General features: G+C 38.6%; 1 protein-coding gene and 1 long non-coding RNA gene across 2 annotated transcripts; one reads left to right on the top strand and one right to left on the bottom strand.

Moving 5' to 3' along the window:
• Positions 1-8,259: 8,259 nt before the first annotated feature.
• LOC128026572 (uncharacterized) lies at positions 8,260-9,778 on the bottom strand. The gene is made up of 2 exons (XR_008186456.1): positions 9,357-9,778; positions 8,260-9,079 (listed from the first exon to the last, which is right to left on the bottom strand). It is a non-coding gene; the product is annotated as an uncharacterized LOC128026572 (long non-coding RNA).
• A 13,091-nt stretch (positions 9,779-22,869) lies between these two features.
• Positions 22,870-71,394, top strand: LOC128026550 (neuroendocrine convertase 2). The gene is made up of 12 exons (XM_052613813.1): positions 22,870-23,429; positions 24,974-25,078; positions 33,407-33,520; positions 33,916-34,024; positions 34,136-34,173; positions 43,087-43,163; positions 49,496-49,584; positions 52,035-52,210; positions 57,552-57,767; positions 61,645-61,745; positions 64,622-64,849; positions 69,812-71,394. Exons 1-12 carry the CDS (start codon positions 23,247-23,249, stop codon positions 70,299-70,301), a joined length of 1,926 nt encoding a protein of 641 aa, XP_052469773.1. The 5' UTR covers positions 22,870-23,246; the 3' UTR covers positions 70,302-71,394.
• The last annotated feature ends 695 nt before the right edge of the window (positions 71,395-72,089 follow it).

The following is a 72,089-nucleotide window of genomic DNA, read 5'->3' as shown; positions in this document are numbered from 1 at the left end:
AGAGTCAGGGCTAGTCACCGTTGACCGTCCAGAGTTAGGGCTAGTCACCGATGACCTTCCAGAGTCAAGTCAAGTCCCTGGTAAAATTCATGGACAAGGGAAAGTCACCAATGAAATTCACGGGCAAGGTCCAGTCACCAGTATTCTTCATGAGCAAGGTCAAGTCACCGACTATCTTAATGGGCAAATGCAAGTCACCATTGATCTTCATGAACAAATGCAAGTCACCATTGATCTTCATGGGCAAAGGCAAGTCACCAGTATTCTTCATGAACAAAGTCACTTGTTTTGTTGTTGTTGTTGTTGTTTTTTTTGGTTGTTTGTTCACTTCCTGTCCCTGTTCCCCTCTGTGAGCCCGGCCCTCTGTCCCTCCCCCTGATCCTCCACCAGTCCACCTCCCTCCTGGTCTCCCTGTTTTGTGTTGCACTTCTGGTCTCTGTTCCCCGCTTTACATGTTCCTCTTGTCTCTGGTTTCCCCATTTTTTTTTTTACCTGGCCCTCCGTCCCTCCCCCTGAGCTTCCACGTCATATTCGAAGTCTTGTTTCTTGTCCTTGTGTTTATGTCTGTTTATGTTGTTGGATTGCTACTTTGGTTTTGACCCCTGCCTGGAATGTTTACGATTTGGATTACCCCTAATAAAAGACATATCTGCATTTGGATCTCTCACTGTGTTTTCCTGTGTCCCGATCGTGACAATATGTACATTTAACTTTTCCGGCCTCTTATTGCTACCTGTCCCAACTTTTTTGGAATGTGTATAACATAAAATTAAAAATGAGCCAATATTTGACTTGACATTTCAAAATGTCTCACTTTCAACATTTGATATGTTATCTATATTATATTGTGAATAAAATAAAAGTTTATGAGATTTGTAAATTATTCCATTCCTTTTTTACTCACAATTTGTACAGTGCTCTGACTTTCTTAATTTTTAATAATTGAAGTCTCATTTGTACTTTATCTCCTAATGGTCTCAATGAAGATTTTGATATTCACCCTTTTCTTTAATTATTATAGTGATTAAGATGGTAAGATTTACCACGCTATTTCATGCCTTATTTTTATTTAATTTTTTTGTATTTTGTGCATTTTGCTATTTTCTTTGGTGTCATTTTGAATATTTTGCAGTCAGGTATTTAGTGAAATGTATTTGTGCTTGTAATTTTAATTTAAATTTTTAATTTTATTTAAATTTAATTTATTGCTACTCTCACTATTATTTATTTTTATTTTATTTTTAATCTCACTTTTATTTTTTATTTACTTACATGATTTGTTGATTGCCCTCCTTTTGTGTGTGTGTGTGTGGCCATGTGGGCAATCATGTGATTTAGTGTGTGTATATAAGGTTGTTGTCATATATGTTCATTGTCTGATGAAGAGCGTTTAAGCTCAAAATGTCACCTGTGGTGAGAACACAAGTAAATATTTCTCTATTTCTGGAGCTGTGGTGTGCCAACTTTAATGTTCTGTTCTCAATTAATGTGTAGTAGAGCATCCACACTGAGCTTTTTTTTGCCTAATTGATGTCTTTTTGCATCATAAATCATCAAATGCACTTTTTGGCCATATGGTAACAGTGTCTTAGCAAGTAAACACAGTCAGATATGTTTTTAGTGGCTGTAAATCTGATTTGTGTCAAAATATAAGATCTATGCATCAGGTCTTGCAGTGCAAATGCAGCCTAATAGATGCTTCTGCCTCTGTCTATTATTCTGCAAGAAAAAACAAAACCACTCTACTGCTCTTAATGTTTCATTCATTTTCAAGTAAAAAAAAAAGATGCATTCTTTGTTTTATTTTCATTTATGTATTTTATTCTAGTTTTCTTTTTCTTTTTAATATCTATCTATAGTCAGTTTTTTTTACTTTTACTGACATTTTGACCCTGTACTTCTCACACACTGCAGAAACATCAGGTGGCATTGGTCAGATGAAATCACACTGTCCATCACCACAGAAGACCAGTCACAATGAGAGCCATTCTTCACCTGTGACAAGTGTCCAGACGTCCAGAAGCCCAGCTGGGTTCATTTAGACTTTAGCTGGACTTCTTGAGCACTGACGTGCCACGCGTCTCGATGTGGGAGAGTCAGTTCTCTTGGCTACTCTAATCTTCTTTAGTCATGCTGGCTTTTGCGATTTCTTTCCCTCACTGCTGCATGTGAACTTCGTCATGACAACCAATTAAACATAGCAAGGAGAACAAGCCTAAGTAAAGCAATTAAGAGCTGATGCCGAATTGCGTGCTTACGCCTGTGAGTGATGTTTAATTTTTGTGCTTACTTAAAGGGGAGCAATTAGAGGAAAATAATCCAGTGGAAAGACTGAGAGTGTTGAGTCAGACCTGGGTTAAACTTCACAAACATGACCCACACAAGCGCTCTGCGGATGCACAGAAGCAACGCAGTAAGGCTCTTCCAAATGAGACTGCGAGGTAGACAACATTGGAGAGCTGAGATGGAGAATTTGTATGGCTTCAGATTTTTTAAGTTGTCTTAACTGTTGCTTTAATATTTATACTCTGTAACACTACTTTGTTTTGTCAGTTTGAATTTGTTCATTCACTAAACGCAATGCCACATTCAGTCAATCAAATCATCAGGACAACAGATTTCGTGTTTAGCCAATTTTCATCATTTAATCATTAGTTGATTAAACCATACTGACAAACTCCTGGATTCTTTTTAGTGCCTAAACCCAGAGGTCCACCGGGCCACGACCCACGACCGGACCGTGGGAAGAACAGCTACCGGGTCGCAAGGACGTTCTTATTTATTCCGTGTTAATGATTGTTCGTATTATTCAGTATTTACATTGTATGTGATTGATATGGAGTAGCAAATAAGTAAATTAAAGATCTTTTCTGCTCTGATCTGTCGCATATTAGAGGTTAAACAGATCACATATATATATTTCCATATCCATCCAACATGTCCAAAAAGTTTTTCAGACATAACCGGTCCGTGGAGTAAAAAAGGTGGGAGACCCCTGCCTTAAACTGTCCCACATATGAGTAAATGTTTCCTAGCTGTTACTCCAGCTGTGCTTTTATTTATTTTTAAGAGTCAATGGAGCGTTTATAGATCCTGCAGGTTTGTTAAGCTTAATGGCCTTTTCATTGATTGAGCTTCGTGCGCAGCTACTTTGTGGATGAGAGCCAGCAATATTCTTTTAAATAAGGATATCTAGGCACCTTTTGCTCTCTGGTTTAATAGCTCAGGTTGTGTTTAATGCACAGTTTGTTTTGAGTGCAGCAAAATAGCCTTTATGAGAGTGTTATTTATTCGGCAGATGTCTGATTAAGCCTGGTTTCTGAAGAGGGTATTGAACCAGCGTGCTTTTCATTGCTGTCTCTGAGCCTGCCAACAGGATTCAACTCAATAATCAAATTGCCTTCCCCTGCACTGCAGCTGATCTGTGTGTAGTATTAGTTTTAGTAACATCCAAGACCATTTTATTTCTTAAACACACAAATGAGGATCTGCTGACCTGAACGAGAGGGGCCACGTTGTTCATTCAGCTTGGCATTTAAGTCACAAAAGGAGAGAAAGATGACCATAGATTATTACAAAGATTGAATTTATTTAGGCCGTTGTTGTTGTTATTCTCCCTCTAGATTAATAAAAGATAACCTTAACCATTGATTGTTCTGCTCATGTTTCATGAATAATGAAATGATAACTATGTTCCTAACTACCCGGTGCAAAAGCCCCTAGTCTGTGTATTAATATCCCTGGTATACCCATTTTGTTCATTGTCTGTTTTAACATCATATGCATATGGTTTCACAATTATGAGTTTCGTTTGTATTACGGAGAGTTTCATTAAAGTTGAAAGTGTTAAAAGCATAATATAAAGGCAAAAACTACAAACTAAACCAAAACATGAGAATGACAGTCTACATTTAAATGTAGAAACACATGAAAGAAACAAGAGCAGACAAAGAACTGAAGAAACCAGTCATGCCCCTGGACTGTTTTTGTTGTGCTTTCCTTCCCCATGTGCTCCATCATCCAGTTTCACCCCTGTCTAATTAGTCATTCTGTTCACCTGTGTTCCTCCCAGTTCCCTCGTCATCCTGTGTATTTTATGCTGTGTTCAAGGCAGGTTTTTGAGCCCGTAAGTCATGACTTCAAACCATGACTCATGACTTTGTAGCATTGCAGGCAAGTCTCACCAAACTGCCTGAGCGCATGGAATTGTAGCTAGATTATTCACTTTATTGCAACAGTATATTGTACTAAAGTCTATTTCTTTAGTTTGGAAAAACATGGGTTACGGGTTACCCTGGAGCGTGGCATAAGCCCCAGTCTGTTCAGTTTGTGTTGGTCAGGTCTACCAGATGTGTACGTGTGTCTTCCTTCCCTTCTAAAGCCCCTTTCACACTGCCATCCCGGCAAATACAGGGGTAAAGTGTTCCTGTAATTGTTCCCTGGTCGCTAGATTTGGCACTTTCACACTGCCAGTGATGACCCGGTATATGTGCGTGCTTTCACACACAACCCGTGAAGATCCCGTAACGACACGTGACATCAGCGCGTGACGTGTAATGTATGAGTCGACAACGCTTGGCACGTTATACTTTAACTGAAGCAAGCAAACGATCTCGGCGTCAGCGCGGAAAGTGAGTAACAAACTGATCTCTGCTTCATTACAGTTTGCACATATGTTTTTGTCGCGAACGTTGATCTGACGTGCAGTGTGAAAGGAGCTCAAGTGTGGATTTTCCCTGTGTGTTGGATTTAATAAATGACAGTTTTGTTTATCCACAGCTCCTTCGTTCCTTCTGGCAGCGTATTGTGACAAAACCAAGGGCTAAAAATATAAAAGAAAAACGAAGAGGTCTACTAGACACAAAAACAACAAATAACAGAAGCTGAAAAGACTAAAGCCCACATAAAAGAATAAAAAGGAACAAAGATGCACCTTTCATATTTTTTTTTCATATGTAGTTTATATATTATGTAAAGTATGCATCTGCACATATGAATGACCTTCTACATTTGCTAATCTCTGCATTGTAGCACATGTATGCTATCATGACCAGCTTGGGTCGAACAGGGACACCGTCCCTCCATGTGGAGATTGTTTAATCTGACAGGGCTCGTTTTACCGCCCTCACATCTCTCTGCTAAGAGCTGGTCCTGTCAGAAAGCCTCAGTGTCACTGTTGCTTCTTCACAGAGATGCAAGCTTGACCTCTCACCTCGCTCTGCGCTAATGACAGCAGGAGTCGAGCCGGCGTGGACTCCACTGGTTTGCATAAAACCTGATGATCATGTAGTCCAGCATGATTGACAATCATTCAGATAATCATCTTTGGAAATCAGTTCAAATGCATTCACATGACCGGTGCTGCAAATTTGCTCATTTAAACAGTGAATTGGAGAAGTTGTTCTGATATAACATTTGTAATAACATGCTTTCCATTTCTGGCTCAGTTCATTTTGTCCATTGTTTTATAAACAGGCTTATCAGTGACGGCTGAACAAACACCCAGTGTCTGTGTACTGCGCTGGGGAAAAGTGGAAAGCCACTTAAGCTTTGTGCCTTGGGTTGTCTGAAAAAACCCTGTTTGCTTTTCTAATGGAGTGTGCTCTTGTGCTGCTCAGGTGTTGCCTCTGTGATAGCGTGAGTACCGCGAGCAGACAGAGAACAGTGAGGTGCCATTACCATTTCTGCTAATGTAATTTGGAGGTGGAAAAGAACATCAGCCCCTTACAAACACAAACACACAAGGCTCTGGTGATTTGTAACGCTGCCGTGATGATGATCATTGGCTTTGACCCAAACCGCAGGCCAGATGTCTAACATTGCAGTCGATTTCTCTCATTAACCTGAGCATTAGTTCACCATCTTTTTTACAGAAACACTAGCAAACAATGTTTCAGAATTGAACTTTGTAACATTTACACTGTTGAACTAAACTGAAATAACAATGAACTGAATTAAGCTAAAAAAAATGACACTATTGCCCTCTGATTTAAGGTTGTTTCATAACTGATAAAATGTGCAATGTTGAAACTGTTACTGAATTAAAGGGTTAATTCACCCGATAATGAAAATTCATCCATCTTCGAAGCGGGTGTTTGTTGTCAACTGTTCAGAAGACATGATATAAAGTGTGCACATCTATAATAAAACATCCCTCACACGGCTCCGGGGGGTGAATAAAGCCCACTGTAGCTAATCCATGCATTTTTAATAAATAAACACTTTTTTCTCACTTCTGCTGACTTTTGGGAACCGGAAGATGTATAGAAACACGTATAGAAACATCTATATCTATAAAATATTAATAAAATCTGGTTTAGGATTTAAACAATTTTCACTAAATTGCTTTGTAAATTTCACTAATATTTACAAAGAACCTGCAAGTAACAAATTGAATTAATGTGAAATTTAGAAATATAAATATTTTAGTAGTATTTTTACTTGTAACACTTACTCCAATAGTCTTTGTCAATTTTTTTTTTGCAGTGCAGATTGGAATTAAATATTAGCAGCCTGTTTTAAATTATAATCCAGTCGATCAACATATTTTTAAGAAGTATTTGCCCCATATACTTCCTTTGTGACTGCATTACTGAGAACATTAAACATAATTTACTGAAATATTTTTGCTGCATGTGAGTTGTGGGTATAGGCTTGGGTGCTTTCATATTAAGGTGCTGTTATTTTGGCAAGCCTCTTATCATGCACCTAACAGGATATTAATGTTTTGTTTTGGCTCTGTTTTTATCTGGCTGAGATTATTTTCCTGGAGCATATTCTCTGATGTCAGTTTGATCTTGACGGAGTGAACCAGTCCTGTGCACTCACATATCACCTGCTTTTAAAGCAGTCATTTTCAAAGAGTGGCCCCAAAGTGTCGTATCCTTTCATCCGTGTACAACACAGATGGAGCTCGAAGGACGCTTTGCCTTTGAGTCGATCCACCTGAGATGTGTCAGAGTTACGACCAGCACTGCCCTTCAGTCACTGCACTGGAGCCTGAGCTGAATCAGAGCACATGTGAAAGACTCCAGATTCATCTCACTTACAAAGACAACATACGATCCTCGACTGTATTTTATAATGGCAGACAGAGAAAGAGTGATTATTGGAGGCATTCATCATTATCAAGTGATGTGCAAATACACTTTTTTTTTATTGAAACTGAAAAATAATCTATAAATAATCTACAATTTAATTTATTTCATGCAGTGAAAATCCATAATTTTTTTACAAACTGAAAACTAAATGAAGGAGCTTCTGAAACAAGAAAATGGGCCAAAGGCAACATTGTGTCTGTAGGATTCATTAGACGCCAAAGGCAGCCATGTTTTTTTTTCCTTCCCCAATCTACAATTTTTATAATCTTGGAAGTTTTAAAAAGCTTTTTTATTTAAAGTTTTTACCAAAATCTATTTATGGTGTTCTGTGAATTGCCAATGACCATGGTTCATTCATTCGAGCCACAAGTGCTAAAGAAAACAAGTGCATGCTGGGAGTTAGTCTGATTATTAATTACTCACCATTCCTGTTTTCTTTTCTTCAATTATCCTAAATTCACATACAGAGCATACCAAGAATAACAGTGGGCATAATTCTCTTGGAATTTTCCCTTCCTTCATTTCTTTCTTCTTTCCTTCCTTCCTTTCTTTTGTTCTTTCTTTCTTGAATATTATATTTATTTTCATTAGTCTATGTTGTAGCCATTTAAGAAGGTGTATTTTCTTTATATTATTTGTTTAAATATTATTGGTTTGTGGTTTGTTTAGTTCAATTGTAAACGTCATAAGGGGCGGTAAATCGAATGGCTGAACGCCAGAAGAAGGGAAGTGGGTCAGACATAAATTTTTGACCACTTCATATTTTTTGTTTATAGAATTCTTTTCTTTGGAACAAATTTTGTATCTTAATTTTTATTAGTTTTTTGTTGGTCATTTACTTGTCTAAATAAGTGAAATGAAGAAAAGGCAAACGATTCTCTAAATGAAGTGCGTTCAGAACGAGGCCCGCTACCATGCTTCCGCATGGTAACATTTCTGAAAACAGCATGCACTTGAGAGAGTTTTGGAGGTGCAGCCCCTAGTAAAACAAGTAATATATTTAAAATACATTAATTTCACACATAGAATAGTTCAAATCTATTAACATATTGTCACACCCAGGGGCGGGCTATGCTTTGACTAAGCCACACCCCTTCTCAACTTCCACCTCGAGGAGGTCCCCAAAGCCAACCCAATGGCCAAACAACACGAGAACAAGTAAGTGATAAAACAATCTTTATTTAAATATTTAAAAATAGCTTGGGGAATAGGGAAAGGGCAATTAAAACTAAACTCTGACTCGGCCCTCCAGATGGGCTATGGCCGGGAAGAGGTCAGGGAGCAAGGGGGCCGCGGGGATCCGGGGCGTGGGACTCGGGGCCCGGCCAGAGTCTTAGGTATCCGTAGCGCCCTCCTTCTTCCTCCTCTTCGCTGAATACAACTCACGGTAAGTACTGGTTCACACAGTTCGTTCTCGGGGTGCTCACTCTCTTTCTCTTCCTCCACAGGCAACAGCTGGGACACAAAGGCACAGTTAATTCGGCTTGGTTTTGCTCTCACCTCTTCGCTGATTGCAGCTCACAGTAAGTACTGGTTCACACAGTTCGTTCCTTGGGTGCTCACTCGCTTTCTCTTTCTCCACAGGCAGCGGCGTAAGTACAGGTTTCCTCGGTCTCTCCTCGTGTTACCCACTCTCTCTCCTTTTCTCTCCACAGGTATCAACTTGGGCACAATAGCACAGTTAGTTTGCTTTGAATGGCTCTCACCTCTGGGCTGGACACAGCGTACTGTAAGTACAGGTTTCGCTCTATTTCTCCTCGCGTTATCCACTCTCTCTCCTCCTCTCTACAGGTATCAACTTGGACACAAAACACAGTTACTCTGCTTTGGATGGCTTTCACCTCTGGGCTGGACACAACGTACTGTAAGTACAGGGTTCGCTCTATTCCTCCTCGTGTTATTCACTCTCTCTCCTTTTCTCTCCACAGGTATCAACTTGGGCACAATAGCACAGTTAGTTTGCTTTGAATGACTCTCACCTCTGGGCTGAACACAGCGTACTGTAAGTACAGGTTTCCTCTGTTTCTCCTTGTGTTACTCACTCTCTCTTTCCTTCACTCTCCACAGGTATCAACTTGGGCACAATAGCACAGTTAGTTTGCTTTGAATGGCTCTCACCTCTGGGCTGGACACAGCGTACTGTACGTACAGGTTTCCTCTGTTTCTCCTTGCGTTACTCACTCTCTCTTTCCTTTTCTCTCCACAGGTATCAGATTGGACACAAAGCACAGTTAGTTTGCTTTGAATAGCTCTCACCTCTGGGCTGAACACAGCGTACCGTGCTATCTCCGGAGATCTGAAGCACGCTCACAACATATACTGTACTGAACTAGGCTAGGACCAGCAGTCTCCTTGTCCTCCCGCGACGAAGTGCGTGAAGGCGGGGATTTATCTGACAGGACACACGGCAACACACAGCAACCCACAGCAATATACAGCACCACGTCAAAATTATAGGTTTTCACAGCACGAAGACTCACCCACCACACTCAGTGTACGAAAAGGACACCCGTCTTCCTTCACTTCGCTTGGTTCGGATCTGGCGATGGAATATGCGGCCTAGCTAGTGATGTCGTCGTTGTGACTACTTCAATAAGTATTCCTTCGGCTCTCCCACCACGCTATATTAGGGGTAGGGCCGCCCTCCTCCTCCTGGAGAGATCTACACAACGCCAGGTCAATAGGGCACTTTCGGCTTGCTCTTAGTACTCACATCAATGCCGCTTCCAATCCCCTTTTTCACATCGTCTCAATTCGCCATATAATCCGTTCACTTCTCAACCTTTAAGGTTCGCGATGTCTTCACAATCAAAAAAATTCCAGCTTGAGGGAGAGAGAGAGAGTTAGACAGCCACCAGCAGCACACCAAGACGGGCACGACACAGTGCTTCACACACACCAGAAAGAGCTCCCAGACTGTGAAATAACTTGGCCTTAAGTACTGCCTTGTCCAGCGTATCCTCCAATCACCAACCGCTGTCCCTAACTAGGCACAGGTGCATCGAATTCCCTGATTTTCCCTCTTACGGCACTACCGGAAGTTCCGGTGTTCTGTTTTTCCGGTCCGGGCGGAGCACTTCCGGGCGGAACCAAACTTCCCGAATTTTGGTTCCGCCCCTAAAGATCGTCACCTTGTGACAATATCAACTGACATATCGCTTGAGACTTACTGATCTAAAAATTATTATGAAACGTTTTTGGGACTGCTACATGTGATCATTGCTAATTTTTAATATTAAGCCTAAAATGTGTTTTAATGTCACTGTCGATGAGGATTTTATGATCTTTTAATAATATCGTCATTCGATATAATATCGGTATAACATCAGTATAATATCGGTATAATATTGGTAAATGTTTAAAGTGTACCTGATGTATACATGCAATAGTTCCACTTTAGCACAATCAAACCATCTCTTTAACTTCATTAGTCTCAGCTGTTCCCACTTACATTCATCTCCACCCTATCCTGTCACCTGTTCCCCCTTTTCCCCTGAATCTTCCTGCTATTTCTACCTCCACTTTCTCTGCCCCGTGTGATTCATCTGGAATCCTTTCCCTTTAATGCTCCTTACTCTGCTCTACCAATTCAGACGCTGTGGCCCTGAACGGACGTGATATCCAACCTATGGTACCCTCTCTCTCTGCGGGCTTCGCCTCTCGCTGCATTCTCCACTGGGATCTTCTACTTCGCCTGGCGGTAATTAATTTTCTGTCACTTTCAGTTTATGCTCAGGGTCTACGAGCTAAGAGATCTGTTTGACTGTTTCCTCAGTTTTCGGAGAGGATTTATGTTTGCCATTGAGTCTATGATTGTTTATGATTTTCATTAAAGACAGTGTGATTGAGAATCTCGCCTTTTGGTCTTCTATCTCTCACTGCAGAATAAACTGACCATTATGGACCAAGCGAGCAGCAATCCCTTTCAAACAGCTGTCGAGCTCCAGGGTGCCATGTTGGGCAGACATGAGGAGATATCCACCGCTCGCCAGGCTGTCGACTCCCTTGCCAACCAGATGGCTGATCACTCTCATCGGGTCCATCAGATTCATCTCGAGCCACCCACCACTGAGATCCATGAGGTGTCTGAACTGCGTGTCAACAATCCCCCTGTCTACTCCGGTGAGGCAACTCAATGCCACTCCTTTCTTACCCAGTGCAAAGTAGTCTTCTCATTACAGCCCGCTACTTACGCACAGGACCGGGCCAAGGTCACCTATGTTATCTCCCTCCTCGCGGGACGAGCTCGGGAATGGGGAGCGGTAAACTGGGATGTGAAGAGTGGTTGCGTCACTGACTTCACTCTTTTCAAGCGAGAGATGATCTTTGTCTTTGACCGGTCGGCTCACGGGGAGGAAGCTTCACGACTCCTTTCTTCCCTTCGCCAGGGCAGGCATTCTGTTACTGACTTCTCCATAGATTTCTGCACTCTGTCCATGTCCTGTGGGTGGAATGAACCGGCTCTGGTTGCGCGCTTCCTGGAGGCATTGAATCCTGATCTCAAGCACAAGATCTTTATGTGCGAGGTACCTGCTCGACTGCATGCCCTCATCGATCTGGCGATCTGGATTTAGAAGCGGTTCAACCTGTGCCACAGAGCACGCTGTACCAAAGCCGCCCTATTCTCGACTTCGTCTACTGGCACAGTCCCTCAAGCCTCTGACATGGTCCCCGGACCCATGCAGCTTGGTGGTCTCTGTATTTCTGCCAATGAACGTGAGTGACGCATCTTCAATCGCCTGTGCATGTACTGTGCTTCAGCTAACCATTTCATTACTGTCCGGTAAAAGCTAGAGCTCATCAGTAGGCGTAGGGTTACTGGCCAGCACGATGTCTAGGACCTCTCCATCCAAGTCCTGTACCACCCTTCCTGCACTTCTTCAGTGGCCCGTCTCGTCTGTTTCCTGCTTGGCTCTGATCGACTCAGAGGGTAATTTCATCAATGAGTTGTGGGCTCGTAAGCAAGGTATTCCCCTCTTAGACTTAAAAGACTCCACCCCTCTCTTTGCCCTAGATGGTAGCTCCCTTCCTAGGATAAAACAAAGGACTGTGTCCCTGACGCTTACCGTCTCGAGAAATCATAAAGAGACAATTTCTTTTTTTCTTTTTTATTCTCCCTTTACTCCTGTGGATCTTGGTCATCCTTGGCTAGTACAACACAACCCCCAGATTAACTGGTCAGATGGTACCATTTTGTCGTGGAGATTGTCCTGTCATGTTGAGTGTTTAACCTCTGCTGTTCCACCTGTCTCTGCTGTTTCTGTTTTTCAGGAAGAACCCAGTGTTTTGTCTGGAGTCGCGGAGGTCTATCACGATCTACGTGAGGTCTTCAGTTAAGCCCGGGCCACCTCTCTCCCCCCATCGTCCTTACGATTGCAGTATCGACATTCTCCCAGGTACCTCGCCCTGTGTGGCAGGTTATATTATCTGACGGCTCCTGAACAGGAGGCACTGGCGAATTACCTGTCCGATTCCATCTCTGCCAGTACTATTGTGCCCTCTTCGTCACCCGCCAGAGCAGGGTTTTTTTTTTTCAAAAAGAAAGACTGTTCATTGCGTCCCTGAATCGATTACCGAGGGCTGAACGAGATCACTATCAAGAACCGTTATCCATTGCATTTGATGTCGTTGGCCTTCGAGATCCTACAGGGAGCTAAGATCTTCACCAAACTTGATCTTTGAATGCCTATCATTTAGTTCATATCAAAGAAGTTAATGAATGGAAGACTGCCTTTAATACGCCCCTCGGTCACTTTGAATATAGGGTCCTCCCCATTGGTTTGGTCAACGCCCCGCCGTGTTCCAGGCCCTTAGCAACAAATGTCCTATGAGATATGCTAAATATTTTAGTTTTTGTCTATCTCAATGACATTCTTGTTTTATCTCCCTCACTCCAAGTTCATGTCCAACACGTTAGTTGATTCCTCCAAACGTCTGTTGGAGAATCTACTTTTTGTCAAAGCTGAGAAGTGCTCGTATCATGTTCCATCAGTCACATTTTTGGGCTCAGTCATTTCAGCTGAAGAAGTCGATATGGACCCAGCAAAGGTCCGAGCGGTCACCGAGTTGCCTGTTCTTGACTCTTGGGTTGCACTCCAACGTTTTCTGTTTTGCTAACTTTTGCTACGTAACTTTAGCCAAGTGGTCTGAGGTTGCCCAGGTGGCTTTTGTCCAGCTGAAGACTCTTTTCACATCCACTTCTATTTTACTCTCTCCCGACATCTTGAAACAATTTATCGTTGAGGTCGGAGTCGGGGACGTTCTTTCCCAACACTCCTCCATGGATGGGAAGGTACATCCCTGCACCTTTATTCACACAGTCTTGCGCCCGCCGAACGTAATTATGATATAGGCTAGTGGAGACATTGGTTGGAGGGCAAGCTAGGCAAGTGGAGACATTGGTTGGAGGGCTCCTCTGTTCCTTTCATCGTATGGACAGATCATCGAAATCTCGAATACATATGTTCAGCTAAAAGACTCACCAAGCACGCTGGGTTCTATTTTTTACGCGTTCTGACTTCTCCATCTCCTATCGTCCAGGTTCTAAGAATGTCAAGGCTGATGCCCTCTCTCGTCTCTATGACCCCCCCTGCTGCCGAGACCGCAGAGGTTATTATTCCTCCTGGTTGTGTTGTGGGCGCTGCCGTTTGGTGAGTCGAGAGACTGGTCAAACAGGCGCTATCTCGTTTCTCTTTACTCTGCTCGTTTCATCCCGCTCACTAAACTTCCTTCTGCAAAAGAGACAGCCCAGATTATGGTAGATCATGATTCCCTCCCATCCTCTGCTACAGGCCTCTCCCCTTTCCATTGTTGCCTCGGCTATCAACCCCCTTTATTTTCGTCTCAGGAGATAGCATCCAATTCACAGTCTGTTCAAGCCTATATCGATTGTTGTAAGCGTACTTGGAGGAGGGTAAGAAATGCACTCCGTCGCTCTAACACCCGCATGAGCATCGCTACCAATAGGCATCGGATTAAGAGCCCACACTACGTTCGTGGTCAGCGAGTGTGGCTTTGCACCGCTAACTTGACCTTACATTCCTATTCAAAAAGAAAGACTGTTCATTGCGTCCCTGAATCGATTACCGAGGGCTGAACGAGATCACTATCAAGAACCATTATCCATTGCATTTGATGTCGTTGGCCTTTGAGATCCTACAGGGAGCTAAGATCTTCACCAAACTTGATCTTTGAATGCCTATCATTTAGTTCATATCAAAGAAGTTAATGAATGGAAGACTGCCTTTAATACGCCCCTCGGTCACTTTGAATATAGGGTCCTCCCCATTGGTTTGGATCTACCATACTATATTCCCGTAAATTGGCACCCCGTTTTATCGGGCCATTTCGTATTTTTAAGATCATCAATCCTGTCACGGTACGGCTTCGCCTCCCATCCTATCTCCATTGCGTTTATCCAGCTTTCCAAGTTTCTCATATTAAGCCCGTCGTTCGTGTGCTCTCTCGTCCAGTCTGTCCTCCTGTTCAAATTAATAATGCTCCTGTCTACAGGGTTCGTCGCATCCTTGACACGCGTCGCCGGGGTCGTTGTCACCAGTACTTAGTTGATTGGGAGGGGTATGGGCTGGAGGATAGAAGCTGGGTTCCCTCCTGGGACGTCTTGGACCCTTCGCTCATTGATGATTTCCTCTGTTCTCGCCAGTCCCAGGTGGCGCTCGTTGAGGGAGGGGGTAATGTCATGATCTGGGTTCCTCCCTTATGTCTCCCTCTTGTGGTCATCCTACGCACTAATTCACTACACCATCTCTTAACTTCATTAGTCTCAGCTGTTCCCAGTTACATTTATCTCCACCCTATACTCTCACCTGTTCCCCCTTTTCCACTGATTCTTCCTGCTATTTCTTCTCTGCCCCTTTGTCAGTTTATTCCTAGCCATCAATGCCGGAGACGCATCTCTTACCTGTCGAGTCAAGTCTTGTCTTGTCTTGTCCTGTCCTATGGGATTCATCTGGAAGCCTTTCCCTTTCACGCTCCTTACTCTGCTCTACCAATTCAGACGCTGTGGTCCTGAACGGACGCGATATCCAGCCTACGGTACCCTCTCTCTCTGCGGTCTTCGCCTCTCACTGCATTCTCCACTGGGATCTTTTACTTCGCCTGGAGCAGCTGCCACACATCCCGTATCCCAGTAATTCGTTTTTTGCCACTTTCAGTTTATGCTCAGGGTCTACAAGCGAAGAGATCTTTTTGACTGTTTCCTCAGTTTTTGGAGAGGATTTTTGTTCCTCATTGAGTCAATGATTGTTTCTAATTTTCATTAAAGACAGTGTGATTGAGAATCTCACCTTTTGGACCTCTATCCCTCACCACAAAAAATCCATCAGAATAACAGTATTTTTGTTATGAAAGCATTTAAACAAGGTCAAAAACAGCTGCTAAATTCATAAGAAAAGAAGGAAATTTGTCATAAGAACTGCGAGGGAAATAGACAAAAAATAACTTAGATAAAGCAGATATTTAAAAGCTTTATTTCAGTACATGCACAGGTTCCCTCAAACCTAAACAACACAAGTTGTGATGGAAGCCTATCTCAGCGGGCGCTAAACATGCTGCAAATCACTGAGTTAGCAATGCGAGGGACTCATCTGTCATTCGATTCCTGACCTGGTGCGGAAAATATTAATAGCTCTGGCACGGTGGCAGGACAATTTAGTTTTCTGAGAGAGGGAAGCGAGACGGATGGATTTAATTTAATCTACCTCAGCCAGTGTTGTGTAACATGACAAATGGTCAGTCACCGTCTGCCACTACAAACTCAATGAACAGGTGTTTTCTGCAGTCTTCTGGAGGTGATAGGGCTCTAACAAAACCCAGAGGAGCAACGCAAAACTGACTAACTGCTATGTTGTTAGAAAAGATATAAGGTGCCATTGGATAATGTTAACTATGGAGTGGATGATCAAATGCACGATTTTAATGAGCTGGCTATTTAGATTTTCAAGAACAATGAAGAACAAGGCATGTGATAAGAGTCTGGATCTTCTTTAGCTCCTCTTTTAACCCTCCCATTACATTCAGACCTGGCCCTGGAAGAACTACATAAAAATATTGAAAAGCATTTTAATTCTTGAATAAGTCTTTTTTTTTCAAATGGATTAAGATGAAAATATGCATCATTTATTTGAGTGTAATTTTTGTGCATTTTCAAAAACAATTTTACACCTATTTTTGTCTCCTTATTTTTCTCAAGATTTGTTTTTGTTAAATTTGTCTCAAAAGGGTATTTCCCATATCTCACAAACACATTTAGCACTGCATTTTGATAGTAAATATGGATTTACAAAGAGACAAAATATGAAAGTGGGTAATTTTTACTGCCACCTATTGATGAACCACTGCAGCAGAAAACACTGATCATTGTTTTTAACATGAAATTTAAAGTTTGTGCAAGTAAAATAAATATATTTCATTTGAAAACATTCCAGAGTAATATTTGTGTTTTGTTAGAAAAAGAATATGTAGGTTTCATAAATCTAGATTTTTCTTGCAGTCATGAGCTCAAAGTGGTTTGATTAAATCCAGTTGATATAATTCTTATATGTTCCGTTTAATGTAAAATACAATTTCTCAAGAATATTTGGGAGAAAATAAAATCAATTATAATTTCTTGCATCACAGGGTGATGCTGTAATTTTGCTGTAGTTAGTAAAAGGGGTTGCACTTTATTTTGCAGTACAAGTACTTACATGTACTTATAGTGTACTTACAGTGTATTTATCTAAGAAAGTTCTGGTAACACAAGGTAACTACATGGGTTAGGGTTAGGTTTAGGGGTAGGTTCAGGGGAAGTACCTAGTTATTACATAGTTATTGTAATTACTATAATAAATACATAGTAGCCTATGTACACAAGGAACATGACTATACAATTAAGTGCTACCATAAAAGCGGTACAGTAATAACATGGTAATAACACTGTAATATCCAAAACGTTTTTGCACAATCATTTATTAATGATAAGTTGTTCATCAGATATAAGATGAATGTTTTATAAAGATAAAGATGACCCAAAAATGCAAGTTGTCTGCTGTTTTTGAATAAAAGAGAAAGTGAGAGACATTAGACCCAAAGAAAGGCAATGACGTGCACACAAACAGCGTGGATGTGATGGCTGCGTGCACACAGAGATCAGTCTGAACCCTCACCTCTCACTCAGTCTACCATTCAGAGTCAAAGAAAGAAGTCGACTCCTCTGAAGAAGGGCCTTCTCGCTCCTCTTCTGTCTTTCCAGACGTTAAAGTCCTGCTTGTTTCCCAGGCAACATACAGTGATTATGCTTTCACAAGTTTCTATTTAGATGCTGTTTGGTGATGTTGCTGTACATCTGAAATCGGCCTTCTGAGGAACGATTTATGTGAAACCGCATTCAAAATAAAACAAAGCTACTTAGCTCTGTAGGCTATCAAACGATGGCTGCTCAGTGAAAACATCTGATCAATATGTTGTTATTTTCAAAAGGTCAGAGTGACCAGGTGAATGAATCTGATAGAGAGAAAGGTCAGTGCTCTTCCGCTTCTCTCTCTGTCATACTGCTGGAGGTGTTTTGTGTCATGTGATCATGACTGATTCCTGCAGCCATCTGCAAGCTTTCCTGCTTCACTCAACTGCCCAAGGGCTTTCTAATGTGAGCTTAATAAAAAAATGATGAATGAAAATAAAAAATAAATAAATAAATACAATTTACTTAAATGAGTCTACCTGAAGTCTACTTTATGGCGATTAAGAACTTATAATTCCTGGGACCAAGGCATATGCCTTTGTCCTTTGTTCCTCTTACAGGAAAAATAATGTTGCTAGATATATTTCTCATGTCTGTGCGTCAAGTATTCACTGAGATTTGGTTAATTTTTATGCAATGTTCCAATTCAATAAGACAGAGAAAGCAGAAAGCAAATCGAAGAACAACAATTAGTTGACATTGTAAATGTGCACACAAATAAAGGTGGGACCCTTTATAGTTTCAAATGATGTATTACTCTTATCTGTATCAGAAACAATCATGGCACATTTAGTTTCCACTGTTATCAGGGAAAACGACATTTAGTTCCCCCCAAAATTGTATTAAAAAAAAAAAAAAGAAAACAATTTATTGCCTTATGTAAATTATTTTACACACTTCATAATTTTCGTAGCTTCATAATGGTAATAAAATGTACATCAAAGGTGAAGAACCCATAATTATAGACAATTAATCAGAAAACTGAATACTGTCCCTCTACTGCTTTTCTCAGTATATAATAAAATTAACAATAAACAATTAAAAAGATTCTCAGTGATATGACCTGTTGACTAGACAGATTTTTAGCTTGGTGAACTATCCCTTTAAGACATTAACTGATGGACTGGAGTGCTGTGGATTACTTGTGGATTATTGTAATGTTTTTATCAGATGTTTAGACTCTCATTCTGACGGCACCCATTCACTGCCGAACATCCATTGATGAGCAAATGATGCAATGCTACATTTCTCCAAATCTGATAAAGGAACAAATTCCTCTCGGATGCCCTTAGCGTCAACACATTTTCAGCATTTTTATTTTTGTGTAAACTATTCTTTTAATAAATAGTATTCATTAATTATTATTTTATTATTACTAACTAAAGATTAATTTTCTCTTTGAATTCTCACGCTAATGGATTGTTCAACAGAATTCCTGCAAATAGCCCTGATTTTTCAATCTCCTTAAACAAAAACAGAAGAGCCCAAACAGCACAGATGACTGTCTCTCCGCTGTAAATCGCAGGTGTGTGAGTGCAGTCAAACACACTCAATTTTTTTCTTTTATTATAGGTCCGCTAATATTTCCAAGATTTCTTTATGGTGTAATACTCCACAGGTTAACTGTTGAACACTAGACGCTGCTGCTTGTACCTCTTCTTCCCTGTTAAAAGATGGGGTGATAAAGGCATTGTTCGTTTTTCTGATCTTTTCATTGATAATTATTTTGCTACTTTCAACGACCTTATGTTTAAATATAATTTACATACAACAGGCTTATTCAGGGATTTTTAACTTCGTAATTTTGCATGAACTCACATCTCTAGTTTCCCCCAGCTGCCAGAACAATAATTGCTTGAGAACTCTTTGTTAGCCCCTACAAATGGAAACCTTTTCTCTTCCATCTATTTCATGTTGCTTTCATCTAGAACTTCATCTCTCTCCTGTTTAAAGTCAACATGGGAGAAAGAGTTTGAGGTCAGCTTTTCTGAAAAGCTTTGGTCCGAGGCTCTTATCAGAGTTAATTCTACCTCTGCATGTGTCCGGTTAAGATTGATTCAGTTAAAAGTATCGCACCAAACTCACTTTACTAAAGCTAGACTCCACAAATTGTTCCCAGAAACAGATGATTCTTGTATTAGATGCTCCTTCTCTCCAGCTGACCATGTACTTACGTTTTTCAGTTGCCATAAATTCCTTTTTTGACTTTCTTTCAAGGGTTTTACATATTTCTTTCTCTATGTGTCTCTTTTTTCTTCTCTTCTCACTAAACAACATACAGATGTTATTGCTTTTGCATCCCTGGTTGCTAGAAGAAGCATTTTGCTACACTGGAAGTGTCCAACCCCACCCCAGCTACCTCTTGGTTAAAAGATCTTATGTCATGAAAAACTGAAGTACACGTCAACTGATAAATTTGACAAAACTTGGAACCCCATTGTGAATTTCTTTGATTCTCTGACTAGTATGTTCAGTGTGTGAGCATGTTTGTATCTATGCACAGGACAGTATGGTTATTTGTTAGCATGCATGTAGGCATACTTATGTATGCATGGTTATATGTTTTGCATGTATGCACTTTTGTCTATTTTTATTGTTATTGTATGCATTTTAAATATTATTATATACATGTATTATTATTATTATTATTATTATTATTATTATTATTATTAATATTGCAGTTTCTTGTTAATCCTCCTGAGGGTTTATGGGTGGGGGGAGGTTATGTATTGTTCGTGTAGTTCTTTTCTGAATGAACCTTTTTTTTTCTCTTTACCTGTACTGTTTTGTTTATCATTCAGAGTCAAATGTGGGGACAAGATAAAAGAATGTGCAGACAATGTTCCCTTTACTGTACTGTGCCATGTTTTTTTTTGTCTGTGTAATAAAGCATGAAAAAAAAGTGTGATTTACAATCGCTCTGTTGTTCCTACTGTTATTGTAATACGAGGACACATGCATGATTTACCAACATAATATCTGGAGCAGCGGTGTACGGTAATGAAGCGGAGCTGCATATGGAGTGAGAATGTGAGTGAGATGGGCTCATTAGCAGACAGCCTCCTCGTGCACTAAACAATCAATGAACCACCTTTACAGTCATGCACATCACATGTGTTGAGTTTGAGACTATAAAGTCATTAAAAAGATTGCACTGCTTTGAAACGATTTTCAGTCTTCATGGCATATAAGCACAAGAAGACATTATTTGACATTGTAAGCAAAATGTCTTATTTATTTTCTGTTGGGTCTCTGATTATCGATGTTATAGATCCTCAGGAGAAAGCCTTCAGAAAGGGATTCATCAATTGGTCAGAAAATTGCCCAACTTAGTCATTAATTGCCCAGAATTTTTTTTAACAAAATTGTATTTAAAATTTATAACCAGTGAATAGATCATGCAAATATACACACATTAATATTTCCATTAAGCATTGTTCATTTTGATACATTGCTGTATTTCTAGTTTCTAGAAAAATTTTGCAATTAGATTGCTAGAAATAATTAAAACACTCAAATATGTATTCAAATATGTATTAGTCTGTCCATACAAATAATTGAAATATAAAGAAGAAACAAAGCTTTGTGTTCTTTCCCTTGAAGACAGTATGATGGTGAGGTTTTGCCAGTACAGTAGAGTTCGGATGAGCAACAGGGGACAGCTCATGTTTGTACATGCTATCCCCTTGACCTTGTGTTTGATTTCTAATTGTTGTTAGTTATGCGTGTTCTGTGAAAAGAAGCCTTCGGCGCTGAATGGATGTCAGTGGAGTCGGTCAGTGAAGATGATGGATGTTTAGCCCTTCATCGCCTTCATGACTCTGAATGAAGCCAAACCAGCATGAAATCTTAAGACATGTTCCTGATTGTTATTCACAATTTATCTGTGCATATTATTCCAAGGCAAACAAATGCTTGTTTTGGAAATCTTTGATCAAAATTGGGCTAATAACTTGCTCCCCTGTCCAATGTACATTTATGAAGACAGTAGACTTATTTTAAGATGCAGTCATATAGCAATATATATGCCACTGCTTGGAAGCGTCAATTATTCCTTTTTTATTTTATTTTAAATAGTACTTTTTAAAAAGGCATTTTTAACTGTTTACTGCTAAAGCTTTTGAGTGTGAGAGTAAGGATGCACAATTTAACTCATTACAAAGTGCCTGGTTAAGGCACAGTTATTTAATATATAGTATAAAAAACACATCTTAATACCAGGTGGAGACAGAGATTCTCACACTCGATTTCTGAGATATTGCATACGATAGTTGGGAGACTCCTGGAATGTCAGGGAGAGGTGGGATTTCTGTTTCCCTCAGATCAAATATGGAATGTTATTAGGAGGCATGTGAGATCCAGTGACATTTGATGTCATAGCTGCAATGTAAGCAATCTAGGCTTTAAAGGCTAAATGACCTGAGAGCTTAAGTGGTGGGCCAGATTTTCAGTGAATAACAATGCATACATATATATATATATATATATATATATATATATATTCTCCCCATGTGCTCTTTTTGACCTAGTTTTCCCTTGTTTTTTATTGTGTTTATTGATCTCAGGTGTGTCTCGTTACTTCCCTCGTTAAGTTGAGTATTTAGAGTGTGTTTTGCCCCTTTTACCCTGTCTGCTGTTAAATGTCTATTCTAAGTGTTACTGTCATACCATGTCTGATTTATGACAGATAGATTATTTTTTTCTTTTTAATACAAGGTATATCTATTATTTCACAGAAAATACTGATGTGGTGTAAAAATGTGCTTATAGATTGTTAGTTCATTAAAATTAAACTTATGACGTCATAGTGCAATGAAAGACCGCCTCTGCTGAAAATCAACACCTACTTCTACATCACTGCCTCTTTAGCTCCACCCCCTTTTATTATTATTATTATTATTATTATTATTATTATTATTATTTTTGTCTGTGTGTGAAGCCCCACCTATAAAAACAGAGTGTCAAAAACTAGGGAAAATAGGCTCATTACTTCTTAATTATGATGTTTTATGTACACTTGAACATCGTTTAAGTTGTATTTTCTAAAATACACATAAACAAGAAAAACGTTATTATTTTGATTATAATTATTATTAACTCGACGGTTTGACTTAATTATGAGAAAAGTAGCAAATTTTTGTAGCTGGGGTAAAGTTAAACTTCGAAAGTTTGGAACTGGTTGACATGTGAAGCTAGATGTCGACCTTATGCAAGTAACTTTAGCGCGATACGTGCAAGGATATTAAAAAGCATCGTTTACATACAGCAAATAGAGAGAGAGAAAAAAAATACATCGCGAAACTGCAAATTCAAAAGTCTGGATTTTGTAATCACACCCCTAAATTGGCGATTTACAGCTCAAAAACACACTTTTCTGCGATGAAATTAGCCAATAAGCACTATAACAAAATTACGAGCTGCATTTGTTTTGAAGCCTCTTTACAAACTGAGGAACGAGAGACAATTATTTTCCGTGGTAATCAAGCTCATCTGAACTAGTCTGGATCCCTGCGAATCCGAGCAGGGTAAACTAACCGGAGTCGGGTGGAGGAATTCTCCATGGTGCTGAAAGTGCACTACTTCATCCACACTTCTGAGGGAGGGAGAGGGGCCAGCAGCCACACCCGCTTCTGCTTATTGGGCATCTTTCCGAGGAACGTCACATGCAAACGAGCCTCACGTTTATGCCGATGAATTATAGATTAAAGGGAGGCTGAAAATGCAGATTCGGTCCAACACACAAACACGGAATCGATCGACGCACGGTCCGAATTCGCGCGCCTCATCCACCGATGACTGAGGAGATGCGTCCTGACGAGCCCTGCTGAAGAGCTCCAGCGTTCACAGTGACCTCCGGTAGACAGCGTTCACTCACAAACAGCACGGCGAAGACAGAAAACAGCACGATGCTTGGATTCTGTAGAGATGGGACAGCGGTGGCTCTCGTCCTGCTCAATGCACTGGTGCTCATAGCTGCTGCAGACGAGGAGGTCATCTTTACCGAGCATTTTCTGGTCCAGTTGCACGAGGGGACGAATGAAGATGCTCATCAACTTGCCCGGGAGCATGGCTTTGGGAGCACAAGGAAGGTAAGTAGAAGTATGCACAGCAGAACGCCTTCAAAACTGCCACTTTGATGAATGCATGTTTGTTTCAGACTTTTACGATAAAGCAATCACATATATATCAATCATATCAATCTGAGTACAAGGTGTTCTTGTGTACAACTCAAACAAAGCAACTGGAATGAAGTGCCACATTCATTCAGCAAAATAATAGCTCAGAAGTTGGTGAATACAGTTGCTCATGTTACCCTATGTCAGTTTACAAAGTCAACTGTACAAGGTCAGATAAATCATTAGGCTTTCCATGAGAAAATCTCAAAGGAAAGTGCACATGATTCCTGCTGGGACTGACAAATCCTACAGGGATAAATAAGAACACGTAATAAATAAATAAATAAATCCTTATTATTATAATAATACTTGTGAAAACAGGAATGACAGTTTATCCAGTGGGATTTTTGCTCATATTTGACGTGATAAGAATCCATTGGATTGGTTATGATTTCAATAGAAAGCCTGCATCATTTGACTAGTGTGAAACTAGGAGATTGGAGATCTACAGACATTCAGGTAATCATGAAAACAGCATCATCAGATTGTGGATTTTTAAAAGTCAAATGAATCCCAGATTCTTGTTCGGAGTACAATAGAAATATTCAAATTAAAAACAAAACCCCCTCAGAATTGCAGAAAATAGCATGGCTTATGCTACTGTTATTCTTTTCAGTTGCATAAGTGCTATGAGCAGTAAGAAAATGACTGAGAATGACTCTAGTAAATATATTTTTCATCTGACATCGCCGTATTTATTCATACCATCTCCACGAAGGGCTGTTTATCACCGAACAGAAGACTTGATTAGCCTGACAAATCAGCCTTGTCAAATGTCAAAGCATGGCTGCTCCAGCTCTCGCTGAAGGGGAACAGAGCTGCTTCATGTGTGGCCAACACCTGACTGAATATCATGTGTGTGGCTTATTGACTTTTTATTTTTTTTATTGTTTTTGGGAGGGATTTTGTCCTCGTAATTCACACACACTTTGTCCGAGCCAGTACATGCTCTCTGTGAATGATGTAATTGTCTGCTTTCTTTACTCAAGAAAGGCTCACCTTAATAAACACTGAACTGAGACGGAGCCTCTGGTCGTTTTCCTGGAGAGTCTGCAGCTCTTCACTTACTTGACTTCAGTTCCTCCATCAGAATTGACTATCAGTGCTTCTTTTTCTTTTCATGAACATGGCAAGTCTCATAGAACAGGAAATGGCTTTGTCCCCCTGAAGTAGGGGAACGAGTAGAACAAATAAAAATAATTAAAATTCATTACTCCAAAAGGTTAATTAAATATTATATTTAATTAAAACTACAGAGTTATAGTTTAAACTACAGCAAGACAGAGGTCTTACAGATTTGGAACGACACAAGGGTGAGTAATTAATGACAGAATTTAGGTGAACTAACCCTTCAACATTATCAGTTATATTTGGGGAAAACATTCCATAATCACATTCCACACATTTTAAGAGTCGAACCTCTGCTGCTCTTCTAATCGAGGTGCATTTAATTGCAGCTACCTTTTGGCGAAGGACTATTTCATTTCTACCCAGGGGAAATCCCTAAATCCAGGAGGAAACGCAGCCTTCAGCAGCACCGGCGCCTGGCGAAGGATCACCGGGTAAGACCAGAAACTCACCGTGTGTTTGTTCCCATAGAAACTAGCCCTGGCACTGGAAAACAATGGCCGATCTGATGCCAGAGCCATTGTCTGTAGAAGTTAAAGGCTAACATGTCAGTCACCGGATGACTCTGTTTTGGCTCGTACCTTGCCTTGATGCTTGAGTGGTATTTTATCAGGTATTATGACATCACGCAGTTTGACTGAGGTGACATTGTGAAAAATCTTAGTTGCTGATGGTGCTCTAGGTGCGCTAAAATATAGAATATAGTAACAGAGACGTATTTGTCTTTATGTTATGATGTGAACGGCTGAACAAAAAGTGTGCAGACTCCATCCAATAAGTGCTGGTTATTTCACAGACACAAAAAGTGAAATATTCAGTATTGTGCTAGCTGCACAAAACATCATGGGTTCAATCCCAGGGAACACACATGCTGATAAAAAAGCCTGAATGCACTGTAAGTTGTTCTGGATAAAAGTATCTGATAAATGTAAATGTCACCCATTTAAACACAGTTTTGGTTTCCAATCTGTCTGGAGCTACTATTTGGCTGGAGAGCTATTTGTTCATAAAAATAAATGAACCATGTTTTTTTTTGTTGAGACAGAACATGGGAAGATTTCAGTCTGTAAGATTTAAGGCTAGAATCAACCTCCACTATCCTGTGAGCGGCTACAGCACTGATTTGCACTCACATGAGAGGATCTGTTCACTTTCAGCACTTTTAATAACGAAACAGCTATTAATGTTCAACTGTGGTTTTCAATCGGGCTTGAAGAGTTGAATTATTTATTAGTCTGCTCATCAGGGCTGAGTGTGTTAACTCATCCATTCACATTAAATGGGGGAAAAAAGGCATTATCAAAAGTTTTGGATGAAATCAAGCACCACCTCCAACCACCTGACCAATGGCCTCTCTTAAATATCCACTGATGTCCTGATGGGTAAAATCAAGTCTGACCCAGCATTTTCTCCTGATTGATTATCATCTCCCAAAATAAATCACACGATGACCGCGAGATGTCATAAAATCAGTGTTACACAAGAAAGAAAATTGTCTCCACTAACTAATGCCCCTGAATTTATACATGCATTCACTCTAATGCAAAAGAAATCCCATTATTCCATCTATTGCACAGATGATGTCTGATAACTTCCCTAATCTGAGTTTGGATTCAATTAAAGGCTGTTCCAACAACCAGGGTAATAAATTCAGAAGTGACAGACCTATCACATTCAATCCATGCATCATCTTGACAAACGATGCGCGCGTCTCATTAACAGACTGTGATGTGCTTTAGCTCAGCGGTTCTCACTGATGGGCCGAAACCTTAAAATGGATATCAGCTCATGGACAGCAGGAAGATGCTTTTGCAAATGCAAATAATAGAAAAGTATGACTAACTGTGTGTCCAATCAAACAAACAACAACAAATGACTCAAACACTCAGACAGACTCAGCCATGAACACAACCACAGAATGTAAAGGAAAATACGACCCAAACTTTTTTCAAAATATATTCAGATACAATAGGAATTAACACTTTTGTTGGTTTGTGCATTGACCAAAGAGATGTTCAGAAAGCGAAACAGACAGCTTTGTTTCATTGATTTTGTATATTGTAGAGCCTATGCATTTAATTGTAAAATAATTACTGACAACATTAAGGACATTTTTGTTTAACTTCGAACAATGCTGGATCGCCACCTAATGACCAATCAGGAAATCAGAAACCTGGAGAAGTAGAAACAGTGCTTTAGCCGTCTGTGTTGGGTTTACCTCAACAGTGTGACAGCTTTAGGAGCTCATTCACATTCACACAAAGAGCCTTCGGTTTGACCCTGGAAGGCCCTTCAGTATCAGTGCTTACAGATGAAGGGGAGGTTTCTCCATCACTACAATCATCTCAGCTCAAGTGTTGTCTCAGAGCGCAGTGTATTGATCTGTTTCTTGTTTTTGTGCTCTGCTCATTCACACACTCCTCTCTGGCTCTTTACACTGAGACTCTGCTGATGTTTGCTTTGCTCTTCATTTGGACAGTCTCTCCCTTTCTGTCCAGGTTAGATGTTACATAACAGCGTTCTTCGTTATGCTGCTGAATGTCTCTCTGAAGTCAACATGACTGTCTATGATCTGTTTTCCTTTAGGATATCTGAATCAAGTGATGATGAGGATAACGCAGATGTGCACTACTGATCTGTACTGATCTTTAAGACCAGGAATGTGTGTTGAGGGTCATAACATTCACTTTGCCCTCATTTAGAAGTAAGCCATTGGTTTATAGGCAGAGTGTATGTAAAAGGCTGGGCAGGGCTAAGCCTTCTCCTGGCCATGGGGTCTGAAACTAATGGGGGATTTGGACAAAAAATGTCATCAAATTGGACAAATATGACCCTGTACAATTAAACTAAACCTATTAAGGATGAAACTGAAAAGTGTTGATTGCGGGATTACATTTAGATCTGCTAGTGATGCATCAAATTTCTTTTTACTTGTTTTTGCAGTGTTGCACATTATAACCAATTATTGTGCTATTGACTTTTTGTGACTTTATACTAGGTTTGAGTTGGTCTGTGGCGCAGTCTATTTTCAGCTAAACGACTTGGCGCTGGACGGGAAAATGCGAACGTCGCTGGACTGAAACTAGCAAACACACCTGCGCTGCGCTAGTGTATGATAGGGCCCACAAAGTTTTTATTAAATTATGTTATATACAAATTCATTATTATTAAAAATATTTTATGATTTGACACCCATATCTGGTACTTATGTTAGCCTGTTTCCACCAATGAATAAAAAAAGTAAAAGTGTAGTTGCTTTTTTCCCCTTGCAATTGTGAGTTTACGCCTCACAGTTCTGACTTTCTTTCTCAGAATTTCATGGATGGTCTGACTAATTCTGACTTTTTCTCGCAATTGCAAGTTTTACAGTCAGAACTATTATAAACTTGCAATTGTAAGATTGTTTTCCCCTCAGAACTGATGGACTGATTAATCATGCTAGTGACATGCTAAACATGTTAGAAACATGCTAGTAACTTTGCAAATCATGTTAGCAACATGGTAGTAACTTGCTAATCATGCTAACAACATGCTAATAATTTGCTAATCATGCTAGTGATATGCTAATCATGCGAATCGTGCAATCATATTAACAACATGATAGTAGCTTGCCAATCATGCTTGTGACATGCAAGTACAGTAACTTGCTTATCATGCTAAAAACAATGCTAGCAACATGCAAGACATTGTGGACTTACTGTTGCTATCTTGGAAATGCTTGTATTTTCTTTATGGAATGCAAATCTGGTACTTGTTTTTCTATCGTATTTATTTAACTTTTATTATTATTCTTATTTAAATTTGCCTTGGGTGAAACATAACAACATGAAAATCTGGCTGCAAAAGAAAGGGAAGGTACTCATAGTCATGTACATATGAAGAGTAGGGTGCCATTTTGAGAAGCAGCATAATCTGAGTCATGAGTGTGTGAGATGTGAGTATATAAGACGGGCTGTTCTGAGTGCCATCCCACTGGAAACACCAGCACATCCAGAGCACATAGGGTTAACCAGCATATGTCTGAATGTGTCTCTGCTGTTCTGCTCTCTCAATCAAGAAACATCAGAAATCAGTGTTAAAATGAGATTTTTTTTTGGGCTCACGGATGGTAAAACACAATGCGACTGATTGCAAAATTGGTAAATGAAAGGTAATGTGTACTTCAGTACTGATATACAGTAGTGTAGAAATTGTTCTGCAAAATTGTGAATCTTAACGATAGAGATAACCAACCAATAAACCCATGAAGCCAATTTAATCCAGAGAACAGCACTTGTACCTGTCACTTTCCCTCCTTTCAGCTCAAACTCTTACAACTCAATTATCATGTCCTTGAATCCTTGCAGAGCTGGATTTCCTTCTTTTGCACAAAGAAGCACATGCTCTAAATTGGACAGACGTTTGCTCAATGACCAAAATCTCATATCACAGTGTGAGTCATTTTTTATCACTGTAATATCATGATATATATTTCTCCAAGATATCTGAGGAAAGCTGGTTTATACCACGGTAATTAAAAATGGTTACTTGAAATATACAACCAAAGCACAAGCGTTAACAATACCTTACAACTGAAGAGTGCAAGACATGAACATAAATACACAGAGAAACAAGGGTAATTAATGATACACCTGAACACCTAACCAATCTGAAACCATGCCAACAAACTCTACTATGAGAACAGTGCAAACTGACCAAACTACTAATACCATGTTGCTAACATGATTTGCAAAATTACTAGCATGTTGTTAGCATGACTAGCAAGCTACTAGCATGTTGCTAGCATGTTTGTAGCATGATTCGCGTGTCACTAGCATGATTAACAAGTCCAATTATGAGGAGAAAAAAAATACTGTATAACTTGCAATTGAGAGAACAGGTCAGAATTAGTCCGAATTCTGAGAAAAAAGTCAGAACTGTGAGATGTAAACTCACTTTTTTTTCCATTGGAGGAAAAAGGCTAACATAAGTACCAGATATGGTTGTCATGTTACAAAATATTTTTTATATATTAATTAATTTGTATATTACGTGATCATAATTTAATAAAAAAAGCGAGCAAAGAATATTTACATTATCAAAGAACATGAATGACTTCAGTCTAGTGTGAGTTTAAAGGGGAGGACTAAAGTCATTTCATGCATTCTGAGTTATTTACACTGTTAAATAGTTGGATTCTCATGCTAAACATGGCCAAAGTTTAAATGAAATGATTTTATGACTGTGCCGAATAGTCCTTAAGGAAACTTTTTTTTTTTCAAGTATGGCCTTGTATGACATCATAAAGGGCGAAATTCCTTGTAATAACTAGATTCAGAAATCCTAAAGGAAAAGAGATCGTAGACAGTCATGTCGACTTCAGAGAGACATTCAGCAGCATAATGAAGAACGCTGTTATGTAACATCTAACCTGGACAGAAAGGGAGAGACTGTCCAAATGAAGAGCAAAGCAAAGATCAGCAGAGTCTCAGTGTAAAGAGCCAGAGAGGAGTGTGTGAATGAGCGGAGCACAAAAACAAGAAACAGATCAATACACTGCGCTCTGTGACAACACTTGAGCTGAGATGATTGTAGTGATGGAGAAACCTCCTGTAACAAACTTTCATAGATTTGGAAGAAGGAGGCAGGAACCAGGCTTAGATGGAGGAATGTCTGAATGTCTGATGTTCTCTGATAACATCAAGGGTGGACGAAGAGCAGGCGTAGGAGTCAGGACGAGGGGTCGAGGTGGAAGGGAGCACTCAGAGGCCGAAGGCAGAGCTCAGCAGACCAGAGGTGTTAACACAAACTGAGAGGAGGCTGATGGTATACAGAGATGAGTGCAGGAGGGGTTGAGGGCTGAAGGGGAGACTGAAGGACAATGCCAAAACCATGGTGTTGAGTCCCGTGAAAAATAACGAACAAAACAGTCCTCCGGGAAGTCTGACTGATGGGTGAAGTCAAGGAATTCTTTCAAGATTGGAGATGAGCTACACCTGCGCCCCACCACCTGTCTCGAGTCCCACGTAGGAGATGGAGGGATATAAAACTGGAGCGACGACCGTGGGACTCGAGACAGGTGGTGGGTCACAGGTGCAGCTCATCTCCAATCACTACACCTGGCCTCACTCCTCGTGCCCACGTCTCTCGGCCCCGCCCCACTCGTCACAATTATTTAAAAAGTGCTTCCATACCCTCATACTACATGAGGACTCTCACGGTCATGGATTGTGCCGCAGCTCATACACCTGGACACATGGGGTCCCCTCAGGCTGGTGTTAGGCTCAATCCCTTCTCCTGATGTTGGCTCCAACATCGTGGCTGAGGTGCCCTTTCTGCTTGAGGCTCATGCAGTCGCTCCTTGCAGTGGGGCAGTGCTTGGCACTGGGTTGAAGTGGGGCTTGCGTTGTTGTCTGCTGGTGAACATATCAGGTGAACAGCAGGGATGTCCAAGATGAAAACAAAGTAAAAAAAAAAAAAAAAAAAGCACACAAAAGAAAAGAAAAAGTCTTCACCGCTAACCACTTTCTAGGTTGGGTATTATGTCACAGCTCTGTTTGCACAAAGCATCTGTGTGACGAGGAAGACGTTAGGTAATCCAAGCAGTCTTTAATAGTACACAGGTAAATTCAGATACAGAGTGACAACCAAAGCACAAGCATTAACAATACACAACATATGAAGAGAGCAAGACATGAACTTAAATACACTGAGAAAACAAGGGTTATTAATGATACACACCTGAACAAAATGACAACCAATCTGAAACCATGCCAACAAACTCAACTGTGGGAACAGTGCAAACTGAAAACAGTCCAAGCACTGCGGAGTGTGACAGTCGCCCAGATTACTGTACTGTGTTTGTAGTTTGGGTTATTACTTTAAATAATCTATATTAAGATATGACATACATTCAGCATAATCTTAAATCATATTTATCAGTAATGTATTAGAAATAACTTTCTATCGCTCATAATTGTTTTACCACATGGTTCTGTATTTGAGAGGTTCTTTCCAATTTGTTTTGATATTTAAAACTAGTTTTCTATTTTTCCCAGTATGCTTTATGTATCTAAGCATGACCCTTACTTGCAGATACATCAGTTATAAGAGACAAGCTGACTGAATGACTGAATCTGAGAGACTGAATGAGTATTGCATCTGTTGATTGACTCTCACACTGGATCAATGGGGTCAAATAGTTCTGACCTCTCCTGCGTCTCCTGCTGCTGCCGTTTATTTGCACGACTAAGACTTATGTATGATCTCACAGTCAGCTTTGTGTATTCGTTGTTAGGGTTTTGGTTTTATTAATGATATTTGAATGGATGTAAAGGTCCGAAGTAAAAACAATAATTTGCCACATATTGTGCTCAATAAACAGATTTATTCCAACATGAGTTTGGACATGCACACATTTTTTTTGCTATAAAACATTATTTTATTACACATCAGTTATGAGTATAGAAGAAAATTAAAACATGTTTTATCATTTTGCTAGAAGCATGTAAGTTATCAAAAAAATCCCACGGACAGGTTACTGCTGACTGGATACAACATTCGGTAAGGCAAATGCACAAATCATCATGTTATTATCTGTTAGAAATATTACCAATGCAATCAAGAACAGTAGCATTTAACACTAGTACACAGATCTGTAGGTCACAGAATGAAATTAAATATGCAAACACTAGCTATCAGTGTTTTGAGCATGAAAATGTTCTCTAATTAGTTTGTCTTGGAGATGCAACTAAGATCAAAATCTATATTAACAATCAAAATGGCTGTGAAAATAAAGATGAATAAATCAAGTGCAGACTTTGATCTGTCATCTGTGGCGAGCGCACATGCTAATGTGTGAGTGTCAGTGGGGTTTTCTTTGTATGTGAGCAATGGCTGACGTCATGTTTTACAGTGGTGGGCTTCAGTGGCTTCTGCTGCAGCTGAGGTGAAAGGTCACGCTGTGAAGCTGCTTTAAAGGACAACCGTCCAGCCATGAGTAATCCTGCACTCTGAGCCTCTACAGGCTGTGAATATTGTGCTGTGCTCGCCTGATGAGACTTCATGGCTGATCACCAGCAGATGTTGTGTTTTGGATCCTGGTCTTCCCAACCGGCTTTCCAACTAGCTTGGGGTCTATATAGGGACTCTACTTAATGAATTTTCTCAATACAAGGAAAGAAAAAACACATTGTTTTTTTCATGTACTGGTCAGTTTTGAGATTGTGGGCTATTTGGCTTTTCATAAAGTGTTGTCAGCCTGGTGGAATGAAAGCATCCAAAATACACTTTTAAGTGTTTATTTTACTGCACTTCTATTGGTGTCTGTAGATTTCAGATACAATACACTTCCCCTCCATTTCAGCAGCGCAGACATTCATATACTATATTCAGAAGGCTTTTATTGAGGGGTTTGTTCACATTATATTTGTCTGGTTATATATAACATTTTATTCAAATGTGTGCTTATTTAATAAGATAATACCTCATTTGCAAATCTAAACATAAACAAATATTAATAAAAAAACTTGGAATACAAAATGTTTGCAATTTGTATAGTATATAGTCAACTAGATAAATATGGTGATATCCATTAGTTATAACTGCCTTATTAAACAAACAAACAAAAAGCACAAAGACATGCGGTCTTATAACTGCACTTTGGTGCATGCTAGCTTATTTCTTGGTACACAATTTGTTGAATGAAATGTGAAATTCAAGTAAAGAAGTGTGAGCCTGGAAGGCTGAAATCCAATGAAAGTCATCTTTGCTTTGTTTTCCAGGTGAAAAATGTGTTTCCTCAGGAGGGTTTTGGCCGTCAAAAGAGGGGCTACAGAGAAATCAGTAACTTTGATGTCAATATGAGTGACCCGCTTTTCACCAAGCAGTGGTATCTTGTAAGTAATTACAGTTCGTAAAGTCTTCATTTGATGTGACCTTCAGCATTGGAACTGATTGCATTGGATTAGCCAGGATCCCCGATACTCTTCATTTAAAGCATTTTCCTCATTAGCCATCACCATCAACATTGTTGCATGAGCCAGCATCAAAACACGCTTGATATCTTCCTTATTTCTCCAGGGCTAATCGTGACAGGCATCCCTGTCTGCTTTGCCAGGGAGAACAGTCTTTAATTTTGTTTGTCAGTTATAAACACTGCACAGCAGGGTTTCAGCCAAGTGTAATATCTGTATGACATTTATTTTCCTTCCTGCGCCACCTCCCTCATAACATCTCATTTCCAACGCATTGGGTGCTCTGCTTGTGTGACGGTTTGGTTTTGTTTAATTAGATAAACACAGGCCAAGCGGATGGGACCCCAGGGCTGGATCTCAACGTGGCAGAAGCCTGGACCATGGGCTTCACCGGCAAAGGTGTTACCATCGCCATCATGGACGACGGTGTGTGAAATCTGGCAAACATAGACCAGTTACTTAAAACTTAAAGGCTTGATAATGTGCAATGTAAACACTAACTGTCCTGTAATGTACCATTGTGCCATCACCTTGCAGGTATTGATTACTTACATCCAGATCTCGCCTCAAATTACGTAAGTATTTTTTTTCTCCATCATTTGATCCACATGTGATTTGAAGTAACTTATAAAAATCATCTTATTGAAATAACCCGCTGTGCCAGTTTACATGAAACCCATGCAATTGAACCACCTTTACAAGACTTTATTAATAAATCAGTTTATTTCCCAATAGAGAAATCAATTGACTGGTTTCACAACAATATCATATAAACAGTTTACATGATATTAGATGACTTATATCATGTGAAACCTCAGTCACGCCACACTCAAGAGTCTTGAGTTGTCTCGGCTCGTGACAGATTTCCCAACTGGCTGTTTAAGGTTAATGTAGAGCACTAAGCAAGAGCAATTGAAAGTGCTATTTTGTGATTTTCAACCTAATTGATGTTTAATATTCATGTGACTTATGAAGCAATGCAGTATGTACACAGTGGATTAAATCCAGCGTATGACAATGATGCTCATTCTAATGGGTTGCAAAGACAGGCTTTCTTTTGCTCAAACAGATGACACATTTGCATCCTGTGTGTGATTTAATATGCAGCTAATGGTGGAGTTATCTTCTCCTCTGAAATGGGAGTTTGCGGCACCTCAGCAATTAAGAGATACTGCCACACATCAAACCATACATACAGCAGATCTCTTTCCATTTTTACTTCACCCTGTGTCTCTGAAAACACACTTCTGTCCATCAGTCTTGACTTTTTATTGATGTGGACATGCTAAAATACTTACAGTGTTTCCTGCACTCATGTTGAGGGCAGTGTCATATCAAAAACAGTGTTTTAGTTATGATGCTTTGAGTTGTGAGCTTGTTAGTCTGATTTGAATGAGATGAGAAAGAGTGATTCTGTGCCACAAAGTCTATGAATAGTTAATGCATGTTTCTTTTGCATTGTCCTCACTGGTTACACTCAAGAACAAACATACAGCACAACAAGTGTAGTCCAATTCATGAACAAATTACTATTATGAACTGTTCTCTTTTTAAAGAATCTTAAACTTAACTAAAATGTATCCATGTGTTATCGGTTTATACATATCCAAAAATTCAGTCATAATTTACCCATCCTCATATTAGTCCAAGCCAATAAAACTTTTATGTTTGAAACACAAATTAAGCTATTTTTAATTAAACCTGAAAGATTTTTTACCTAAAGCGGTTTAATCTAAGTCTTCTAAAGAGATATGTCACAGCTAGTGTTGGCAGATTAGATTGATGATTTCTAGCCCCAATGCTCTCCAAAATCTAGTAAAAAAATTCACAGCCGAAGGCATGTATATAAGGTTTCACCAAACTGCTCCCAAACCAGCCTAAATTTTGTCAAATTCAAAAAAGATTGGTTGGGACTATTTGTTTGTCTGACCAGTGAAATATAGGGAGAGTGTTTGAAAACATTTTTTTTTTTTTGCAGTTCTGTTTATGTAACAATAAAAGTGTTGTTCTTGTGTCGATTTCTTATTTAGTTTATACAGTATTTACTGGGGAGGTTCTCCTTCCTGACCTGAAAGAAATCACTATGCAATCGAAATAGGAGTTGGAAGCAGAATTGCATCCCTGCAAAGTATTTCACAAATGAAATGTTCTAGATATCTGCCAGTGAAATAGAGACATTATTGTTTTGAGACCCGCTGAGCTCAGTAAGCCACTGGAGCCGTGAATGTGCACCACAGATGAGTTTTAACCCAAAAATAATCCGGCTTTGACTTTAGTGGGGGAAGATGCTGACGTCTCCAGCTGGGCCCAGATGAGGCAGCAACTCAGCATGTCCTCCCCTGCTACTGTTTTATTTAGCACCAATTACTTCCAGACTTTCCTCGCCAGAACTGCTGTTTTTTTAGCAGTGCTATTCTCGCTGAAAAAGAGAATGTGTTAGTTTCTAGTGTGTGCATGTGGCTGAAGTGAGTGAGGTTAAAAATAGATTCAGGATAATTGGCCTAATAAGGACTAATGTGGGATGAGGAGTGAATTAGCATAATCGTTTGAAGGATTTTTTTTTGACAGGGGGCTGGATTTAATTCATTGCTTGCTAACTGCAGTCTCCAGGCAGCAGCAAACAGAGACTTGCGGAAGAATAGAGCGCATAATGCTTAGCTGCTTTCCTCGATGGTATCCAGTTTCCATGGTGATTAAAATGTTGTCATACACACATAAGGTCCTCAGAGATATTCCCAATGTTACAGGAGGGTTTGGGCCCTCTACTTCCCTTTAATTGTGGTGAAATCAAACAGTTTAGCTTTAATAAACTTCTTCAGAGTGATATAAGGGTATAATTTTGTAGGAATGACAAGCTGAGTGCACATTATATATTTTCAGCCAAATAACTGCTGAAGGCTGTATGTATGTGAACAGTAGCTTGATGACGTTTGGAAGTGCTGATGTGGTTTCATTTTTTGGTCTTGCTCTCCATTAAAGTGAATGTCATGATTGTGATGTGATGGATTATGGAGACTGGTGTGTCATTAGTTCCTGTGCTCTCACTGTGTGCAGGGGCACTGAACACAATTTACCTTTGCGGTATGGTTCCTAATGGGGGTTCCTGGTCCCAAATTCATTGAACATGCAAGAGCTTAAACATTAACCCCCGAAACCATCAGCTTGGAAATACATGACAATTAAGACACTTAATAATGTCTTTAAAAGCAAACAGTGGTAATTGCATAGATGTGGCAATGGGACGTCTATCCTGTAGCTTGGTTATGAAGATGGGTGTCTCTCAGCAGTGAGGTCCATGCCAGCTTAGATTTGAAAGCCTTAGTGTTCTTAAACAAAGAGACAACAACTATTTGAGCCATTTGAGCATACTTACCGAGTAGTGCCACGTATATATGTCCCGTGTCTAATTGGAGAATGGTAGTGATTGGGATGATTTGACAGCTGACCGCATCAGCTGGTCGCAGCCTATGCCTGCGAGGCCTGACTGAACTAACACTGCACTCAATATAACTTACATTTTTATACCTGTTCAACATTCTTTTTTTCATTGGAACAACAAAGCAGAAACACTGGGGGGAAATCTTAAGTAGTAGTAAAAATTAGAGTATTTACTAGGTTAGAGTTAGGGATGGTACAATAAATTAACATGTAGTTGCAAAGTTACTTGTAGTGAATAGAATGGGAGCATCAAAATGAAGTTTTAAAAAAGCCACAGCAGAACCATGCAGTGGTGTTGTGTTACTGAATGAATTTGCTTTTCTGAACTTAAGGAAAAGCATTGTGAATGGTGAGTTTGTGGTCCAGGACAGGCATTAAACCTGCCACAAAAGCACACTGAGCAAAATACTGTCTAGTAGTGATGCGCGGTTCGGGGTTTTTTCCAACCCGCGGGTCCCGCTTTTATGAAACTATTTGGCCCGCCCCAGCCCGCCCCGCAAATACAGTAAAATTTATTGACCCGTCCCGATCCGCCCAGCGCATCGGGGACATCACGGAAGTTACGTTGCTACTTAGACCTTCGTAGCGTAACCTTATCAATATGGGCTATAGGTAATTGGACTATGATGGTTCGTTCGTGAACAAATCTTTTAGATGAACCAATCGTTCTCGTTTACGGAATCCACTGACCATAGACAATAAAAGACTAATTTCTCGTTCAATGAAGTTCCTCCCACAGCACCGCGCGAGAACAGCGCTATTAGCAGCACATACACAGCTCGTGAACAGCTCTGTGAACTGTTTCATCCTGTCAAAAAGAGTTACTCAATATGTGACGGAGCATGTGACTTGTTGAATGTAGTGATGAACGAATACGCCCTTATCGTAGGTGAAAGAGTTGAATGAACTGATACATATCGTTCGTGAATTAAATGAATGAGAGTGTACAGGGTCAGTTGGCCAATCATGTAAATCGGGTGTGGATTTATATATATAAATTTTTTTTTTTTTTTGCAATATTGCACTCTTAAGTTTGATATATGTCAACAGAGATAAACCTGACCCAACAATTCTGATGTGTTTCCAAAGATGAAAAACAAAGATGAATTTAGCTGATGCTCAGGGGTGCGTTTCCCAAAACCATAGTTGCTAACCTGTTAGCAACTTAGTTGGTGTCAACGAGAAATTGCATTGCAACCAACAAAGTTACTAACTAAGTTACTAAAAGTTAGCAACTATGGTTTTGGGAGACGCACCCCAGAACAATAACTCCTTGAAGAAATTGTTGTCACCTTGTCATAAATACATTCGTCATCAATGGTTCCACTAGGTCCATGATCTTCATCATCTTTAGATGGGAGGAATGGAAACCTCCCACAAGCCATTCTGTCCTCCCAGTTACCTGCTCCAAACACGTCATTAAGCCGGGCCTGGGGAACGAAAGGCCTTCCTTTTGTCTCCCACTGAGTCATCCTGGTAAATGCCAGACTCCTCATCAGCCTGAAGCCACTGACAACCCAAAGTCAAGCATCTTTTCAACTCTGGCCTAACGAAGGCAGCACTCGGGCTCTCTGTGTAATGAATGCTCTGGATAATGAAAGAGCATATGGTGGCCCAGACCGTGCTGAAAAAAAGCTGTTAAAACCAGAGCGACCATTGATGAGTGAGACTGGGGAAGGTTCTCCAGGGGTTTCAGTCTGCTTCTGCTGGATCCGCTCTGAAGATGAGTTCACTGGCTGAATTTATGAGAGATGTTTAAGGCTCCTGCGTCTTTCCTCGTTTTAGGACGGGGTTGTATATTCTGTGTGACAGTAGATAGAGAGATTTCACATCTTTTATACTGTGGTAGATATGTCTGAATGGCCATCAGGACACAAATTTATTATAATTTAAGTATGTATTATCAATGTGGAAAAAAGGATTCTTTGATACTGAGATAATTTAAGAGATCATTTGATAAGAACAGAATTTATTTATAAGCAGAAATATTTTGTAATATTTTCATACCATTCAAAAGCTTGGGTATAATTTTTCTTGGAAGAACTTTTATGCAGCAAGGAAAAACTTATTATAAAAACTTATTAATTAACACTTACTAAACTTAATATAATAAACACATGTATTGTTAGAAAAGAATGGCAGTGTGTGGTGTGTGTGCATGTGTCTTTGTGTACAGTAGGGCTGGGATAAACGATTTTATGGGATTTTTTTAAACGATTAATCTATCGATTATTTTTTCGATGCATCGATTAATCTAACGATTAAATTTTTCAGACCGATTAGATTTCGATTATCTCTCCATTAATTGACTACTAACAATTTATACATGTTGATTTACATATCTGAATGAAAAAAACATGAATTCCTTAAAGGGGGGTGAAATGCTTGTTTTCACTCAATATCCTGTTAATCTTGAGTACCTATAGAGTAGTACTGCATCCTTCATAACTCCAAAAAGTCTTTAGTTTTATTATATTCATAAGAGAAAGATAGTCTGTACCGATTTTTCCCGGAAAAACACGAGCGTCTGGAGGCGTGACGTGTGGGCGGAGCTAAAGAATCACGAGCGCGAGTAGGCTTTTGCGTTGAGAGCGTTTGGAAGCTGTGACAGCTGTGAAGGCTGAAACTGAACGAGAGCAGCAGCAGCAGAGATGTATAAAGTACTAGAGACCCATACTTGAGTAAAAGTACAAGTGCTCTATCAAAAAAGTGACTTGAGTAGAAGTTGAAGTGCTCTTTAAGCACCACACTTAAGTAGAAGTACTAAAGTATTCAACATTTTTTGTACTTAAGTATTGCAAGTAGTCTATTTTAAAATTTGCTACTCAAGTACTGAAAGTAAAAGTAGAAGTATTGTGTTATGTAGCTATTAAAGAAAGTAGTCAAAAGTTTGAACATATTGTTTTTACTATTTCAAATGATTAACCTAAAGGACAATAACAATTCCTTTGACTGTAACTTCTTGTAAACAAAAAACGGTTACTGGGTTAGTTAGCCCAATTTGCAAAATGATGTCATTAATAACTTACCCTCATGTTGTTTCAAACCCATAAGACATCAGAGGGTCATTTAGAATTTTTTGAAGCATCGAAAATACATTTTGGTCCAAAAATAGCAAAAACTATGACTTTATTCAGCATTGTCTTCTCTTCCGTGTCTGTTGTTAGACAGTTAAAAACAAAGCAGTTTGTGATATCCGGTTCGCGAACGAATCATTCGATGTAACCGGATCTTTTTGAAACAGTTCACCAAATCGAACTGAATCGTTTTGAACGGTTCGCGTCTCCAATACGCATTAATCCACAGATGAATTAAGCTGTTAACTTGTTTAATGTGTCTGACGCTCCCTCTGAGTTAAAACAAACCAATATCCCGGAGTAATTCATGTACTCAAACAGTACACTGACTGAACTGCTGTGAAGAGAGAACTGAAGATGAACACCGAGCTGAGCCAGATAATGACTCGTTCACGAGTCAAGAACCGTTTCTGTCAGACGCGTCCGATTCGTGAACCGAGGAGCTAATGATACTGCGCATGTGTGATTCAGCGTGAAGCAGACCAACACACAGAGTCATTATCTGGCTCGGCTTGGTGTTCATCTCTCTCTTCACAGCAGTTCAGTCAGCACGCGCAGTCTCGCTTGATTCGCTCAATGATGTGCCAGCTTCATCAAACCTGCCATCTACAGTTCTGGCAGTGGTTTGTAATGGAATGATTCGTAACATTTTTATAATTGTAACGAGTAACGATGCAGCACATAAAAAAAAATATCGGAGTAAAAGTTTTAAACTCAGCGAAAATATGTAACGGAGTAAAAGTGGAAGTAGGAGAAAAAAATAATACTCTAGTAAAGTACAGATACCGCCTTTTAGTACTTAAGTACAGTAGTGAAGTAGTTCTACTTCGTTACTATACATCTCTGAGCAGCAGCAACGACTCGCTCCGAGCGGGGCTCGGACCCGGGTCTCCGCATGGGAGGCGGACGCACTAACAAGGAGGCAGAGATATTTTAAGCAGTTTTACTCACCGCATGCGGTTCCAACACATGATCGTGACCCTTTTTCGTTGGGACTGCATTATCCTTAAGAAATAAACGATGTGCAAATCCGGCGTCAAACTGGGCCTTGTTTGTAAAACAAGCATCTTCGAAATGCAGGGAACAAACAAAAACACTTGCACAACTCCGTTGATGCTCTGTAAAAATAAACTCCATCCACTGGTCCCTTAATGCTGTTTCTCTTTTGGTAATCTGTGCAGGGTTGTCTTGCCCTGGCAACCAAAAACATACTTCTTTTGTGACATTTCGCGACGCTCTCGCTCTGATCAGTGATTGTCTGTGCTCAGCCTCTCAGTGCTCTGCTATACGGGAGCGCGCTCTTCCGGCAGACGTGCCCTAGGACCCATATAAGGAAATTCCGCTCCATCTAACGTCACACAGAGCCATACTCGAAAAAAACTTTCCGAAACTTGTGACAAACCGGACGTACAACGTACAACTTAATTTTTGAAACTTTGTCCATGTTTAGCATGGGAATCCAACTCTTTAACAGTGTAAAAAACTCAGTATGCATGAAATAGCATTTCACCCCCCCCTTTAACATTGCAATATATGTTTATTGCTCTTAAAATTACAAAATAAAAGACTGACTAAGAATGCATTACTTTGCACCTGTATATAGACAGCATTAAATAAAACCTTGAAGCCTTGAAAACACATAGCTTACTGAAAGAAGCTTACTGAACACATAGGGCCTAGCTTACTGAAAAAAAGTTCTTCTTTCAGATGAAAATAACAACAACTTGATGTCTAGCATTCAATAAAAATGGTCACCCAAAATACTTGTTTAGAGCAATTGAAAGAATACAGTAACCAATGTTATCTTGAGGGCTTTAAGCTAATACAGAGAGTGCTTTTCCAAAAAAAAAAATTTACAGTGGGAGCCAGCAGCCTGTCACGGAGAAAAAAAAAATCTCTGAATGCTCCACGTAAAACTTTGGCGTTCTGCCCTTTTTATATCGTGTCTAATGATTTTGGTTAATATGCACGAGGGAGAGAGAGAGAGAGAGAGAGAGAGTGAGAGTGCAAGACAATGCTCGTGTAGTTTGAAGACTGTGAGTGCGCGATCGTGCGTGAAACTTTGGTGTTTCGCCCTTTTTCTATCATGTTTAAAGATTTTGATTAATATGCACAAGGGAGAGAGAGAGCAAGAAGCGCTCGTGTTGTTTGAAGACTGAGTTTACGCGCGCAGCCGGGGCTCTCTCTCGTACGCGCCCTGTCAGGTGCAGCAGTCATTCTATTCTACATCACTCACCGATAAAATAAGGCTTTGACAGCCGCCAAAAAAAAAAGATCAATGCAGAAAAACCCCTGGATTGGTTATATAACGTTGGACAGAATGTTGATCCGGCCATCGCGTATATTCAGCACACATAAGGTAAACGTTTTGCAAAGAGAAATATAAACAGGTCGACGAATCGATGCTCTTATTTTGCTTCTACGTATTTTTTGCCTCGACGTCATCGATGACCTTGACACATTGTCCCAGCCCTAGTATACAGTATATATACATATATGATATAAACAACGTGAACTTTTAGTTTGCTCAAAACAGAATTAAACATTCTTAATTTATTGAATCATATAAAATGAGTCTTAACATTTATTAATTGAATTTTCATGCATATTGTAATACGATTACTGTGACCCAATGACTCACACAGTGGTATTAGATTTATTTAAATCTCAGCCAGATCAGAATAAAGTTCCTCACATAATTCAGGTTTCAGTGTCGTGTTTCCTGCTGTGCTCAAACATATTACTTCTGAGAGCGGCTGGATAGTTCATTAATGAATAGCTAGACGAATGCTTGATGAGGGGCAACAGAAACACACAGGGGTGTGAGCACAATGGAAATTCCAGAGTTGGTTTCAAAATAATGAATGACTAATTATTTAAATGAGGCTCATTGTTTGTTCTGACATAATTGGCACTAATTTGTAAGTCTGCAAAGCTTGATGATGGATGTTTTATTTCTTGTCAATGTTTCAGAATGCAGAAGCCAGCTTTGACTTCAGTAGCAACGACCCGTTCCCGTACCCACGCTACACGGACGACTGGTTTAACAGGTAATGAGCTCAGCGTCGTGCCGCTGTTTCCTGCAGGTGGTGGAGCGGGGCAGTGTGACAGCATGGACTGTGTGTGTGTTTGAGTGGATATCAGAGGCCAGGACTATGTGATTTTCATCTGAAAGTATCAAGAACCATGAGGTGATGTCAGAATATGGAGTGGGCACAATACACAGCTTGTATTTATATTTAATATTTTACAGCTTTGAATGTGACTCATCCAAATGGAATTTATTTATTTATTGACCACTAGTTTTAGTCTTTTTTTTTTCTATTTCCAAATTAAAAATATAAACTAATAAACACAAGATTAACTTTAAGATAATGCTATGTCTCTCTCTATGACTTTACTGTATATATTCAATAATTACATTGAATATATATATATATATATATATATATATACTGTATACACACACACACACATTTTTTGTTTTTTTGTGAAAAGTGGGGACATCCCATAGGCATAAGGGTTTTTATAATGTAGAAATGTCTCGGTTAGTTATGGTAACCCTCGTTCCCTGAACGTTCCACTCCAAGCGGAACGGGTACGTTTTCCCAGTGTTTTCCAATCTCACCCAGTGAGGTAGTGCTTTGACAATGCTGAGTGGAACTACTTGTTCCGAGCCCCGGCCTACACCTAATAGGGGTGCAGGCGGCTCACACAGGGCACTGGAAGGGGCAGCACCCATGGCGCTTTGGTAGATCCCATTTTGTGTCTGTCACCACGTCCCGTTGCCATGCTTGCTGTACCGCCGCTGAGCTGCCGGGTCTCCGGCTTGGCTCCTCAGCAAAAACCTGGTATGCATTGCACCTGCTGCCTTCTTATACTCACGCTGTGATCAGCGGCAGCCGGATGCAATAATTGCATTTTGTAGAAAAAAAAAGACAAAAGGGACAATACATATTAATGAACATTTTTCACAAATGTAAATATGCCAGATTATAGCCAAAGGCTAATTTCCATCTGCAGACCACCAAACAGGTAGATGTTACACATAAATACACATAACTACATACTGACACACTATGCACAGGCTATATACAGAGAAGCAAGTACAATAACAGTGATCACAACATACATGTCCATAGTACACTATATCCATGCTACACTAACTCAACCCATATCACACTGATAGTTCTATCCCCTTTATTTTTACAAAACACTAACTCTATTTTACATCTATTATATATATTAATGATTACTAAACATGCTCACATATTTGTGTGTTCCTCAACCATACTTTTAAACGATTCCTAAAAATAGGCAAACCTGTGCTTCACAGAAAAACTTTGTGCGTTTTTACTTTCTCAAAAAAACTCATTCTGTATGATTTATAAGCGTTTTGAAAAATGGGGACATGGGTTATGTCCTCATAAGTCACCCTCTCCTTGTAATACCTGTGTCATACCCATGTCATTATACAGAGTTGTGTCCTGATATGACACAAAAACAAGAGCACACACACACACACTATATACTATATACTGATTTGCTGCTCAAGAAACATTTCAGATTTTATTATAAATGCTGAAAATAATTTTGTACTGCCCAATATTTGTGTGGAAACCGTGATGCATTTTATTTTTCTGTATTCTTTGATGAATAGAAAGATCAAAAGAACAATGTTTATTTGGAATATAAATATTTTGTACGATTTTACATGTCTTTAGTTGCTTTTGATTCATTGAATTCGTTGATAAATAAAACTATTATTTTTTATAATTTTAATAATATATATTTTAAAGTATAATGAGAGAGAGAGTTGCATTGACCCCAAACTTTTAAGCAGTAGTTTACACTACCGTATAAGATATAAGATTACCCCTAGCTTGCTGAAGGATTTTGCTGGAGCCGCCCTCACCCCTCGAAGGCAAGCAGCGCACTGACCTGCAACTGTGTTTCTCAGCAGTTTCAATGAAGGACTCCTTGCCTCTCTGTATTGATTTTCCTTACACGTAGCCACATTAAGTCATCTCTGACTGGCTCTCAGCCCAGCTGCATTAACACAGCAGTCGTGGCACAGTGTGCCGAGCCTTTCCTTCTGCACTCTTATCAGAGCAGTATAGCACTGACCAAAACCACCCAGAGGTGAAGATTAAGAGCAAAACTGTGCCATCATGTCATGTTGTTTCAAATCCAGAGTCAATGCTATCTCTGATTTAGTATTCAGGAGATTTTACTTCAAAATGAATTGTAATTAATGCTTTGTGTGATGCAAATAGTTAAATCAATGCCTTCTATTCTCTCTGAATAAATCATTTGATGCTTTACATGGTGAAATTAAAAACAAAGAACAAAAAAGGAACAAAAATCTCACCATAAATTCAATCCCGTTGATCACACGCTGGACCTCACTGCTCAAGAGTGTGATGATCGTCTCTTTAAATCTCTGAGCCAAACTGCACGTGTTATTATTCAGGTAGCTAGCCATAAACATCTCAACAGTTTAAAGGAATAGTTCACCAATAGAAAAGTGGCTGAAAATGTGCTCACTCTCAGGCCGTTCAAGATGTGGATTTAGATAAATTTGTTTCTTCATCAGGTTTGGAGAAATGTAGCATTGCATCACTTGCTCACCAATGGATCATCTGCAGTGAATGGGTGCCATCAGAATGATAGTCCAAACAGCTGATAAAAACATCAGTATGATGGATTTGTTTCTCACAAACACACAGGTTTTGGCTACTCAGGACATTAACTGATGGACTGGAGTGCTGTGGATTATTTGTAGATTATTTGATGTGTTTATCAGCTGTTAGGACTCTGACTCTGACGGCACCCATTCACTGCAGATGATCCACTGGTGAGCAAGTGATGCAATGCTACATTTCTCCAAACCTGATGAAAAAACTAATTCATCTATATCTCAAACAGTCTGAGGGTGAGGACTTTTCCAGCATTTTCTTTTTCTTTTCGGTGAGCTATTCCTGTATCTATTCTCTTTAAACCATCTGTCATGACTGCAAGAAGGTCTGAAAGAGAACTAACAGTAGATGAAGACGGGTTAAATGCTGATGTCTGTGATACACTTTGATACATTTCCTAACGCAATGGCAAAGATTGCAGCTAGAAGCTTTTGCATTCACATATTATGATATGTGTTAAAATATTAAAAGCATAAAAAACATGAGTAGTAAAAATGCATCACCTTAAGAAACAGTTACATGTATTAAATATATATATATGTATATATATATATTAAACATTATGTAAGTTGTTTGTTTGTAGTTCAGTTTCTCATGATTGAGTGTCACATTTGGAGCTTGTCTACAAAAGTGTGTAATTTCTGTGCATCTAGCAACAGTCATGAAAATAATGTTGTTTTCAAACAGACTTCTGGATCCCCTGTTATTGGTTGGACAAATATTTAGTCCCACCCAAAATTCATGCTATTAGCGGATCCAGTGTTTCTGATACTCAAACAATAATAGCCTACCTCAGTAGTGATGCAGATCCAAAAAGGTTCTACTATTTCCAGCTAAAGAAATAAGAAATGAGCCTGGAAAATGACATTTAACTGAGCACAATCCCTTCTGCTCCTGTAAAGGCACATATAATGCTATATTCCACACACTAGCCTGATTAAACCTTGTTAAAAAGCAATATTCACTCAAGAGAGCCACATTTCCCATCTATGAACCTAATCAAAACGGAAATTCATCCAAAACCACAAGGTAGATGTTATCTTGGCTTGTAGGCAGAGCAGTTTATTGTGGAGGTTTGTGCAGCAGACAGCCTACGCTCTGCGAGATATTTCTCCTGCAGACAGAATGCATGGTGGACAGAAGGTGCCCTACAGGAGGAAGGTCAGTGAAGATTGGCGAGCCTTCTGTCAGCGTGCCGCACTGCTCAAACAGCACACTATTACACCTTCAGAGACGCTCATTGTGCCAAAGACACACTGTAACAAATGCTGATCATTGCTGTTTTTTATGGGAATTTCTTTTAGTAGTGGTTAAAGGACAGTACATGCTTTGATTGAGATGATATCTGAACTTTTCTTGTTTAAAACCTGTACTATTATAAAAACGGTATTTATAATTAAACTTCAGATACATGATGACAAAGAAACAGCATTGTCAGATCGAGGTCAGATGACCATTCTTATTATACAAGGCGTTCTTGCTAAATTGTACACACAATTTATAAATCAAGTGAACTAAATAGTAATCATGTGCACGTTTTAGTACATTGAGGGAATTAATTAGTAAATAGTGCACACAATTTATTTATTTTTTCTTGCATGTAATGTGCGGGGCTCCGTACTGGTTACTCTTTCTCAGAGTAAAAAATAAATAAATAAATGACGTAACCTGCATTGATTTATGAGTTAAAGGGGTCATATGATGCTTTTTTAAAGATCATTATTTTGTGTATTTGGTATAACAGAATATTTTGACATGCTTTAATGTTCAAAAAACACATTATTGTAGTTCCTCTATGCCCTGCCTCTCTCAAATGCTCTGCTCTGATTGGCCAACTGACTCAGTGCATTGTGATTGGCCGAACACATCAAGCCCTCGTCAGAAATGTAACGCCTCTTTCCATAATCGCAAGCTTCATCTTTCAAAATAAATGTAAAGACAGTTAATAATGTTCTTAGTTTTACCACCAGCTCAAGCTTGACAGATTGTCATAGCAAAGTCAGAATGACCTCCTCTCCTAGGTTCACAGAACGGTCGTCCATAAAATGCACTGCTGTTCTGATTTCCTAAATGCATCTGCTCTGAAGGCCAAATAAAGTGCATTTGCTCTCTACTAGATACACACAGCATCTCCCTGACATGATTGCTTCAACACTAACTGTGTTACTGAAACCCAGCCTTCTTTCTTTGCATGAACATTTGGGCAGCATTACGCAAATATTCCCACATAGTGACGTAGACATGTGGGGGTGTGTTTAAACGAGGTGTTTTAGGGGGCGTGGCAGAGTCTTAACTTTGATAAAGAATATCTCTTTGAATTTGAGACTTCAGTCTTTGCAACCTTACAGATCTTCTTCATGCACCAAGAGCTTGTAACACTCCAAAGAGAAAGGAAAAATTTAAATCACATTATATGACCGCTTTAAGGTCTGAATTCTGCTGCATGATACTAGAGCTAAACATTGGCATAATTGATATTATGTACAGTGCACACCAAGGACAGACACAATCTAATAGAAGGAAGACAAGTGGCTCTTGTGTTTTTCGGGAGTGAAGCATGCTGGGGTGTGTGCTGAGAGCAGCAGTAATATCATCCGTGCTGCAGACTCACAGCATAACCAGATGCTTATATATAAATAGAAACGCTGTCTGTCTGAGTGCAGGGGAGGAGGACGCATTGATGTGGCTCTTCCTGAGGACTCTCTGTTCTCCAGATCATCTTAGCAGCTCCTCTTGTGCATTTGCAGATTGTTATTTAGGTAATGAAAGGGTCAAAATCAATCATTTAATTTACATGCACATGAATTCAGATTAAAATTGGAATATCATCATATTCTGATTGCCAAAGTGTCGTAAAAAAATGACCCTATTACTATTCCCCAGTTAAGCCAATTTAAAAATGTAACTGTTGGTGAAAAGGTAAACATCTTATTGCCAGTGTATTATTGAATTATGTATCGATACAAAAGCCTTGCTACATGATGCAGGCAATTTCTGACAGACAGATTTGGACTATGCACATTTAAAGAAATATTCATTGCAATGGAGAAAGTAAGCATATATATCTGAATAATGGCATTAATGAACAAATAAATTAATAGTCTCTTACTAATCTGTTTTGCCAAGCCCTCCATAAAATAAAATAAAAACAATCACTGAATTGATAAAATGACATATGTAGACAATTCATATTATAATGGTATTTCATTATTTGTTGAGTGTGTTTAATAAATTAATCTTGTAATCAAATATTTTCTATTGGGTTGTAAAAGTATTTTTTTTTTATTTATTTTTTTATTTTTTTACCAGCAGTCATGAAACGTGACGTTTTAGAATAGTGAAATATTTTGCAAAGGAATTGGTTCAATGAATTGAAAGTTTAGAATAGGTTTGTTTCTCCCATCTCTTAATATCAGGCATAGGGCTTGTATGTTTTTTTTTTTTTATAATAACAAAATGCTTATTTCACAAACCCAACTTATCTAACTTACTGTAACGAATGGCGGATGCAGATGTTCCACTTAGCAGTTTTCTTTTTTTATCTTCCCATGGTTTTGAATGGTCCTGCACAATCTTTCGAATGTTTGAACTTTTTTATATGTAGCTGTTCTATATTTTATATTGAATTGCTCTATCACGTGAAACCCTTGTGAAAGCTGTGGTCTCTGGATGGTGTTTTTCAGTCATGGAACCAGGTGTGCTGGAGAAGTGTCTGCGGTTTCAAACAACAACATCTGTGGGGTGGGCGTGGCCTACAACTCCAAGGTAGCAGGTATGTTTCTGATGACCTCATAAAAACTTTAATGTTCATAACAACAGCGTCTCATTTGAGATGTCAAGCGACTCGTCTTGAGTAGGCGTCACAGTCAAGTGAGGAACCAGAAAAGTGCTGTCAAGTTGAAAAAGTGCTGCATTGATTTGAAGATTAACTTAGAAGTAATCCAATGTTCTTATCATTTAATTTCCAAAAAAAATCCATCCTGATCGTTTTTTCATAGATTTTAGATTTCAGATTTAGATTTTTGCTGTAAAGGTATTCTGTGTTGTCTTTGTCGTTTTGTAATGTGGTCTTGTAGTTTGTAATCATGTTTCAGTTTCCTGTTCCCCTTGTTAACCCCTGTTAAAGACGTTGCAGTCGGCTGCTTCATAACATATATTCCATTGCACATGAACTAAAGCAGATTCAGCATGCAGTTCAATTCGTGTTCATTGATATCATGCTTTTTTTTAGATGCATAATGTAAGCTTTACAGAAATGTTTACAATATTCAGAAACCATATTCCCCTTAACATGTTTGGTGCTATTAAGAAAGGATTTTGTTTATAATACTTCTATGCTTTATCAGGTTTGTTCTGCAGTCAGTAAATATGATGAATGACTTGTCTCCTTTTGAGACATTGATTTGTTTCTTAGCCTAATGCAATATCAGTTAAATTCCCACCCTTCCCCTCTTCCACAACATCCAGCAGCCTGCACCAACAGCAGCATCAATAAAAACATTATTTGTGCTCTGCAGCACATTGATTTTTTTTCTTTTCTTTTCAAAAGGCCACAAAAGAAAAGGAGAGTAACTGATAGCCAGTGAATGTCTTTTGTCCCTCACAAAGGGACACACATGACTCTAGCTTTACTCCTTCAACTAATCTTCCAGGAAGAGGTCAGTATGACGAGTCTCAGTCTAACAGCCACCGGTGTGTCTCATGACAGACAGCAGGGATGTTCCTGGAGTGCCTTCATACATGCATTTAAGCTTAGACGTGCAGTATACTGATACGTGTATATAGAAAAGAGTGAATCCAGGTAAACAGAAAAGTCTTAAGTATATTTAGCCTATACTAGTATTTAAACTTTTGATCAAGATTACATTTCTGTATGCTTGCAGTATAAAAACTACTGAACTACTTTGTACCAATAAGTTTACTTGAAATACACTTTCAGGAGTAAACTAGTTAAGTGACGTATATGCATTCATTTGGGACACATCTTTGAACTTTACTTAGGTTTTCTTAATAAAATGAACTTAAACTTTTTTATTCCACTTTGAAGCTGACTTGAACCTTGAAGTTACTCTGAACTTGAACACAGTGGTTTATCAGATAGATCTCAAATAAGCTAATATGTATGAACAAATAGGCTACTCTATTAAAAATATTAACTACAAGCCAAGTATACTCAGAATACTAAATTATATTTTAAGTATATGCCAATCAATAGATTAATACAAATTTAGGCCAAGTTTGTGTAGACTTTTATGTATACTTGATAGCATTAAGGCAAGTATATTGAGAAAATTATACTTTTATAAACCAAAGAGTGAGCCAGTTGAGTCTCAAGATACACATACAAATATAATAAAAGTAAAATTATATTAGTACACTATTTAAATAAAGTTTACTTTACAGTTGGTCCATGTATCATCCTGTCACGATCATCAGCTGGAGTGCCCATGAACTCCACTCAGGACACTTGCATCTTGTATTTCCATTCCCAACTCCATTTCCCACAATCCCGTGCTTAGGGCTTATAACCACCAGTTGTTCCCCATTACCACTCCCCTATATAAACTGTGTTTGGACTCTCCTAAAGTGCAAAGTCTTGTTTAGTTCTGTCTGGCATTTCAGAGCGTTTTCTTAGTGTTTGTTCCTTCCGTGTTTGACTTTGGATTTTTTGTACCGACTGTGATTCTCTGCTGCCTGCCCCGACCTCTGCTTGTGTCTGATTTCAATTTTGGATATCCCTTGACATACCTGACGCATTCCCTGTTTGACCATTCTGATAATAAACCACTGCATATGGATCCGAACATCTCTGATAAAAACTTGTGAATATTTCATTATGAACCAAGTTGCTGTTACATGGAGGAATATACTCCAGAAATCAAAAGATGGCTCGTTATGTTTAAAAACAAATGTATTTTTTATTTGTCTGTGGTCTACTAATTGGTTAATGGCTTCAATATTTAATTTGAGCAGATGTGCAGAATAAGAACATTCTGCGCACGTGCATCCGTTCTTATACATAGAATTAGAATTCCATCTTAGAAGCTCCACAAGAAAAGGCAACTCTTTGATACATTTTTGGAAGAAAAAAATTACAGACAAATATAGGACCTGAATTCAAAATATTGAATTTAAATATTTTAAAAATGGAATAATTGATACACAGACCAATAGGAGGGTTTTTACTGCTGTTGGCATGTTCTCAAACCTTCCATTTCACAGGCATTCGTATGCTGGACCAGCCCTTCATGACGGACATCATCGAGGCCTCCTCCATCAGCCACATGCCGCAGGTTATTGACATCTACAGTGCCAGCTGGGGTCCCACCGATGACGGGAAGACAGTGGACGGCCCACGTGAGCTCACCCTGCAGGCCATGGCTGATGGAGTCAATAAGGTATCTCATGTTCTAAAGCCACATAGGTTTTTTTTTTTTTTTGGAGGATAATTGTAGCTAAACTGATTCCCTTGTGAATCACCTGAGAGAAAAAAAGGTACAAGATAGTAACATCTGGTCCAATCAGATTAAACCCGGAGTTTAGAGTCTTCCTGGTCTCTCTGCCATTTTAGATCAACTTTAACACCAGACAATTGGACAAATAATGCTATGCTTCAGAAAATATGAATGTAGAGATTCAGATTCAAAATAAAACCAGTTTCACAATTTTCATTTTCACAAGGAAATCTATGTACAGTATATTCTCAAAATTCTCCAGACAAATCACAGTTCAGTATTTAGATATTACAGCGATGTTATCAATGTTGACTCTGTTTTTTTTTAACTGCAAATATCAGTGTAAATATATATATATATATACAAATAGTAAACACCATCATGCTAATAAACGTGCCACTAAAATGAATAAAATTAAATGCTTTGACTCCCAGAGACGCTCTAGGAGTTCTCCAACATATGTCAAGTCTCATCGCTTCACACTAAACGTGTCATTTAGTTGCACATTCCCTGTCCGTGTCTGCTTCCTTCACAAATTGCCTTGGCTAATGGGTATAAATGGTGCTGAGTGCTCCTCTGCTGAGCAGGATTTATGAGGGTGCTCCACTTGTCAAGCCGAGGCACAAAGTAATCGCTGTGTGTTTTGAGCAGCCCTTTGCAATTGAAATCAGATTGGACAAGAATAGCAGTGATGGGTGAAGACTCCCTCTCTCTCCGTCTGTCCCTCAGGCTTCCTCACTGCATTTCGAGAGGGCTGAGGTTGAGCCTGGGAGGAATACTGAGCGTTGTTTAATCATTATGAGTGTTAGATGGCAAACACTTCTCGTATGCTTCATTTATTTATTTGTAGTATGCCACACAGAGTACTAATGAAATGGCAGATACAGTTCAGCATTGTGGTTTGTATGCTGGTGACAGCATGTTTGGCATAATGTCACTTCCCACAGAAAATCATCTCGGCTTGTTAGTCAAAATTTGTGGCTACTGTACAGTCCCAATGATTTTCTGTGGTGATAAACTTGCCACAAATGCTGTCAATAAAACCAAAGAGAAAATAAAGCAAGAACATTACTTTAACCAGCTGACCTTTGATTGATGGGTTAGCTGATGAACACCATGCCAATGCTGGACCACCACTACCAAATAATTTAAATGATAAAATACATAACCAGGATTACACATTTTTTAAACCTTGTGCTGTGCCGAAAATCCTTTACCTAATGATCCGGCTGAAAATTACATTTTGAAAATTGCTTGTTAGGCTCTCATTATGATATCATCACTCAGCCTTTTATCAACTTGTTTTCTTTTAATTGGAACAGGTTTGTATTACTTGAACTAATTGATCTGAGCACCTTAGATTATTTGTGAAAAAAAAACAATAATTCTATCAATATTCACTCAAAAATATGGAGCATAATCTTATATCAATATGGCCAATATGATCAGTATAATCAAATCAGTTCCAAAAAAGAAATAGAAAACTGTGCTTACTGAAAGACAAGTTGATAAAAAAGAACAGAATTTGGTAATACCAGCATAACTAGATGAGTAAAGTTTACAAACAAGCTTTGAAGTTGGCTTGAGAAAGCCTTGTCTAAAAGATTTAACTAACTGTTAGTAACCTGTTTCTAAAATGATCTAGCATGTTATTAGCATGTTTTAAACTTGATTTACAAGCTGCAAGCAAGTTTTTAGCATGATAAGCATGTTGATATTATGTTTCTACCATGATTATCATGTTGCTAGTATATGACTTGTGACATGATAAACATGTTGGTAGCATGTTGTTAGCATGTTTCTAGCCTGATTAACAAGTTACAAGCATGTTGCTAACATGTTTTAGTAATATTAACATTTTGCTAGTATGTTGTTAGCATGCTTATAGCATGATTAACAAGTTACTAACTAGTTGCTAGCATGATTAGCAAGTTACTAGCATGTGCATATCATGTTTCGAACATGATTATCGTTATGCTAGCATGATTAACACGTCACTAGCATGTTGGTAGCACGTTTTTAGCATTATCACAATTTTTCTAGCTTGTTTCTAGCATGATTTGCATGTTACAAGCATGTTGTTAACATGGATATCATTTTACAACCATGCATCTGGTTTGATTAGCATGTCACAAGTATGTCAATTACACGATTAGCAAGTTACTAGCATGTTTTAACATGATCAACATGTTAGTAGCATGTTTCTAGCATGATTTGCATTTTACTAACATTTTGCTAGCATGTTTAGTGTGTTACAAACATGCTATTACCATGATTAGCAAGTTACTTACATGGTGCTTACATGGTAAAATCAAGTTAAAACAGCTGACTTAGAAAAGAAAATACTAAAATCAGTTAAAATAAAAATAAGTTAGCAAAAACAGTTAAAAAATAAAATAAAATATAGACCCACTAAAAGATAGACCCACTAAACCCTGTTGATTTAGTAAAAACTCAGCTGTGTCTCAATCAGCTCCCTAGTTCAGTAGTCAAGCCACTAAGCAGGGAGTTGTCCATTTTAAGGGCTGTCTCAATCGTGAAATCCTTCCAGTGCAAATGAACATTTGCTCACTGAAAAATCCTACAATGCACAGCATAAACTGCTGTTTAATGTTACTAGTGCAACTATTACCATAATTTACATCAAATTTCTGAAGCGTGGAACATAAACCACATGACTCATACAACTCGGCAAATAAAATGACATGCGATAGAAGATTTGAAAAGACAAAACATTTTAGTATAGAATATTACAACATAAACACACTTCGCTAGACAGGTAATGAACACATCTAATTAATATTTTTAATTAAAATTCGGCTAAAATACTGTTATAAAATGTAAAAGAACAAGGTCCTGCCTGTTGTTGATTAATAGCAAAGGTGATGTTCTGCAGTGTTTGTCGTTGACATCGTACATTGTTCATGTCATCACTGTCCCAATGTGAATTGAGCCAGGGAACGTACCAGTGACCGAATGTGTGTACACAATAAACTGATTCACAAGCTCGAGAGCTAGGGAGCTGATTGAGACGCACCCACAGTTAAAACATGAACATAAAAATACTTTTCAGACTTTCGACTGGCCTCAAATAATGCAGCTCATGCAATCATTTGTTTGTTGATGAGTCTCCATTCATAAAGAGCAAGGGAGGAAGAGAAACAGTGGGAGATGGAGAGGCTATGTTGATGTTGTTTGTGGTCTATTATGTTAGATTTTTACTTTAACAGGAACCAGAATATTAATTTAATCAGTCACGTGAAATGTAAAAAAGGTTTAATCATGGTCTAGGGCCAATGGGGCCAGTAGAGGTTGACACCCAAAAACAAGTCACTGCAATGTCAAATTTATATTGATAGACAATCAACACTGGAACAGGTGCCTCTAAATGTTGGCACAAGGTGAAATGAACTAAGAAATGCAACATAGGCTGATTGGAAATCTTGCTTTGAATTACATTTTTACAAAACAACAAAAATATGCCTATACAGTTCACTGATGTTTACAGCAGAAATAAAAAGTAAATTACTTTTTAACATAAATTTTATTAATTTTCATACAAATTATGTTTACAGGAGCAGATGATGTGTTGAAACCCCTATTGAACCTTGTGGTGTTCCCAATCAAAAATGACCAGCCTTTCTCGTTATGCTATATTTGTCACAGTTGTGGTTGTCCACTGGTCTTCTTGCCAGTTTTTCACTCCTTCCTGGGTTTTTCTGTGTGTCTGTGTGGGCAATTATTGCTGGGCTCACAGGCTGATTGCACTCACCTGTTCCTCATTATCAGCTCCCTATATACAGTATGCTCGCTTTTTTGTCTTTTTCCTTGCTAGATTGTTCTTTATGATCTTAGTGTGTTGCAGCTTCTGTCTGCCCTTTTGGTGTTTAGCTCCAGTTCTTTTCTATAATGTATTACTGGTTAGTGTTTATTTGGGTTTCAAATTACATTGTTTTTGGAGTTGTTATACCCAGTTTAAGCAAATTCAGTAAGTTTTAGCCCAATCCGATAACATTAACATTTTCTGGGAAAATAAATTCCAGTCACACTTTATGTTAAGTTACAATTCTCACTGTTAACTATTTATTAACTACAAATTTTGCCTCATTAAACTGCTGATTGCTGTTAGCGAGGTAGCTGTTAAGTTTAGGTATAGGTTAGGATTAAGGATGTAGAATATGGTCATGTAGAATATGTTGGTTAGGTTTAGTGTAGATTGTAAATACGTGATAAATAGTCACTCACCGGGTCCTAACTGCTGTGATACGTACAACAACCAGCGTAATAAAACATAATCAGATTAACATTAATTTGTTTATGATAAACTGAATACATTTTAAGGCCGCTCACTGGACATTTTAACGTCGTAAAACACGCAAGAAGCAATGTAATATAATTTTGCAGAAGTTTCGTTACAGGCATGTTTTTCCAATAATCCGGGGGTTGAAGAAATGAGACGTATTATTGGTCCCTGGTACTCCCCCAGCCCTAATAATAGCTTCTGAACACCTTAGCATAGCTTTGATGTTGATGAAGTCTAAATTGTTTTCACCCTTGCAATGTATTAAACACTTGGTGTGTAATTGTGACTTTATTTTATTAACACAGTTGAGACTTTATTCCTCATATTAGCAGATAAACATTAGTAGGTTTTATTAGCCCCTTGACAAGTCACATTTGCCAAACATAACATTAGGGTTATTAGACGCTGAATGAATCATTTTGATAAATCCAAATGATAAGTCATAAACTTTCTGTAGCGATTGCAGATGTAAAGACAACATCTTATTTTCTTATTTGTTTACTCCAAAGAGGCTGATGCCCTGGGTCTGGAAGCACCATAATCGCTCCTCGATGTATTAGCATGGTAAATCACCACGTACTGTTCAAATAACAATAATCATGCACCCTTTTAAGATCACAATTGCACTGTACAAATTTCCTCCTGTCAGGTGCCTGCCACTATAAAACACAAAGCCTAAAGAAAAGAGTGCTCTTGCATTCATCTAAAAGCATCAAAATTACATGTTCAGACAAGAACCTTAAACACAGTGCCTGAATCATCGACACTCAAAGGAGAGCATGTAGTCTTTAAAAGGTCTTGAAACGCCTCTCTCATGTCTCTGTTGAATTACTGATGGTTATGTGAGTATAATTTGTCTGATAAATGGAGTAAATCTCAATGGCTCTTAAAGAGAAATATCAAAGAGACACAACTGCTCCTTATTGAGCTGAAGCGGGCATGAGTGCTGGCTGTAATCGTGCTGCTTTGCGTGTCCAACAGGGTCGAGGTGGGAAAGGCAGCATCTATGTGTGGGCCTCTGGAGATGGTGGTAGCTATGACGACTGTAACTGCGACGGATACGCCTCCAGCATGTGGACCATCTCTATTAACTCGGCCATCAATGACGGACGCACTGCGCTCTATGATGAAAGCTGCTCCTCCACCCTCGCCTCCACCTTCAGCAACGGCCGTAAACGAAACCCTGAAGCAGGCGTGGTGAGTGTGTGTGTGTGTTCTAGCGGTATGACATTGAGTCTAGAAAGATTCAGTTTGGTGTGCAAGAGTGTGCATGTCATAGGTGCTTTAAAACATTGATTTGAAACGCAATCCCTTATTCCGTAAAGTGATAATATAGAGTATGACAGTGATAAAATGACGAGGAGAGTTAATTGTTTCATCCATTTTGTGTCTGAACAATGACTCTCAGATGGCATTGGAGGGATGTGCTCAGCTAGGAACTTAATCAGAGAGACTAAATTAATCTAAGTTAGACTAAGTTAGACTTTCTTAACCCAGACTCAAAGAAAGCCTATGAGATGAAGACTGTGGTTAGTCTGTCAGAGATCATCATGTCAATGGAGAGGCAGGAACTGCCTTGTGTCAGTCTGGATTCTCTCAGGGCTGCTTTGGTTTAGTGTTGTGACATCAGTTTATAGCTTTTCTCTGATTATGCACTGAATGGTAGAAATGAAACCAAAAATACATGATGCACATGATTATCCCTTACTTCTTTAAAAAAATTATCAGTGAATAATTGACTAAATATATAGTGAATAATATTTTTATCAGTTCTTTACACAAAGCTGTTGTTAATGTGGAAATTAACCATTTTAATGTTCAATCCATAGTGTATTTTTGGGACTTGAGAAACTATTTAAATAATTTAAATAATATAAATGATGAATATGAAATGCAGCAGGCAGGTTTGTAACAAGATGACGGTGAATAAATAAAGCATTTTAATTTTTTGGGTGAATAATTTCTTTAAACAGAAAATAAAATATGTCTTGTTTTTAATATTTAGTGTTAGTATTTTACTTAAAGGTGATTTTTCATACTTACATACTCATACTCAATATTTATTAACTGATAGTTTTCACAGACAATGAAATTCAATTAAATATATTTACACAGATTAGACCTACATCAAATAAAACTAAGCACTTTATTCATTTGTACTATATTCATGTTACGATTTGTGGTAGCAGGAAAGCGCACGGCGAAGAAGCATGAATCAAAGGAGTTTCTTTAATAAGCAAAAACCACATACACCATTGTATTAACATAAGAGTAATATTAATTCAGGCCAACGAACAGAAATAACCTGAAGCCTTTTAATAAAAGTGAAAAAAGGGAGCAAACAAGATGATTCATATAACACAGGTGGAAACTAATGAATGCAGATTAACTAATCATGGCAACTAAGGAACACTAGGTCACAGGTGAACTGAACACAATGAAAATCGAAAAAAAAAAAAATATATATTTATTTTATTTTAATTTTTTTTCTTGTGAGATTTGCCTACATCAATCAAAATTAGTCACAAGTACAAACGTCCATCTCTGGAGGGTAAATCTCCCGCCTTTGATAGATCATGAAATGCAGAGCAACTCTAAAATCGACAAAGTGTTGAGTGTACCTCAAAGTGTTGTTGTGATGAACAAAGATTTTGGATTTAGTAGGGTTCTCCTTATTTGTGCTGAACTGAACCAAATGCTTCAATACAAATTCCGTTAATGATAAACAAAGTAAAAAATGTATGAATTTACTAAAATTCCATTGATGAGCTGGCCAAAAACAACAACAACAACAAAAACACTTTTAACAGTGCATGGTTGCTTCATCTTGGTTTGACTCCTTGATGTTCTTCCACCATAGTCATTAAAAAAACATTAATGTATTACAGGTGCTGGTCATATAATTAGAGTATCATCAAAATGTTGATTTATTTCACTAATTCCATTCAAAAAGTTAAACTTTTTTTTTTATATTATATTCATTCATTACAAACTGACTGATATATTTCAAATGGTTTTTCTTTTGATTTTAATGATTATAACTGACAACTAAGGAAAATCCCAAATTCAGTATCTCAGAAAATTAGAATATTGTGAAAAGGTTCAATATTGAAGACACCTGGTGCCACTCTCCAATCAGCTAATCAACTCAAAACACCAGCAAAGGCCTTTAAATGGTCTCTCAGTCTAGTTCTGTAGGCTACACAATCATGGGGAAGACTGCTGACTTGACAGTTGTCCAAAAGACGACCATTGACACAATTATTGAGGATAAGACACAAAAGGACTTTGCAAAAGAAGTTGGCTGTTCACGGAGCTCTGTGTCCAAGCACATTAATAGAGAGGCGAAGGGAAGGAAAAGATGTGGTAGAAAAATGTGTACAGGCAATAGGGATAACGGCACCCTGGAGAGGATTGTGAAACAAAACCCATTCAAAAATGTGGGGGAGACTCACAAAGAGTGGACTGCAGCTGGAGTCAGTGCTTCAAGAATCACTACACACAGACGTATGCAAGACATGGGTTTCAGCTGTTGCACTCCTTGTGTCAAACCACTCTTGAACAACAGACAGCGTCAGAAGCATCTCACTTCAAAAAGGACTTTACTGCTGCTTAGTGCTCCACAGTTATGTTCTGTCAGTGATGGTTTGGGGTGCCATGTCTTCTGCTGGTTTTGGTCCACTGTGTTTTCTGAGGTCCAAGGTCAACACAGACGTATACCAGGAAGTTTTAGAGCACTTCATGCTTCCTGCTGCTTACCAACTTTTTATAGATGTAGATTTCAAACTCACCTGAGCTTAACCTCATAGAAAATCTATGGGGTATTGTGCAGAGGAAGATGCGATATGTCAGACCCAAGAATGCAGAAGAGCTGAAGGCCACTATCAGAGCAACCTGGTCTCTCATAACACCTGAGCAGTGCCACAGACTGATCAACGCCTTGCAACGCCGCATTGCTGAAGTAATTCAGGCAAAAGGAGTCCCAACTAAGTATTGAGTGCTGTACATGCTGATACTTTTCATTTTCATACTTTTTAGTTGGCCAATATTTCTAAAAATCCTTTATTTGTATTGGTCTTAAGTAATATTCAAATTTTCTGAGATACTGAATTTGGGATTTTTCTTAGTTGTCAGTTATAATGATCAAAATTAAAAGAAATAAACATTTGAAATATATCAGTCTGTTTGTAATGAATGAATATAATATACACATTTCACTTTTTGAATGGAATTAATGAAATAAATCTACTTTTTGATGATATTCTAATTATATGACCAGCACCTGTAGAATTAAATGCATTAGGAGATTGCTCATACATTTTTATATATTGTGCTGTGTATATGATAAAATGATTTCTGGGCAATTTATATCTCAAAATGTAATTCTTATTAAATATTTATTTTTTACTTTTCTTAGAACAGCAACTAATCTCTTTGAATTTCATACATTTTTACTTTTTAAATTTAACATAAAATTCTGCATCCTCTTTGTTGCCTCTGAAATCAGTTCAAAAGTCAAGTGTAGCATTAGTTCTGGCAGGTCACGTGAGAAAAGCTTGCATTAGCGGACGCTCAGGTGATCCATGTCTACCTATAGGAATCACATATCTATATCATAACATTCCTATTAGGGTCTATTCAATATTATTCAGCTTTAATGCTTGCTCAGGAGCAAATTACCCTTCTCCATCCCCAGCTCCTCCTGGACTTTGCCTTTCTATATTCCTTGTTTAATCAGACTCATTTTATCTTTATTAATGTTTGTACATTAAAATATAATTAAGAAGATTAATGATATCTGCATTTGGTTCTGCTCTGTTTACCCTAGGGGGGTTAATGCTGCTCTCCCGGCTCAGTCATAAATCATGACTGGCTACATGGATGAGCGGAGAAGTTTTACTCAGAACAGAACCATAAAGCCAATACAAACTATATGCAAAATGCCAGTCATTTTGACGTGATGACTGTAGTCCTGACAGAACTGAATTGCAATTTCAAAGACATTTTTTACATGGTGTTTACATTGGCATGAATGTTTAATTAAGGCTTTCTCTTTGTCTATTTCTGTCTCCAGGCCACCACGGATCTGTATGGAAACTGCACACTGCGTCATTCGGGCACATCTGCCGCCGCCCCTGAGGCTGCTGGCGTGTTTGCTCTGGCGTTGGAGGCCAAGTATGTACACTTTTGTTTTCCAGTGCTCAGCGCTGATGAATAGTGAGCCTCTATCAAAGATTTATGAAACAATAAGACAGCAACGCTGGCATACGGCAGCTGAGATCGTAGATTACTGCTGATGAGGGTTGTGTCAGAGCGTAGCACCACAAGCACAACTCGTGCTCTAAAAAGCCTCCCTCATGTATGATTGATACTCTTTAACACTGAAACGGTGCTGATGCCAGAGCCAAAGCTGCCTTCCCAGTGATTTGAGATTTGAATGATGATGTTACTGCATGACCTGCCAACAAATAAACATGCCGTTTCAAGCCCCTTTACTTATAACTCTTACTACTCGATTTGAAAACTTATCTTCCACCCAAAGTCATTGGATTTTGTATCTTAATTCCTCAATAAGCATCCATTCATTATCCAAACTCGATGAACAGATGGCCAGTCTATCACAGTCAGAAGTTCAGTAAATAAGTTCATTTTGAAATGAACAGAAAAAGTATGCAGCATGACAAAGATGATAAAAGTGTGAATCAGGGCTGAGATTGGGCTCGGGCAGCAGCAGTGTTACCCTGCTGGAGGAAAGGAGGGTATCACTGGGAGACACTTCATATTCACATACTTTCAGCTGTTGATGAGGGATCAAACTGGTGCATACGTTGCTAATCACTTCATGAAAATGAAATTGAAAGTCGCTTTTGGTTCAAGCTAACAATTACCCCATGTTTCTCTGAATGCCAAGAAACAAATCATATTTGGCTGCATCTGGTACTTTAGACTCATTAGAAGAGTGTGAAGCTCAAGACTCAATACTTCATGTCAAGAGGAACCATACTGACTGAGATCAACTACAAAGAGCTATTATTTTTTCTTCTAAAAGGGACATATCTTACTGTTTTCTTAATATCATTTTATTATAAATGTGCCACATAAACAGACACCAACACTGTCACTTTTGTAAATGAACTTGAACAGTTCTTACAAGCAATGTTTCATATCAAACCTATGAAGGGATGCAGCTTTCTGAAGCCAGGAATAGTGCTGATTGGCAAGATTCCCTGACTTTTATTGATTTTTATTCGTTGTCTCTAAAACCTTAAAAAAGGTGTAAAGTCACAGCACTTTCTCTATACACTCTCCCTCATATTATCAGTTTTATAAATTCAAATAAGTTTGATTCACATAGCCAGAAGAGTATGATCTCATGGTGGAAAGTGATTTCAACAGCAACACTTGGTTCATTACACTTGATTGAGAAAGCTTTGTCAGGATCTACTGGTGGGGAAACGACAGTTTCACCACATCATTTCTGCCTCCATTCACACATTTCAGTAGGATGTTACGGTGTCAGGACTGGTGCTAATAGCTGTTGACACGGCCTTCCCTGTGTAAAGTCTTTGTGTTTGCTCAGTACTAAATAATGATGTAGGTGGCGAGAGAGCAGGTCTCTTTGTTCAGCCAAATGTAAATACAAATCATAAACTGCAGCTTATTTGCATGTATTTGTATATTTGGGCAGTACTCAGAAGAGTGTAGTGCAGTACAACTCAGGGCTGGACTGGGACTAAAAATCAGCCCTGGAATTTTTGGACCAGTCAGACCATATATATATATATATATATATATATATATATATGCTTATGACTTATAAGGACATAACCCATGTCCCCATTTTTCAAAACTCTTATAAATCATACAAAATTATTATTATTTTTTTTTTTGAGAAAGTAAAAATTCACCAAGTTTCCTGTGAGGGTTAGGGTTAGGTGTAGGGTTGGTGTAGGGCCATAGCATATACAGTTTGTACAGTATAAAAACCATTACACCTATGGGATGAACACACTTTTCACTAAAACAAACGTGTGTGTGTACACACAGACACACACACACACACACTCATATCTTTATGTTTGTATACCTACAGTGTATACGAGTCCAATTTTGATACCGATTGCCTTTTTTTCATTTTGAATCCAATGTCCCCTTTAATCACAATCCCAACAAAGATGCATGAGCAGTTATTTTTATTTATTTAAATTAGATTGTGTAAGTAAAAAATTGTGAAAGTATGCTAAAAATGCAAATTCAGTCTCTGATAGCCGGTGGCAATTGAGTAACAGCTAATAAAACAATCCATTACCACACATAAATCACTTAACCTAACAACTAGATCCAAACTACATGCATGTTTCTTTTTTTATATCATGACGTCATAACTGGATCTTTCAGTGAATTGAGAGACTTCTCTTCAGTGACTCAAGCAGGACTTCTCCAGTCATTTAGTGCTCTTAAACTCTGCCTCCATTGTTGAAAGCCACACCCACATCTCAATGTCCAATCAGAAAATGATGCTCAGAATCAATCCACAATTTTTCAATCATCTGTTACTCTCAGACTATATGAAATATAGCCATTTATGCATCTTGATCCAGCTTTTCTTATTCTTCTGAGCTTCCTGTTTAGCTGCTGAATGATGTGATTGAACATAATGAAGTATTCCAGAGAGCCTTGTATTGATAAATAAACCTCATGCCTCATATGTAAGTTTAGTCTTACTGCCAATATCTAGGATTAATAATGAGAGTGTGGTCAAAAAAAAAAAAAAAGAAAAATCCATAAATAAACAAATTCAGTATACAGTCAACATCCGCTTCCTCTTGCGCTCTGCAAATTGCTCTTCATCTCGAGTCGAGCGCTGTAAGGGTTTTGTTGTTCTGTTGCTATGTGCTCTTAGCAGGAAGTCAATCACTCAATAGATCACATTTTATATTGAATTGATATGGTAACTATTAGGATCAGAAGCTTGAAGGAGGCTTGAATGCTTCATGTTTATTTTTTTATCCTAGGCTTGACATTATTTCCTTCATTATGTTTGTCTGCAGTCCGAACCTGACGTGGAGGGACCTGCAGCACCTGACGGTCCTCACCTCTAAGAGGAACAAGCTGCACGACGAGGTGCACCAGTGGAGGAGGAACGGTGTGGGCCTGGAGTTCAACCATCTGTTCGGATACGGCGTGCTGGATGCCGGAGGGATGGTCAAACTGGCCCGGGAGTGGAAGACCGTCCCGGAACGATTCCACTGTGTGGCGGGATCCGTGCAGGAGACACAGTGAGTACAGAAAACATGCCACTACAACTGCAGCTGTGAGGTTAACATAATGCCATTTCACTGCAGCAGCCATTAGTTATATCTGCAAGTGAACAAGATGCTGGAGACAAATGTAGAATATAGATATCAGAAATTTACTCATTATTGCACAGAAATGTATTTCTAATGTTCAAATTGTTCTAAATTATATTTCTTATATAATGCTTTTCTTATAGCTCCACCAATCTCTGCCTTTTGTGCAACAGCAGCATGATTTAAAGCTCAAATCTAATTGGACAGCCTGTTTCATCACGAGGCGATGATGAAAAAATCAATTCATCGCATCTGGGTTGAATGGCTCCATTGGGATTCATTGTTTCTATTCAAGAATGTTAAGGAGTTGGACATTCACGTCACTAAACCACATTTAGTGTGAAAGGCCCTGGAGTGCCTAAAACCCTTTTAAACCACATGACACAAGCTACAGCCATCATTCACACGTGTGATGCATATTTAAACAGAGGGAAAAAATAATGCTTAAGACATTTGATTTCTGAAATAACTGTGGTGTTAAATATTATTTTCCTTCTGTTTTGATCTGCATTACCTGTGTGTGATTGTGGTTTCCCGGGCCGCTCTGACCCCCTCTGTGCTCTGTGTGAAGGCATATTGCATGTGTCGCCTTCCTGACTCTCCACACTCAATCAGCTGCTCTCGGCCACTCGTTCTCACATCTGCTATAATTAGTCCTCTCCCACTCACTGCTGGACACTGCATGCTATGGCTACAGCTGCAATTACACTGAGACTGTGTGTGTGTGTGTGTGTGTGTGCATGCACTCTTGTTTGTGTAGGTGTCCTTGTCAAAACCTCCATTGACAAAGGGCCACCCCTCATATCAAACCTTACACAGGGTTTGTGGGAGTTGTGGCGAGGCACAATTTAAGAACAGCAATGAAGCAGTGGAAGAGGAAAGATGTGAGTGAAGTGTAATGAGTGGAAGCAGGCAGAGCGTTTGCCGTGTGATAAGACTCCTATCCACACTGACTAATGAATGCCTACTCGTGTACCACTAACTACAGAACACATCACAAGTGTCACTGGAGCCAGGAACAATCAGGGTTTAATTGATTTCACAGGAGTTCCCCGAAACTTTTAATTTCTGAGCGATTACAGGATTTAACCATACTTTCTTATCAACATGTGAAAAAGAATACATGACAATTTCTCTAATTTAATAAATTTAACCAATTTATTTATTTTATTTTATTTACTTAAAATTATGCTTTTTTGTTTACTTTTCTGAACTTTTAGGGATATGCTTTGGTCAAGCTCAAGCACTTCTAAAATGTCTCAAAGCAGAAAAAAAAAAAAAAAAAGATATTCACAGGTGGCAAATAACATACAGTGGCACACCTTTTGTTCCAGAACAGTAATTAAATCAAAAGCATGAGCTCACATTCCTCCTTGTTTCAGGTCAGGGCTTAGTTTGTTTCTCAGAGTTCCCCGTTCAATGATGTGTTATAAGCAAAGCTGGTAATTACATTTGCATAATATCAGATCACTTTAGTTCAGGTACTCTACATTTTCATGAATCAATCCAGATTTGGTACTTACACTCTATTCGTAATTTGCCTGAGCTTCATAGGCCGCAATGTACCCTGTCCGGTGTTCTGTCTGTACATTTTTGCATATAAATTGTTATGAATTAAAATATTCTGAATGATACTGATTCTTCCTACGTTTTACAAATGATACCCAATACTATCGAGGCCATGGAATGAAAAATAAATAAGTTAGTAAACTTCTGAGATATAAACTCAGAATTGTGAGATATAAACCCAGAATTGTGAGATAAACTCAGAATTGCGGTTTTAAAAAAGTCTGTATGAGTTTATATCTCAATTGTGTCATTTTGCGCTAAATTCTGTTTTTATCATCTCACAATTTAGACTTAGAATTGCAAGAAAAAAGTCAGAATTGTGAGATATAAACTCAGAATTCAGCGGTAAAAAGACAGAAATTGAGCATCGTGTTAGTTCAGTCAGGCCACGTTAGTCACACTTGCATCAGCTGTTCCTGACGTGTACCAATCCAGTCTCGACACCCATCACCTGCGGTCTATTTAAATTCCCATTCTTCAGCATCTCTTCCATCGCATTGCTGCTTGCAATTAACTCCCTCCTCCAACACCAGCTCCACCAACTGAACCTGTAATCCGATCTAACTTGTTCTTTCTTTACAGTCTCTTTATTGGAAGCAGTCTCTATCACATTTTATCTATCACACTCTATCACTCATGTAATTGTGAATTGTAATTATATATGCTTATTATGGTTCTGTTGTGTACCCCAGGGGGGTTTGTCTTGCTGCTCTCCCGGCTCTGTCCAAGCATGGCTGCATGGACAGAACAGAACCATACAACCTACACTAACTGTGCAATATAATTGTCATAAACATACTTGACGGAAGTGGTCCTGATTAAATTGAGATATAAACTTGTAGACTTTTTTTTAAAATCAATTCTGTCTTATTTTCTGAATTCTGAGCTTATCTCACAATTCTGGGATATATTTCACAACTACCTTGTACAACTACTAGCTTTTGTCATCTATGAGCTGTGTAGGTTTTCGCAAACACACAGCAAACAGATCTTACATGTTCTTCGATGTTTCACATGGCTCTTTTAATAGCTGTTGTTCTCGTCTACGAGCACCAAACACATCCACACCCTTGTGTCCTCTTGTGTGGCCTTTGGATATTTCTGTCAACTAGTTTCCTGGGAAACACTAGCCTCTCAAAGACTGATGCGCACACAAACGCACCCACTAATGTGAGTCGTAATGGGCCAGGCTGGGAGACCTGCCTCTGATAATGCCATTACATCCACTTTACACTCACTCACTCAAGTCCTGCGCTGTTATCATCGGAGGAGCACAAAACAGGCAGTCAGCAGCGGCGGGCCTTTGTGCTCACGCCACAACAAAGCAGCCTTCTGTAGGGGAAAAACCCATCATCTGGCCAAAGCAATTGTTGGCAGCAGGATGGTGCGTCACTGAAAATAGAGGAACATATAATCTTTTTTTTTTTTTTTTCATGGCCCAGTTTCGCTGCTTGTTTTGAAATGGCAGTAGCTCAGAATGGCAGAAGTGTTGGGCTATTTCTGAAATGAAAACACAGGCTTTTCATTAGAGCTCCAGCTCTTGCACACATACTCATTTTGGTAATTATTTATTTGACATTTCTGTAGTTGTAGTGAAACGCATTTGTCTGAGCCTGATGCCTGTACATTGGTCAGAGAGGTCTTCACACATTCATACTGGTTTATTAGCTAATGTCACTGAATTAATGTGAACTCTGTAAATGTCACCGGGAACAGATTTATCCGATCTAATCTCAAGCCCACATAGGCTATTTTTTCTGCACTAATTTAAGTCTGCAGAAGGGTTTAAAATCAGTGTGAATATTAATTGACAATATCTTTCTTAACCTTTGTGAAAAAGAATTACACTATAGCATCTTTATAAAAAGAGCATTTACAACAGAAATAATGAAGAATATATTTTAACATGAAGTGCATGTTATTTACAATTATGTGAAAATGTATTGTAATATACTTTATATTAAATGCTATGAGGTGAGCATAAGAGTGCCTTTTGACCCAAATAAGACTTAAGTACATTGTTTACAATTACAAGTACAAATAACTCTTGAAATGTGGTTAAACTTCATTGCTGAATGTACTGAAAGCATTTATGATAAATTAAAATATATTTAAATACATGACATAGAAGTTTCAATAGATATTACATTATTTATTTACAATTGCACATTTGTGATTAGGTTCAGGTTAGGTCTTTATTATCATTGCAAATGTTTATACAATATAATTCTGTTTCAATCCGATTTGCAGCATTAAAAATAATATAGATATTTTGTTTTTACATTTTACATTAAAATACATTTTACCTGTAATATATGTATAAAAATCAATGAAGCAAAAGCTTTTGCACAATGGAGTTGAGATATAGTACCATATTGATTTTCAATGTATTATCAAATATCCTTGATTAAACATGATTTAATATGTACTTTGAGGTAAAACTTTTAATTTCAAGGACACTTAAGTGCCATTTTTTTAGTATCATCTGCAAGTACGGCTTTTTAAAATATACTTTTAAACACCTTTCTCATAAGGGAATGCATAGTGTTATTGTGAGCAATCTTTTTAAAATGTTGTCTTTGTATTGTTGTTATATTATTTTAAGTAAATAGTGTGCTCTGCATATTTCCTCTCCTTTTTAAACCCTTCTATTACTGTTTGTAACAACAGCCTTTCAGCAACAAATTCCCACTGGATACAAACATCTATTCCACATTTTTACTCATTCGGTATCCATTTATACTCTGAAATACATCAGTTTCACATTTCACCAAGAGCACTGCACTGCTACGGATAGCTGAAAGCATCAACTCAAAACTAAATCTGTTTATATATATATATATATATATATATATATATATATATATATATATATATATATAATACATAACATAGATGTATTGAAATTAGACGTTATAAATGACTCCTGTCTGATGCCTACAAAACATCTGCAGAACTTCCCCACATGGCCTTTTTCCCCCTCACAAAAACATATTGATCTGGATGTTGTGTATATCTCAAATGCTCCAGAGAGGTGATTATGGAAGAACATGAAATTTGTCAGGGTTTAGATGTTTAAAGCTCCCCTAAGGCTCATCCCAGGCACTTTAGCATCCATGTCAACCCCATAGCTGGAGACAACCATGGTTAACTAAGTGCACCTAATAAAATGCCATCTGTTGTCAGTATATTAACCAGTTAGACAGTATCTTCCATCATCAGTCACAGTTTAAAATGTTCCTTTTGTCCTTGACTCTTCTGCAGATTTCAATGCAAGTTTTATAAAAAAAACTCATTGTCTTGCTCTCTTTCTTTGCACAGAAAAATACAGTCGGGCAACAAACTGGTGCTGAGCATCACGACCGATGCCTGCCAGGGCAAAGACAACTTTGTGCGCTACCTGGAGCATGTGCAGGCCGTCATCACTATCAATGCCAGCCGCCGCGGGGACCTCAACGTCAACATGACTTCACCGATGGGGACCAAGTCCATCCTGCTGGGCCGCCGACCCCGGGACGATGACGCCAAGGTGGGCTTCGATAAGTGGCCCTTCATGACCACCCACACATGGGGCGAGGACCCTCGAGGAACCTGGCTGCTGGAGGTGGGTTTCCAGGGCGAAGCCCCACAGAGCGGTGTGCTGAAAGAGTGGACCCTCATGCTACACGGAACACAAAGTGCCCCTTACATAGACCAAGTGGTGCGGGATTACCAGTCCAAACTGGCCATGTCCAAAAAAGAAGAGCTTGAGGAGGAATTAGATGAAGCTGTGGAGAGAAGCTTGAAAAGCCTTTTGAGTAAAAATAACTAGCCATGTGCATGATAATATCCTCTCTGTATTAGCATATATTCCTAGCCTGTTCTCTCTCAGCTTTCTCTTTTTTTCTCTTGTGATTATTTGATGAATGTTTGACATGAATCTCTCATATTAAAGTGTATACTCTGAATTATACAGCGGCCACAAAACCATTTCAACACTTAAAACACACTTAGAAATATTTGAATATCATTGTGCCAAATATCAAAGCAAGTGGCATTTACATTAATGAAAGACAGTACAAGCACATTTTACAAGCAAAACACTTCACAAAAAGACCTTTGCGTAATGGACAAGCGTGGCAATGGAGTTGGAGATCTAAATGCAGGCTTTATTTGAAAGAGCGTGATCAAAACAGGAATGGTCAAACACCAGCTAACAACAATGTCCAAGAGCAAGGCAAAAAAAAAAGAGTAATCTAGATAACAGGAGAGGGTCAGGGCAGGCAGCAAATCATCAAAAACCAGAAAAAAGTCCAAAGTCAAAAAACACAGGCTAGGCAAGTGAAAGACTAGAATAACAGGATACCAGGAAACACTTAGCTAATACAAACAATACTTTGCAATCTGTGTGTCAATGAGAGCAGGTCTCATAGTTCTACTGATAGGGTACAGAGTGAGTGATCAGATACTATGCATGGGATTATGGGAAATGGAGTCAGGTGATGGAGACCTTGTGAGTGGGAGGAACAGAAGGGACCAGATTTGTGACACTTTGTCAGGTTTCAAATAAATATACTGAGTTTATATATCTACAAAAAATCATCTGGACAGCAGCTGGTTAAAAGTCATTACAACAGTACCTCAGAAAGTAACATCATTTTTTAAATGCAGTGACATTCAGACAATAAAGTGTGACTTGAGTGTCCAAATGTGTATTTTGGCACCGCTGTATGTGCCATCGAGAAAATAGTACATCTTCCTTTTGATGTTCCTTTTTTTAGTCTTTACAGAAATGTATATAAACCAAATATATCTATACTTTATTATGCTCTTGCTTACCTGATGTGTCCACCTCTACTGTACAGTTTGTGATTGTAAATCATTTTGTGTGATTCTCCTTTAAAGTTTAGTATCTTGCAAACAGAGCGGTGATATTTCTTTCTGTTTTTCTTTTTTTTATTATTATTTTTTTTATGAAGAGATAAAATGAAGAGATAAAAAAATTATATGACTTATGGCCAAACAGAGAACACTTCATAGCATTGTATATATATAATAAATCTATTTAGCAGTTTGTTAAAGCACCTGACTGATTAAGACAGTAATTTTCCCAGCGGGTTGGGTGATGTGGGGTACAGTGGTTTAGAATTAAAGTCTAACTTGTAAACAAGTTGAAATGATAAATCAATTTACGGTTACCAAGAAGCTTAGCAACTGCTGTATTAATAGTCATAGTTTCAAGAGTGTTTATAGACATTTTAGAGCTTGACGTTGTACCTGGCTTATCTTAATTTAAATATTTGTATTTGTTTATTTATTATTATTAATATAAACAAATAAGTTTCAAAAAGTGCATTGTGCCCAAGTCTGAATTAATTCTGAATGTGATATTTCAGAATTTTCCCTTCGCATTGGACCTTGCAATTTTGTAGGTTATATCTGTATTCAGCCAGGTCAGTTTCGTGAAAAAAAAAAAAAAGTTTATTCTTGCAACTGACTCATGCAGAAAAGCATTTGCCTAATGGTTGAACTAATTGAACACCACAAGGGTCTGTTGTTAATAGATTAGATCAGTGATATTCAAGGTTCTGATTTAACATATTTCATATGTTAAATGACA

The sequence above is a fragment of the Carassius gibelio genome, chromosome A13 (assembly GCF_023724105.1).
Source record: "Carassius gibelio isolate Cgi1373 ecotype wild population from Czech Republic chromosome A13, carGib1.2-hapl.c, whole genome shotgun sequence".
NCBI classification, from domain to species: Eukaryota; Metazoa; Chordata; class Actinopteri; order Cypriniformes; family Cyprinidae; genus Carassius; species Carassius gibelio.
The sequence above is the reverse complement of the archived record's forward strand: the minus strand, read 5'-3'. Positions and strand labels throughout refer to the sequence as shown.

Bases quoted from the DNA above. Each gene is read 5' to 3' on its own strand.
- LOC128026550 (XM_052613813.1), top strand. From the start codon at position 23,247: ATGCTTGGATTCTGTAGAGATGGGACAGCGGTGGCTCTCGTCCTGCTC. The intron at 23,430-24,973 runs GTAAGTAGAAGT...ATTTAATTGCAG, and splicing joins GCTTTGGGAGCACAAGGAAG to CTACCTTTTGGCGAAGGACT. The intron at 61,746-64,621 runs GTATGTACACTT...GTTTGTCTGCAG, and splicing joins GCTCTGGCGTTGGAGGCCAA to TCCGAACCTGACGTGGAGGG.